The following is a 72,089-nucleotide window of genomic DNA, read 5'->3' on the forward strand; positions in this document are numbered from 1 at the left end:
AAGAGGTGGACGAATTCTATGGGGAAACCCATAAGAATTTCGTCCATGGGCTTGATTAAAGGAGTCTATGGGTTGCTTAGGGCTTAAGCAACCAAATTAGGGTTTCCTTGTTAAATAACCCTAATAGCCTTACTATATATAAGACCCTTATGACTCAAAAACGTGGGGAACTTCTTTTCTAGGGTTAGAACACGTTTTGGGCAGCCTTCATCCTCTTGCTTATGGTGTTTGTGAACCATTAGAGGAGTGACACTTGTGATTCTAAGCCTTCCAAAGTCAATTCAAAGGAGGAATTGGGATTGTTATTGCTACATAACAATCAAGGTAATATCTTAAACCTAATTATATGTTAATATTGATTTCCATATGCTAGAATTAGGGTTTATAGTCTTGGATTCAAAGCATGTACAATAGAGAAACCTAGATCAAAGCATTAGGGTTTGTATAAGCACATAGGATGTCTTATGACCAAAACCCATCAAAAAGTACCTACGCATAATCATGAAATAAGCATAACATCCCATAAAAGAATAATAATTACATGAAAGAATACATACCAGCCACAACATCAGGCGCCGCGCGGACCTCCTCCGCAGTCAACTGGAAAGCTCTCCTACGAGCCCTCGGGGCCTCGGCCTTCACTGGTCGAGTCTCAGCAAACCTAGTAGCAGGTGTAGATCTCTGGAGAAGCTGAGGGCACTCGGCCTTCCGATGGCCGGTCTGGTTGCAATGAAAGCAAACCATAAACCCTTTGGGGCAATCCCTAGCAATGTGCCCCTCCTTGCCACACTTGTAGCAAGCACCTGATCGACATGTCCCCTCGTGACCCTTGCCACACTTTCCGCAAGTGCGGCCCTTATGGCCTCCCGTCCTCGAATCGGCGGACTTAGCCGCTTGGCAGCCGGCTGAGACTGAGCCGGCCGCCGATCCACCCGTTGAGACTCGGCCTCCTCCCTGGCGTGGGTCTCCAACTCGATCTCGTGCTTCCTGGCATTCGCCTGAAGCTCAGCAAAAGTCTGATATGACGAGTTCGATACGAACTCCCGGATATCCCTCCTCAACACACCCAAATACCGGCTCATCTGAGCCTGCTCCGTGGACACCTGCTCGGGGCAGAACATTGCCCTCTCATGAAACTTCCGCGTGATCACCGTGACAGAATCATTACCCTTCTTGAGGGTCAAGAACTCCTGAACCAACCGTTCCCTCTCCACCGGGGGAACGTACTCATCTCTGAACATAGTGGTAAACCTCTCCCATGTCACAGCTGAAACCTCTGCCAGAGTGAAGTTCGCCGTCACGAACTTCCACCAATCCTTTGCTCCCAGGCGGAGCTGGTTCAAGGAGAACTGTACCCTCAGATGCTCCGAACAAGAACAAGTGTAGAAGCATCCCTCGATATCAGCAATCCATCTCATCACAGCGATCGGATCCTGCGTCCCGTCAAACTCAGGTGGCTTCGTGTTGCTGAACTCCCGGAACAGCAACGAGTCACCTCCCTGTGGTCTGGCAGCAGCCACAGCTGCGGTAGCTGCAGCGGGTGCAGCCTCAGTCAACGCGGCGTACCGCTCATCAAATGTCTCCATCAGAGTGGTCTTAATAGACCCAAACATCTCCGGAATCTCAGCCCGGATCGCTGCAGCCACCTCCTCATGAATCATCTGATGAATCTCCTCGTCACTCACACTGCTCGTACTAGGTCTGTGGCGTGGTCCAACCATGATGCCTCTGAAATATAGCATAGAAATATCAGAGACTCTATCGAGCATAATCGCACTCGATAACGCAACCCTACTCAGTCTCCGATACCCAGGGATTCTTACTTGGGTTGCCCACTGACCCGGTGTCTTCGGTAGTACGGGCCCAATACTACCGACTACACCGCATCAGCATTCATCCCAAGTCCTCCTCCCCAAACCCCGGATCCTGAGTACTCTACTCTTGCCATCCACTAACTACCCGCTCGCTCTCAAAGCATCTCATAGCAACAGATTTCCCTAGACTAAGGCATCACAAATCAGGCCACTCTAGTCCTAATATGAATACCTAGTCTTCTAGCATGCATATCATATCATATCATATCATATCTCATAACACAATATTGTAAGGGTATTTTGGGGATTTTTACCGTTCGGGCGCTGGCTGATCGTACACACTGCTTCATTCTTGTTTACCATAAAATCCTTTATAAAAATTTTATGCCTTTGTTTTAGAAAGTTTTCCTCAAATCCTCGGTTTGAGTTCAGTTACGCTCGAAGGTGTACCCGAATCCCTCAAACCAAGGCTCTGATACCAACTTGTAACAATGGAAATTTTAAAACAATTTTTTTTCATTTCTTAAAAATGTATTTCCATCCAAAATAAGGCATAAAGATCCAATGTATCATGTCATAATACAAATCATATAAATCCCAAGATCATAAATCCTCCATCAGTGTGTACAGATCACGCCGGCGCCTTCCCACGGTCCTCGCTAGTACCTGAAACACATACACAACAACTGTAAGCATAAATGCTTAGTGAGTTTCCCAAAATACAACCTACGCACATACGCCTTTCCAGGCCCTGACCTTCCGGTCCGTGTGTCTCAGGGGACTTCTGTCCCGACTGGGTAAACCTTCCGGTCCTACCCATGCCAACCATACGGTCCACATTACAACGCCTTCCGGCCCATAACATATTCGCCTTCCGGCCCATAACATAATGCCTTCCGGCCCATATCAAACATATCATACATGGCACATATAACGATTAACTTATCACACATAACACATATGTCTCATACCATATCCGACCTTCCGGTCACACAGTCAAAACCCTTCCGGGTATAGTATAGTGAGAAGACTCACCTCGTGTATCTCGATAGCTCGCAAATCCTGGAAATTACTCGTGCTCGATCCTCCGAGCTACAATCCCCCTATAACATCATATGCCTCTAATTAACACTTTTACCACTAAGGTTGACTACCCTATCAAGTCAACACTAGACAACTCTGGTCAACGGTCAACGGTCAACTTTGACCGGACTCGGTGAGTGCACTAGGGCGACTCGGCGAGTCTAGACGTTTTCACCAACTCTCTAGGATTCCCTTTTTGATACGTCGAGTATTCCCTTGACTCGACGAGTTTCACCTGGTAAGAATCACGGGGCCACCCCGACTCAACTCGCCGAGTCTCAAGAACAACTCGGCGAGCTCCAGTTCGACTCAGTCCACCTGTCAACCCTCTCTAACTCGCCCTGACTCACTGAGTCAGCCCATAACTCGGCAGGACCACTCACTGAGTGGTTAAGGACAATCTTCATGCTACTCGCCGAGTCTGTTCGTCAGACTCGGCGAGTCCATGCCATGCATCAACTCAAACTTGCTTCTGAGGTCAGATCCGCTCCAATAATTCATAGATTTGGCCTTCCTAAGCTTATTTATCACGTAAATTCCATATCTTGGTGCTCATAATACACCCCATGACTCATAAATGGTGTTTTGACCTTAAGCACAAGGATCCCAATCCAAAACCCCCATGGATTCATAAAAAGCTTGGGCAAAGGGACACTCTGGACCTCCAAGGGTCCAGATCTAGAATCTAACTCGCTTAAGGGACCAAGGGAGCACTAGATCTAGCCACAAAAGGGCTCAATAAGACCTAAATCAATATAAACATCAACATAACAGAGAATAGCTCGAAGGTAGTACCTCAAATGTGATGTTCTGGACCTCAAACCTTCAGGAAGTGGCTCCTCTTGATTTCCCTTAGCTATTTCTTCCTTTTCCTTGCAAGATGACACCTCCAAGGTCAATAATGGCTTCTTGCTTTGCTCCAAACGCTCAACTCACTAGGGTTTCACTCAGGGGACTGGTGAGCACAAATGACGGCCTTAAGGCCCTTTAAATAGGTCCCAAACCCGAGAAATTAGGGTTTCATTAAACAGCGCGGACTCGCCGAGTCCATACCTTGGACTCGCCGAGTCCAGGCGTGAACCCGCGTCCAGAACCGCGATCCTACTCGGCGAGTTTGAGCTCCAACTCGCCGAGTCCCCTCACAAAACACCAAAAACATAAGCATAAAAGATACCTGGGAATCCGGGCTGTTACATTAAACACCTTTTGGGGTGTTTACGGTTTTGGGAGATCCCCAAACCGTAAACACATAAAAATGATTGTTTTCTTGTTCTTTTATGTGATAAACACATCAAGGATGGATCTAGAAAAGTCCTTAAGGTATAACGAAGCATCTAGACACCCTAAAGCACCTGTTGGCACTATACTTGGTGTTTACGGTTTTGGGAGCCTCCCAAAACCGTGAACACCTTGTTCTTGGTGTTCTTGGGACTTTTTCTTGGTATGAATATGTATAGCAAGCTTTAAATGACTCTAGGATAGAAGTACTTACTTCGTGGAAGCTTGAAATGAACTTAAAGTCCAAGAACACTAGTGTGTGTTCTTGGTGTTCTTGGTGTTTTGGAAAACTAGTCAAAACACATAAAATGGATGGATTAAAGGATGTATAATCACTAGATGTTATGTTATATCAACTAATCAAGTTGAGAAACACTTATGTTTTCAGGAAATCGGGCGAAAACCGAGATGATACTTGAGAGAGTTTGGAGTTTACTCTTTTAGGGTGGAAATGAGAAGTGTGATAATTTGGGGAGTAAACTCATGCTTAAGCAAGAGTTTACATTTTGGGAAGATTTTTCGGCCCAAACATAAAAGTTTGGCCGTGAACTTCTAAGACACGAGGTGTTCACGGTTTAGAAATTTCAAGACCCGAGACGGCCCATCCGTTCACCCGTTCGTTTAAAGATTAATTATTATAATAATCAAACAAACTTTAATTTCCTAAATACAAGTAAAAGTGAACTTGACTTATAATATGGAGTGATTGACTTTTAGGGTTTGACTGAATGAAAATTCCGGGTTGCCACAGTATTCTAGTAGATCCGGCCAGGATAGAGGCCGAGATGCAGTGGGAGATTCTGAGGTCTCCAACTCAGATTTGGAGTTTCCTGGGTCTAGCGGGTTATTACTGAAGATTTATACGGGACTTCTTCGAGATTGCGGTTCCTTTGACCGGACTGACTAAGAAGTTGGTGGCCTTCATTGGGGGCCTGAGCAATAGACAACCTTCGAGACTCTCGGACAACAGGTTTCTGGAACCAGGGTAGAGCTCCAGTTAGGACTCAAGTTCAGTTGTGTGTTAGGTCGAGTGTGTGTTCGACCCAGTTGTTGGATAAAGTGTCTAAGTCCATAACTATTTCTGGTATGTACTTGACCCAGTTTGGCATGGTTCATTTGGGTTGCATGGCATCATGCATTTGGATAAACTAAATTGAGAGAAATAACACTTATGGTTTGTTAATATATTATAAGTTCTAATATACTGATAATATTATTTAATTAGTATTGATCGAGAATTAATCTAGAATTAATTAAGTGATCAAAAAATTACTAATTAAAGATATCGGTTGATTATGTAAATCATCCATAACTTGTATAGTGGGCTATGCTCCATCGATTATCAAGTTGGGCTAAAACCCATAGGATGCTACATGGATGCTCCATGGGAGTTACAAACCCATGGGTCATGGAAATGAAGAGTCATGTCACATTAGGGTTTACATGGTGTAACCCTAGATGTAACACACTATATAAAGAACATGATATCATCTAAAATTGGCTACACTAAGAAAAGAAGAGGGCTAGGCCGATGTTGAAGTGTTCTACATTCTCTCAAAGTTATTCCAAAGCACTTGGTGTTGTGTGAAACATTTGAGGCATCACACTTGGGGTGCTAGGCTCTCAAGGTTTTGATGGAATCAAATCAACTACAAGGTATGTAATTCTAGCCATCTTTTATAAAAGTTCCCCATGTATGCTAGATAGGATTATGAACCTTGGAAATCATATTTTGCATGTATTTTAGACAAACATAGATCCAAGGTTTTCTAGGGTTGCATGTACACTTAGGGGTGTTAGAATGCTCATGACCTATCAGTGGTATCAAAGCCTAGGCTTGTTTGTTAATACTTGATGCAAAATAGTGTAAAAATCAAATTGTTGAGCTGTCTGCACAGGGGACTCGACGAGTCCGTGGGGGACTCGACGAGTCCAAGATAAACTTCAACCAACTTGGCGAGTCAGTTCGTGCACTCGACGAGTTGGCCAGACTGAGTGCAAACCTTCGATTTTTTCTGCTAGAAATGGACTAGAAACATTACCCTAAAGTTTTTTGGTGTTGTAAAACTTGTTTTAGATGTTGTAATGGTTGTTCTAATCCATTTACAATGGCTAATATCAAAATTACATTATTATATGTGTTTATATGTTCTTGAAATTTTGATATGAATATTCATGTTCTTATGAGTTCTTGGTAGATCATAGGAATTACTTGGTTAATGCTTAATTCATGATCTTTATGTGTTTTAATGGAGTCCATAACTTGTCCCCAAGTTACGGATAACCAAAAGTCTTATTGTTTTAAACCCATTAAAAGAACACATAAGTTACAAAAATGAAGAGTCTTCATTTTAATAACTCATAAGTTATGAATTGAAGATTTTTGTTAAGTTACAAAACTTGCCCTCAAGTTTTGGAACATGTAAAGTTATCTTAATAAACTTTAGTTCCAACCCAAGATTTTGAAAAGTTAAAAATCAACCCTTATACTTTATAATATTATAATCTAATATATATATATATATATATATATATATATATATATATATATATGTGTGTGTGTGTGTGTGTATAAGATCAAGTCGTCTTACCGTTAGTAGGCCTCATTCACGAAGCCGGTCTATAAGGGGGTATAAGGTTGTTGTATATAAAATGTCAGCTTAATGGGTGTCCACTCTCACCCACCGCTTCCTTGATCGGTGGAGGGTCGTTAGCCGAACGGGTTGGACAAGGACTTATAAAAATCTCATTAAATTATAATGATTATTATAAAGTAACTAAATGTTTTATTAAATTCCCAATCTTAGTTACTTTAGGAAAATGTGAATAAGGTGCTAATCCATAAAATTACACTTTACACTTTATTTAAGTCGTTAGTGGAGTGTGTGTGGTTAACCGACAGTAAAGGGTGACTTAAGGTTTATTATAGGTCGGTGGAGCGCGTGTGGTTAACCGGCACATCGATTGAGTGATAAATATTACGGGTACCAAATGATTTGCATGGATACTTCACACCTCGTTTCGTGATCCTCGGTATCCCAGTCACAAAACTTTGAGGGCACACTCGAGATTGAAACATGCCTTTAAAAAGTTCATTGAATCTCAAAACAATCTAGGAATTTCTAAAAACCAATTAAAACCTAATATTTATATTTCATTTTTTCATGGTGGAAATTGGTTAATCATCATTCACCTACCTTTAAAATATGTTATAGCTTAGTTTACGACATCCCTTTTCTAAGTTATGATATATTGTGATTGGATCCTAACCTTAATATTACATTTGGGTGTTTTATTAAGGACTATCTTTATATCTATACTAAACTTGTTCTCTTCTTTTTCAAATGTCTTCCAATAACACTGCTTCTGGCTCAAACCCTACTAGCTCCTTTTCCCTCATGAACCTATGTGGGAGGGTCATCTTCGATGGTTCCAACTTTAAGGATTGGATCCGGAACATCAGGATGGTGACTCGCTACGAGGACAAGGAATATGTCCTCGATAAGGAGCTAAAGGAGATCAATGAGTCCACTGCTACGCCCCTGGAGATCGCTGACTTCTGGACTCATGAAAGAGATGCCACCAAAGTGGCATGCATCATGATGGCCACCATGACAGCTGAACTCCAGAAGTCCTATGAGGACTACTACCCTTTTGGGATGCACCAAGATATGATGGATAGATACCATCAAAGTGCTCGTCAAGAGCGGTATGAAATAATCTCCTCCATGATAACAACTAAGATGAAGGATGGAGAATCCGTCACGAACCACATGCAGAAAATGCAAAGGTGTGTGGATCGTTTGTTGAAGCTTAACGTGAACTTCCCCGAGAAGCTACCAATAGATATCATTTTGCACTCCTTACCCTCGTGTTATGATCAATTCCGCATGACAAACCACATGAATAAGCAAGAAGTCACACTCAGAAAACTTCAAGGACTCCTAAAGACTGCAAAAGTAGGTCTTAAAGGTAAGTCGGTTGGTAACACTCCTACTCCTACTCCAAACTCTGCCCCTGACTTGGCAATCCGGAAACGTAGAGGGAAGAAGAGGAAGAGCCCTTCGAAGGGTACCAAGGGTAAGAACCTTGATGGCTCTGCTTCAAGTGGAAACAAGAAAGGTTTTTTCACTCCTTCTTCTGACCCAAAGGAGGCTGAATGCTTCTATGCCCATGAAAAGTCGCATTGGAAGCGGAACTGTCTAAAGTACCAGCAAGATGTGAAGGATCGAAAAGTCAAACCCAACCATGGAGGTATTTACTCTATTCTATCTAATAACTCACCCTATTCTAACTCTTGGGTCCTTGATACTGGTTGTGGTATTCATATATGTTCTGATTTGCAGGGACTAAGAAGAAGTGAGAATGTGGAGCATGGAAAGATAAAATTGATCATGGGGAATAGGAAAGCTTCACCTGTCACCAAGATTAGAGTTTATTCTTTGTTGCAAAGTAGTGGGTTTACTTTAGATTTGAATAAATGTTGTTATTCGCCAGAAATGGCAAGAAATATTATTTCCTTTCATGCTTTGTACAAACAAGGGTTTACCTTTTCTTTTGATAAGGAAATTGGTGCAATAAATGCTTTCTTTAATAATGTTCTTTATTATAAAGCGTTACCTTGTCATGGTGTGTATGAAGTTGTGTCTGTTGTAGATAACCTAGGAAATAATGTGTTGTGTATTTATTCTTTTGATAATAATAACTTGGATAAAGCATCATTATGACATTTTCGTCTTGGACATCTGAGCAAGAGACGCATAGGCCAGCTCCAAAAGGATGGAGTCTTGGAGTCATTTGACCTAAAGTTAGATGATAGTTGTGAATCATGCTTACTTGGAAAAATGACAAAGTTACCCTTCACTGGGTCTTGTGCTAGGGGTGAAGGTTTGTTGGATCTGGTACACACAGATGTGTGTGGACCTTTCAAATCTGCCACAAGGGATATGTCTATTTAATCAATCATAAGTTAGAGACTTTTGAAAGGTTTAAAGAGTTTATACAGGAAGTCAAGAATCAATTGGGAAGGAACATTAAGATGCTTCGATCCGATCGTGGTGGTGAGTATCTTAGTAGAGAGTTCCTCATCTATCTTAAGGAATATGGGATTATCTCACAATTGACACCTCCTAGGAACCACATATGAATGGTGTGGTTGAGAGGCATAATCGAACCTTGTTGGATATGGTTCGTTCCATGATGAATGGTGTGGCTGAGAGGCGTAATCGAACCTTGGGGGTATGCCCTAGAGACTGCTGCCCATATCCTTAATCTGGTCCCTACAAAGAAAGTTGCCAAAACTCCTCATGAGATGTGGAATGGTAAAGTTCCTAAACTAAACCACATCAAGATTTGGGGCTGCGAGGTTTTGTGAGACGCGAGACTCATGATAAGCTCGAACCTCGAAGTGAGAGGTGTATTTTCATCGGCTAACCACATAAATCCTTTGGTTACCTCTTCTACAGACCTAGTGACAATGTGGTCTTTGTAGCAAGGAGGGATGTCTTTCGAGAGAGAGAGAGAGAGAGAGAGAGAGAGAGAGAGAGAGAGAGAGAGAGAGAGAAATAAAGAGATAGAGAGAGATAGTTCATAAGGCAAGGAAACAGTGGGAGGCAAATTGACCTTGAAGAAATTCAAGAGTCAAGTGGTGAAGGAACTTTAAATCCTAGCACTCAACCTAAGGAGGAAACTCATGTTGAGCAAATTGACAAGTCTGTACCTCTGAGGTGTTCCACAAGGGTTAGGAATACACCTAAGCATTATTATCGCTTCCATATTACTGCGGAAGATGAGACACTTATCAGTGATGAGACATTGGTAAGTCTGGATGAACCTAACATCTACGCGGAAGCCATGGCAGGCCTCGAGTCTACTAAATGGAAAGAGGCAATAGACAACAAGATACAGTCAATGTATGACAATCAAGTTCGGAACTTGGTTGACAATGTATCAAGTCGTAAGACAGTTGGGTGCAAATGGATCTTCAAGAAGAAGACCGACATGGATGGTAATGTACACACATATAAGGCGCGAATGGTTGCAAAGGGCTTTTCTCAAACTCCAGGAGTTGATTATGATGAGACCTTTTCACCAGTTGCAAAGATTAAGTCCATTAGGGTTCTGTTAGCCATCGCTGCATTTCATGATTATGAAATATGGAAAATGGATGTCAAAACCACCTTCCTTAATGGAAGTTTGGCTGAGGATGTTTACATGAGTCAGTCAGAGGGTTTTGTCAGTACAGAATACCCTAGTAGAGTGTGTAAGCTCGAGAAATCCATTTATGGATTGAAACAGGCACCTCACAGATGGAATCTTTGCTTCGATGAGAAAGTCAAAGAGTTTGGCTTTTCGAGGAGTGAAGATGAATCTTGTGTCCATGTCAAGGCTAGTGGGAGTATAGTTAGCTTTTTTGTACTGTATGTGGATGACATACTGCTCATAGAAAACGACATCCCAACCTTGCAGGAAGTGAAGTCCTGGCTTGGGAAGTGTTTCTCTATGAAATACGTAGGAGAAGCTGCCTATATTCTAGGGATAAGGATTCTGAGAGACCGGAGTAAAAGACTAATTGGACTTAGTCAGAGTACCTACTTGGATAAAGTGCTGAAGAGGTTCAACATGCAGGATCCCAAGAAAGGAGAGTTACCCATCCAGAGTAACACCAGACTGAGTAAAACTCAGAGCCCAAGTACTGAGGATAAGATAGCATAAATTAGTCGAGTACCTTATGCTTCTATAGTAGGCTCGATCGTGTATGCTATGACCTGCACTTGTCCTGATGTGGCCTTTGCTTTGAGCATGGTCAGAAGATATCAGGGGAACCCTGGCAAGGCTCACTGGACTGCGGTAAAGAATATCCTCAAGTACCTATGGAGGACTAAGGACCGGGTCTTTACCCTCGGTGGGAGTGATGACTTGAGGAGCAATCACTTGGAAGAGTTCCAAGCAGGAGACCGTGGCTGATTCAACTTGCGAATCAGAGTATATAGCAGCAAGTGAGGTAGAAAAGGAGGCGATATGGCTGAAGAACTTCATTGGAGACCTTGGAGTTGTACCAGCTATAAAGAAGCCAATGGAAATTTTCTATGATAGTGAAAGTGCAGTTGGCTTAGCCAAAGAACCAAGGGATCATAGAAGATCCAGACACATCGACAGAAAATACCATTTCTCCAGACATCGAATAGAAGAATGACTCCTTGTGGCAAAGAGGGTATCATCGGATGAGAACCCAACAGATCCCCTCACGAAGGGATTGAGTCGGATTAAGCATCTCCAGCATGCTCGGAGCATAGGACTGAAGGATGATAATAGTTTTAGTAGTTAGATAATTTTGAAATTTGTAAAGTGTAATTGACATTTGATGATGAATAAAAATTATGTTTATTTATGAGTAAAGTGTATGTTGGATTAGTGTCTAAGTCCATAACCATTTTGGTATGTACTTGACCCGATGGTGCATGGTCCTTTTGGGTTGCCTTCACCAAAGCAACTTGATTGGAGAAATATATAGAGAGAGAGGATAATATGATTTATTAATATGTTATAAGAATAATATATTAAAGGAGAAATCATATTTGTTTAATTAATATTGGTCAATAATTAATTAAGAATTAATTTTGTGATCAAATGTAATTAATTAAACTAGAGGGGTTGAATTGTAATTATATGACAGTTACAAAATAAGGTAAGGATTATCTTAAATATAGGGTGAACGAATTTGAGGAGATAATGCCTTAGAATTCGACTAGGATAAGGTTTTCTAAGACTTATCTTATGGTTGCTTGGTGGGTAAGCAACTAGATAAGGATAAGGACTAAAACCCTAATCTTTACACCTATATAAACCCCCTGAGGCTCATGAATTCGTAAAAGCCTTCCCAAGAAGTCCTAAGGACAAATTCCTACCTCTCTCCTCTCTCTTTATATCTTCTCCACTTGCTCTTGGTGTTTGTAAGCCATTAGAGGAGTGACACTTGTGACTCTAAGCATTCCAAAGTCAATTCAAGGTGGAATTGGGATTGTTATTGCTACATAACAATCAAGGTAACATCTTAAACCTAATTATATGTTAATATTGATTTCCATATGCTAGAATTAGGGTTTATAGTCTTGGATTCAAAGCATGTACAATAGAGAAACCTAGATCCAAGCATTAGGGTTTGTATGAGCACATAGGATGTCTTATGACCAAAACCCATCAGTGGTATCAGAGCCTAGCTTGGTTTCAATTGTATTGATGCATTGTATAACTGGAAAATTCGTTTTTTGGGTTTCTGGAGGCTGGACTCGCCGAGTCCATGGTTGAACTCACCAAGTCCAAGGTGACTCGACGAGTCCATGCCTGACTCGGCGAGTCGGCTCGTCAGATGGAGGGTATTCCGGGATTTCTTGCTGTTTTTGCTTATGGATAGTTACATTATCATGTTAGATCAATATTAATCCGATTATATGATATATTTGACTATATTGTTGATCTAATTGAAGATATTTATCAATTAATAAGATAATTGTTTCCTTATGTGATAATTGATTAATTATTTTGAGTAAATTGATAAATTGTTTTGCAAGAAATCATTAAATAAATCAAATATGGATAATTATATGATTAAATGTTAATTTGAATTATTTGTTATTTGATCCTTGTTATGAAAAGTTTCATATTTTGCCCTTTAGGTTTTATAGTTTAAATTTGAACCCCAAAAGTCTTGTTGTTTTGAAATTTAAATAGTTACAACCCTAATGTTTTGAAAAAAAGGTTTCAAAACTTGCCCTCAAGTTTTGGAGTTTAAATTTTGATTAAATAGTTTAATTTTGATGTATATTTAAATTCTGAACCCTAATGTTTTGAAATGTTTCAAAACTTGCCCTCAAGTTTTGGAATTTAAAAGTTGATTAAAAGGTTAAGTAGGAATGTTAAATTCTAAAACTCTAGTATAGTTTTGAAAAAGTTCAAATCACACCCTTATGGTTTTATTAATTAATTAAGGTGTATAATTAAAAGAGGTTTAATAAATCCATAAAAGTTTTGGTTTAAAATTTAATGGAATTAAAAGTATAATTGTTAAATTAGACCACCTAATATTTTAAAAGTATAAAATACACCCTATACTATATATAACATTAAAAGTCTAACATTATATATATGTATGAGTAAAAGTCAGTCTTACCGTTAGTAGGCCTCATTCACGAAGCTGGTCTATAAGGGGTGTTTAAGGAAATTGCCTGTAAAATGGCGATTGAATGGGTATCCACTCTTACCCACCGCACTCTTGACTAGTGGAGGGTCGTTAGCCGAACGGGTAGGATAGGACAAAAACCTTCCATTATAAGAATAATGAAGTATAAAAGTAACTAAATGTTTTCATAAAATTCCCAATCTTAGTTACTTAGGCAAAAGTGAATTGATGCAATTCCATGAAATTACACTTTGTGCCCTTGCGAAGACGTTAGTGGAGCGTGTGTGGTTTACCGGCACACTAAATGGTTCTAAGCAAAGGTAGCAAAGGGTGACTCAATGTTTGTCATAGTTCGGTGGAGCGTGTGTGGTTTACCGGCACATCGAATAGGTGACTGTAACATGTGAGGGCACCATGTAAGTTTACATGGTTATTCACACCCGCTTTGTGATCCTCGGCATCCCAGTCACAAACTAGAGGGGCATATCGAGATTTAAACATGCCATTGAAAGTTCAATGAATCTCAAAGGATCTAGGAGTTTTCATAGATTTAAAACTTAAATTTCTTTTTTTCGTTTTTCATGGTGGAAATTAGTGAATCGTCATTCACTTACCTTCAAATGTTCTGCAATTTGGGTTACGGCATCCCTCTCCCGAGTTGTAGAATATTGTGTTGGGTCCTAGCCTTAGTATCTCTGGGTGATTTACTAAGGACTCAATCTATCAACTAACTTGAATTCGTTTTTCTCCCGTTTTGTAGATGTCAAAGTTCGACAACTATGGTCTTCTCAAATCTCGTGGAACAAGCATTCCACATGAAGATGATATTCCACGATTCGATCAAGGAACAAGAAATCATGCTTCACTTCCTCTACCTCCTCCAATTATTCTCCCTAACCCACAAGTTCAAAGGCTTGAAAAGTTCAAGATCACTCAAGCCCTTTTGGCAAGTAAACATAAAGAAGGAAAGTCGGTGTGTGCACACGTCCTAGGGATGAAGTCACACATTGATAGGTTAAGAATGTTGGGATCCGTTGTCTGTGAGGAAATGGTTGTTGATTGGGTTCTTCAGTCACTTCCCAACTCATATAGTGAGTTCGTAAGAGAGTACTATATGATGAACTACGACGTGACCCTTATAAATCTCACCTATATGTTTATTGCTGCTGAATCTGCAATGATTTGGCGCAATAGAAAAGCAAAGTTGATTGGTGAATCTGCCTTCAAGACCTCTATGGATATAGACAATGGCAACGAAAGACATGCTATGATCGAAAAGTTTGATCATAAGAGAAAGGCGATGTTTGAAGTAGTTCCATGTCCTGTTCCAAAAGAGTCGATTTGCTTTTATTGCCAAGAGAAGGGGCATTGGAGACGAAGCTGCCCCATTTACCTAAGAGATCTAAGAGATGGGAGAGTCGAAACGTATGGCTCTAATTTAGGTAAAATCCATTGACTAACTCTTTTAAGCTTCATTCTAGATTCTAAATACATAATGTGATAAGATTACAATTGATGTTTTTGTAGGATCGAAGAAAAGAAAGGAAGCTTAAGGGAAGAAGTGATCAGAATCTAACCGTGAAGGAATGGATTTCGATCGCGTTTCTCGAAAATTAGATTCTTGAGTTACTACTTAGAGTTAGAATTAGATTGCTAAGAAAGATGTATTAGCATAAGTTTTTCAATGAGTTGCATTGTAAGGACAAATTTTTCCGCAATAAAATAAATTTTGACTTTAAATTTTATTTATTTATCCTTATAATGGCGTGTATGAAAAAATTGCTGTTAAAATGTTTCTATTATTAGCAATAATGGATTTGGTTCTTATTATGTTATTTATGGAAAGTCGAGAATTTACCAAATAGGGAGAGTTTCTCATCGCCCAAGTTTCAATTGGACAGAAACTTGGAATCATGCAACGTGGATGCACGATGAATGAGAAAATTTCGTATTTGGAAATTGGACTAATTCATTGACAAAGTGTCAAGTGAAGGACTAGGAGATCGAGTACACAAAGTTGTGTGTTGATCAAAGTCCACCATAAGAGTAACGAGGTATTCGTCATGATTTACTAAAGGTTTAGTAAATATGATTATACTTATAAGATTAAGTGTAATTCTGAATTGATTGAAAAAGTTTAAATCAATAGTAGAACGAATAACAAGATTCAAGTAGGCAGAGAGATAAAAGTTTCTCCATTCTAAGAAGAAGGGAGAGTACCTTTTATGCTTTATGATAGGTCTTAATGATTAAGAACCATATCTCAATTGATCCTCTAAGTGAGTCTTGGTACAATTGTATGTCCAAGAAGAGGATTCAAAGATTGAAGAAATGGTCAAATCAAGAAGTCAATCATACTTCGTTCCAAGACAAGTCTTAGAGTTAAGATTGTGACAATGAGTGAAAAGTATTAAGAAGGTTTAAAACATTCATTAAATGTGGAAAGTTGTGATGTCTTGGATAAGACAAAGACCAACTAGGACCAAAGTTATGAAGTGTTGATAAAAGCTACACTAGCTCTTGAATATTTGTTTGTCAAGAAATGTTTTGACAAGAGAATCTTATAAAGAGTCAGTGGGAGTCTTAATGGTCTTGAAAGGTTTCAAGAACAAATCAAATAAACCTTATCGATCATCACTAGCACACGAGTTGAGGTTTACAACCTATCGTGTTGACATTATTTTGTTTCTGTGCCAATCCAATCGAGTTAATTATGCATGTGAGTTCTATGAGTTCTCATTTTGAACGCATAAAAGGCAAAGCACCTTAATCAATGAAAGGTACATTGATAGGAAAGGGTGAGCTGCTTAACTACTTGGAAGACATGGTGAGCAGCTGTGCTACCATAAGGCAAGAAATCAAGATTAAGAAAGTTCGGTCCATATGAGTTTGAATTTGTCGTAAACTTTAGTTTTAACAAATTCACATGGATAGGAACACATACACGTTTAAATCTAAGTGTCATAAGATTTCCTCCTTCATGAAAATGATTGTGAGGAAATGCTTTCACTAAGAAAGATTTTAAGAAGATAGTGATTGTAAAATTGCATTCTCAAATTCGATTATGGTTACGGTATCCCTTTCCATAATTTGAATTGTGAGGTTTGGCAATTGTTTACACACACATATGAACTATCTAAGGCAAAGGTGTATAAGTTCAAGAAGCCTTGATAAAAGATTATCAAAGCACTAAGTATCAGAAACATGAACTTAAGAAATTCAATAAGCATTGTTTTTCTGAAAGTTAAGATGTTTATGAATACATGACGAAGCTAGTGGGAGCATAAGTGTTATGTTTTACAATAATCATCATGATAGTGGGAGCATAAATGTTATGATTGTATGATTATTAAGGCACGTATTGCAAAGTTGGCAATATTAATTATAGAAAACAAGAGTTAAACCTTGCAAAGTAGTAAGGGTTATAAAGTTGTTTTGCTATAATTAAGGGAGAGAATATTATGCTTCATTTCAAATCTAAAGGATTAGGTTGAGAAATGTTAATAAATTTAGTCAAAGGTACATAGTGTGTTCTTAAAATTTTGATTATGATTACGACATTCCTCTTCACAATTCAAATTTTGAGAACATAGCAAATAAAACATTGTGCGTCGTGTCCAATACGCTTTGGGTAGAGGATCGATTGCAAATGCTTTAATGTTTGACCATTCTAAAATTTTCCAAATGTCTAGCTCATTTAGAGGGAAAAAGGACTAGAATCGGTTTTGACTAAAAATAATTAAACAACTATCAAAGGACAATCCAAAGTTCGACGAGGATTGGTTGCTTGTGAGTAGTTGGAAGCATGGTATTGAATGGACCATATCGACCTTATTATGAATAGAAAAGATTCTATTAAGAATAAGTTGTCATATGGAAAATATGGAAGCGTGTCTATATTGGGAAGTAAATATTGAAAATCTATGACTAGATTAGAAACTTTTATGCAAAAGGATGTTCAAAGGAATGTACTTTGAGTGAGAGACCTCATATCTAAGGAATTGTCTTGTAACAATTTCCCTTAGAGAACTTTGTAATATCATTGGCAATAGTCTTTGTGACTTTGGTGCAGTGACATTACGAAAGGATCATTGCATAAAGTGTTAGAATCTAGTATATTCTATAAGTAACAAGAATTTGATATTCTTACACTCAAGAAAATGGATTTGGAGTTGTAAAATGAGAATGATTGAAAATGTGTTCAATTTGTCTATTTCACAAAAGTAATAACCATAGGTGAACATTGTGTGCATGCTAAGAGCATGGGACAAGTGTAATAATTCAAGTAAGAAGTTGATTACCCGAAACGACAAATAATGAGTAATCGGTATGGTGATTAATAAAAGGAGTTTCATTTATACTCAAAGGTTTGAGGCCATATGGGATTAGTATTATTCTTGTGTTTCACCTTGCATGTTTTGACTTCCAGAATAATTGAGTTTATTAAGAATAATCGAATTATTCGAATGGGCCACAATCGTTCATATGTTGGAAGTAGATATGAATGAAGACTGTCATGAATTGGTGTGTGGATTGTCTAGAAAAGTATTAGACATAAGCAAATGTTTGCTGCAATGTTCATGAGTGCTTACGAATGTGATTTGAGCATTGGATTAAACCCACGCTTACTTGGATCGCTCCATGAATTGTATCACGAGTGATTAGTGAGACGATAACATCTTATATTCTTGAAACCGAGATGTGTGAGTTGTATCTTGCGAATCGGTTGCACATTGATAATATGTAAACGCACTAGTAACTTGGTGTTATAAAACATATTATTGTGTGTAATTTGGTGATTAAGTGCAAGCGAGCATTGTATCAAAGTTTATCCGTTCCTTTTATCCAAAGTAGGATAAAAGTGATATCTTTGGGCCCCTCGATGGTTTAGTGATGACATACGTAAATGCTCGGCCGGGCTAGGGCTAATTTGATTTGTTCAATTAGTCTGTCGTCATAAATCAAAAATCAAGAAGTAGTACAAAGAGAATGATTAGAAATCATATCTCATATGATATCTAGAATGGAGGAATATATGATCCCTTATCTAAGGACACGCGTATCTGATATGATCAGAGTTGACAGCGGCTTTGGAAAGCTACGATTACAGATCAGGATCTAAAATCATACGCAGAATAGTTGTTAGACTTATCCAAGTGGGAGACTGTTGGATTAGTGTCTAAGTCCATAACTATTTTGGTATGTACTTGACCCGATGGTGCATGGTCCTTTTGGGTTGCCTTCACCAAAGCAACTTGATTGGAGAAATATATAGAGAGAGAGGATAATATGATTTATTAATATGTTATAAGAATAATATATTAAAGGAGAAATCATATTTGTTTAATTAATATTGGTCAATAATTAATTAAGAATTAATTTTGTGATCAAATGTAATTAATTAAACTAGAGGGGCTGAATTGTAATTATATGATAGTTACAAAATAGGGTAAGGATTATCTTAAATATAGGGTGAACGAATTTGAGGAGATAATGCCTTAGAATTCGACTAGGATAAGGTTTTCTAAGACTTATCTTATGGTTGCTTGGTGGGCAAGCAACTAGATAAGGATAAGGACTAAAACCCTAATCTTTACACCTATATAAACCCCCTAAGGCTCATGAATTCGTAAATGCCTTCCCAAGAAGTCCTAAGGACGGATTCCTACCTCTCTCCTCTCTCTTTATACCTTCTCCACTTGCTCTTGGTGTTTGTAAGCCATTAGAGGAGTGACACTTGTGACTCTAAGCATTCCAAAGTCAATTCAAGGTGGAATTGGGATTGTTATTGCTACATAACAATCAAGGTAACATCTTAAACCTAATTATATGTTAATATTGATTTCCATATACTAGAATTAGGGTTTATAGTCTTGGATTCAAAGCATGTACAATAGAGAAACCTAGATCCAAGCATTAGGGTTTATATGAGCACATAGGATGTCTTATGACCAAAACCCATCAGTGTTGCTATCTTTTGTCAATCATTTACTATATTTCTTTTGCATGTTTTCACTTCCAGAATAATTATGTTTGGTATACCATATTATTTGAATTCTCCATAGTCGGTCATATGTTAGAAGTAGGTATGAATCAAGACTGTCATGAGATGGTTGCAGAGGTCTAAGTTGTTGGACATGGCTACAACACTCATGATTGCTCATAACTTCTAAGCATTGGATTCAACCCACGCTCACTGGTATCACTTCATGGAATTTATCTCGAGTGATCGTGAGACGGTAATATCATATAAGTCTTCAAACCTAGAGATATGCCTTGTTGCCTATGAGTTGGTTATGCACTAATCGTACGAAACCACATTGGTAACTCGATGTTATAAAACGTACTTTTATGTGTGATTCAACAAGTAGTAGAACAAGCATATGATTTGAAGTTTATCTGTTCCTTCTTGGATTATAAGCGGATATCTAGGCCCCTCAATGATTTTGTTTTGACCTATGTAACGGGCCCGGTCAGAACTAAGTTGATGTGTTCAATTAAGTTCTTTGTCAAACAAATTGAGAATCGGGAAACAAACTGCTGGACAATAAGTAAGACATTGTTCCATGTATTTGTCCGGCTGATATCTAGAACAGAGGATTATATGATCACTTATATTAAATGGCGTATCATCATCTTCTCAGTTTCGAGAAACCTTGAAAGAGCTACGATTTTTGATCAGTTCCTGAAGTCATACTTGCAGTTATAGTTATTAGACTTATCCAAGTGGGAGACTGTTGGATAAGGTGTCTAAGTCCATAACTATTTATGGTATGTACTTGACCCGGTTTGGCATGGTCCATTTGGGTTGTATGGCATCATACATTTGGATAAACTAAATTGAGAGAAATAACACTTATGGTTTATTAATATATTATAAGTTCTAATATATTAATAATATTATTTAATTAGTATTGATCAAGAATTAATCTAGAATTAATTAATTGATCAAAAGATGACTAATTAAATATATGGGTTGATTATGTAAATCATCCATAACTTGTATAGTGGGCTAATGCTCCATCGATTATCAAGTTGGGCTAAAACCCATAGGATGCTCCATGGATGCTCCATGGGAGTTACAAACCCATGGGTCATGGAAATGAAGAGTCATGTCACATTAGGGTTTACATGGTGTAACCCTAGATGTAACACACTATATAAGGAACATGATATCATCTACAATTGTCTACACTAAGAAAAGAAGAGGGCTAGGCCGATGTTGAAGTGTTCTACATTCTCTCAAAGTTATTCCAAAGCACTTGGTGTTGTGTGAAACATTTGAGGCATCACACTTGGGGTGCTAGGCTCGCAAGGTTTTGATAGGATTATGAACCTTGGAAATCATATTTTGTATGTATTTTAGACAAACAAAGATCCAAGGTTTTCTAGGGTTGCATGTACACTTACGGGTGTTAGAATGCTCATGACCCATTACCAGTATGGAGAGTGTTGTAAGTTTGTGGGTGTAGTCGTAGCATTCACTAGCAGCCAGCTAGTGTTAGAGTGTTGTAAGTCTGCGGGTGTAGTCGTAGCATTCATTAGCAGTCAAATAGTATTCGAGTGTTGTAATTCTTCGGGTGTAGCCTTAGCATTCACGAGTAGCCAGATAGTGTTAGAGTGTTTTAAGTTTGTGGGTGTAGCCGTAGCATTCACTAGCATTCATATAGTATTAGAATGTTGTAAGTCTGCGGGTGTAGCCGTAGCATTCACTAGCAGTCAGATAGTGATAGAGTGTTGTAAGTATGCGGGTGTAGCCATAGCATTCACTAGGTTGGTAGATGGCATGAGCGTGTTATTAGAACGTAGAAGGAACAATAGTAATCACCAGTTCGGGTGCAGCAGTGAGGATAAGCAAATCCACGGATTGGATTTCGGAATTACCCAAATGGATTAGATCTGGTTGAGCCAGTGATAAGACTGGAGTAGTGCCACTACAGTTATGGGATCAAGAAAGTAATGGACCGTATATGATTGCTTGTGATGTAAGGCTACCATCGGTTAGGTGGCAATCACTTTTAGCCTTCGATTTGATGATGACAGGATTCAATGCATGGACCCGATTGATTAGATCAGGAGGTTGTTAGAGCCACAATGGCATGATAACTAGTGGCAACTAGTTCCTGGGAAGTATTTCATTCAGAAGTCATGTGAGGCAACTAAGTGGGGAGTCCTTTGGCCCTGCAGCCGGGCCGGAACCCGACATTTCAGATGATTGGTGAATGAATTGAGACCAGGCAGGTCTCGGTAGATTCTGGAAAGTAGTTGTGTGGAAACATACTGCTTCAGGTAGTTCAGTGTTCAGACAGTTTTAGCGTTTGGGCAGTGTTAGTATTTGCGTTTCAGGTTGCAAATATGAACGAAATAGCTAGTTGATTTGGAAGTGGCAAGTCACTCATAGCAGGATTATTTGAGCCTTAGCCGAGTATAAGTGACCTACAGAGATAATTTGGCTTGTGGTCCTGATTTATAGTGGGAACCTCGAGTTATTAGAAGTTGAGTAGACAGATGAGAGATTAGTGGACTGGATTTAACAATAATGATTCAGTGTGAGTGGTCTGTCAGAGATTCAAACCATCTCGAGACAGTAGATTTCGGACAGAGTACATGTGATTTTGTTGTGAGGAATTCTTTCACCTACGGATTTTTGGGTCTTTACGAAGATTGGTCACGGCTACCCTGGGAAGGTTAGGGTGTGCCCAGGATGGTGACCATATTACTAGAGTGGTTGGGTGTGTAAGGAATGGTAAGGAATGATTTCGAGGATGAAATCTAATTTAAGTGGGGGAGAGTTGTAACACCCTGTTTATTTAATATATAAATAGATAAAATTTATGAAAGAGTAGTTACCCTAAAATCCATAATATTTAGTGAGATGTTGGTTTTGGGAGCTCAATGTTATAATCCTTGGAGTATTGGGGGTTAAAAGTGTAAATTCGGACTTAATTTGTAAGTAATATTGAAGACAGGGGTTGCTTGGTAACAATTAGGAATTAATTTGAATGGGTCTTGGGAGGCAGGATTTAGATGGTAAATATTGGAGTTATTTTGAAAATATTCTTATGAGGAGGGGTTGAATGGTAATTATCAAAGCTGATTTGAAAAGAACCTAAGGGGGAGGGACCAAACTTGTAATAATGGGCAAAGGTTTGATTAGAGCGGGATTTAAGCCCGGCGTCTTCTTCCTCCTGTTACATTACATAAACCCTAACCCTAACATAACTTCCTTCAGCCGCCACCCTACATGGAGCTCCTCTAGCTGCCACCTCCTTGCCATGGAAGCTGGAGTCCACCGCAACCAAATCGCCGGCGAAGCCGTTGCCAACAACAAAGAGAAGCACAAAGACACCAGCAGTGGGCTGTTACTACCCTCATCCGGTGAAGCGAGCTGTGTTCGCCGCTATGCAAGTTGTGTTCGAATTGGAAGCTCTCGGTAAGGATCGCTTCCACCCATCTATTCCTTTCTATTCATTCTTTCTATGATTTGGTGTCGTTCACGTTGACAGGGGTTACCGGTGGCCTTGGGTCACCATTTCTATGTTTCTGGTCATTACCTACCGCCTGAAGTGCCTGAGTTGGGAGTATTTTGATGTTCAGCTCGTGTTTACTTGTATGTGTGTGTTTTCTTGGCTGGGGACCAAAGAAAACCACCGCTACCACCATAAGGTGGTGGCTACCATCGCAACCGCCTCTGCTACTGCTGTTTTGGTGCTGCTGTTGCCTCCATGAGCCACCAGGTGGGTGACCGGGTCTGTTGAACAATCAGAATCACATAGATGGGTGGTAGTTGGTGTTTGTTTGGCCGGAAAATCTAGTATAGCCACCACCACCATGTGTCACCACCGACCACCACTAGGTTGTTGTCTATATGTATTTCTATTAGTTTGTATGTGTGATTATTAGAGTTTAGCATTGTAAAATGTAACTGGAAAGAAGAATAATGGAAAGAAGCTCAAACCACCACCGTAGGGTGGTGGTTGCCGCCTCCTGCCGCTGTGTCGAGTGTCGGTGTGCCTAATTTGGATGTTTTGACAACGTGAGTAAAACCCTATTGGGCCTAATAAATCCCTAATTGACCTAAAAGACCAAACATGTAGCTAATGGGCCTAATGAACCCTAATTGATCAAAATACCTAGGTATTGGGCCTATTAGGCTAAGATGGGGTTGGAAACCCTAATTAGGGTTTAGAAAACCCTAATATTGGATTTATGGGCTTGGACTTATCGGGACCCACATTTGGGCCATTGGAATGTAATTGTGTATTAAGCCCAATCACACCGTATGATTTATTTAGAAGAGTGATGGACTTGATGGATTAAGTCCGTAATGGGTTAAGTGAGAAACACTTAACACTAATCGTCATTTTATGTGAAACCCTAATTTCGCTTGGGTTTATTGTTGCCCCTTTCTATTGGGTCTTGATGATTAGGTTATTAGTGGGCCATCCAAGAGCAAGCAAGTGGACTAGAATAATTAATGGGCTTTGAGGTAAGGACCATTTGCAGAGTTGGGCCCATTTTGGAAAATTGGGCCATAGATGGGCCATAATTTCGGACTCTATGATTATGTGATATTGGGCCATTAGAATGTTGAATGTTGGACTGGACTGAATGGTTAATGGTTTGGATCCAATTTGGAAAATTGGGCCATGTGTTGGGCTATGACCCATAGTTGACTTTTGGGCCTTTGGATTGGGCCTTGGGCTTGAATTAAGCCAATATAGGGATAAAGTAGTCTTCTACCCCAACATGGACTTATGGATATGTGTTGGAACTCAATTATTAATTGGGTGATGTTTGATATTGACTGATTGAGAATCTGTCATCCAATAGCTGGGATTGTATCTACGGGTCTTCAGTAGTGTGAGGTGAGTTACCTTCTAGTAGAAGTTGGTCTAAGGTACCAAGGTCGGCCCACTAGTATTTGATTTTAGTTGAGATGATTGTATTTGTGATAATTGTCTGGTTTGCTACTATCTGGTATGTTTATGTGCTATCATGATATGTTATATGTGATAGTGGTAGTAAGAGGGGAATAGTGCCCAAGTTCGGTTTTTAGGACCGAAGGGTAGGCCAGCACCCCATAATGGCTTGACACAGGTAGGTTGGCTCCCCATAATGGCTTGACACGGGTAGGTCGGCACCCCAGAATTGCCTGGCAGTATGAATGTTATGTGGTTTTATGGTATGTGGTATGATGGCAGATCTCACTAAGCTTCGTGCTTACAATTTTCAGTTTTGGTTTCAGGTACTATGCTTTTAAAGGAAAGGAGTCGGCGATCGCAGCGCATCACACTATGCTTTCCGCACATGAGATCTTTGGGATTACACTTTGATATGGTTTTTATGATGACACATTTTGATTATTGACATATTGGTTTTGACATGAGATATCAATTTGAATGTTTTTATACTTATGGTTTTGTGTTATAACTTATTTAAAAATGAAATTTTTGGCCTTGAATTTTGGGATGTTACAAGTTGATTTCGTGATCTTCTTTGCATTCCAGTCACCATTGCACAGTTGTGACTTCGAATGATTTCCTTTGGCGAATCTCCCTCCTGGCGTATTTTGCCACCCTTGTGCGTAGTAGGGAACGTATGGGCGATTTGGAGAGTTTCTGACAAGGTGTCCAGGTGTTCCACAGTGAAAACATGTCTTTTTCTTCACATAGGAATTGTTTCTTCCCGCCCTTGGTGGCGTACCCTTGCCTTGTCTCTTATTGTTCCCACAAGCACATTTGCGGCAGACACTCTGACTTGCTTTTTTTGGTGGCATGTATTTACCAACAGCAGGTTGATTAGTAGAAACTGAGTTAGAAGCAACATATTCTGAGTTCAAGGAGTCATTTGTTTGTTCAATAGTGTTCTCCATGTTCTCATCTTCCACTACTTTACATGCACAAGAAGTAGAAGCATCAGAAATGTTCACCTTAATATTCTCAGTTGGCCCAGATTGTTCAGTATTAACTGAAGCTGGAATAGGAGTTTGGCTAAATTGAGCAGTAATTTCTTCCTCATTGGTCTCAAGAGGTGGGTTATAGTTGACATTGAAGGGAGGTGGAACACTATGATACCCTAGAGCCTTGTTTTGATTAACTTTGAATTTTAGTTGTTTTTCAATCATGGAAGCAACTACCTCACTTGATACATCAAACTTTTTAAAGTTAAATTCAGCATCATTATATTTTGTTTTCAATGCATCAAGTTTGGCAATTAATTTGGCAAGTTGTTCCTTACCATATGAATAATTTTCACATTTATTGTTATATTCTTCTTGAAGTGTTCTAAAGTCCTTGATTTTAGCCTCTAGTTGTGCTTTTAAGGGTTTTTGACCATTTATAGCCTTCATATTTAAGGTCCTCATTTTCTCTTTTTAATAAATTGATTTGATCTCGGAGAAATTTAATAGTAGTTTCAGAAGATTGAGAGCATGAAACTTCATTGACCAGGATGTTTGATGAACTCATTGTTTACTAAAAATGCCCTTTGACTAAAAACTCAAAACGTCAACCTTAAAAAGTCAAACGAAAACAAGAAAGTCAAAATTTAAAGTCAAAGGTCAAACTTGAAAGTCAAAGTCAAAATTTTAAGGTCAAAAGTCAAAAATAATAGTCAAAAATTAAAAACCAAAATTTTGGGTTGAAAATGGAATTTTAAAATTCAAAAAATTTAATTTTTGGCTAAAATTTACAAAATTCCGAAATTAAGGGCGAAACAGCAAGGCTTTATGATTTAAGAAAGGAAGATGTTTAACATGTGAGTTGTTAGTTGAGTTGGTTAGGGCGAGGGCTTTGTATGCGTGAGAGCCAAGTTCGATCCCTGCACCACGCAAGAATTTTTTGTATATTCGCTGCTGACGCACACGTGGGCCGAACCTGCTGGTCCGAAAATCCGAGAACGAGAGGCTGAGGATCCGAACCGAGGAGAGTCTCGCACCGTGAATCTGCTGGGCGAGAACACTGCTATCCGAGAAAGCTGCTGGCCTCCTAGGGTTATCCGGATGCGAGGATTGCCGCCCAAATCTCGCAAATCTTGACCTCAAATGCCCAAAACTTGCCAAAAACACGGGATTTTCTATATTTTAATGCCATACTCGTTCTAAACTCCAAAAATATGAAGAACAATGGCCAAAAATTCGTTAAAAATAAATTAAAAACACCAAGAATTTCCTAGAAAAACTCTTAAAAAATATCTTGCAATGACCCGATTGCTACCGATCTTTGCACTGATACCACTTGTAAGTCCCGAATTCTCCTACGAATCAATGGATTCATTTGGATGGTGTGGAATCTCAATCAAAGTGAATAATGCAAGATATAAGATGAACAAGAACACAAATAATTAATGCACACTATTATCATTCAATAGTAGGGTACACAAGATTCACTATTACACATTGTTCTCTCTTCTTTCTCTCCAAAAACATGTTCTAAGCAATATGGCAGCCCCTAGAACGTCTGACCCTTATTTCTTCCTCATTTTCAAGCCTAAATAACCTTATATATACGTAGGCCTAATAACCAAACCGAAGCCCAAAACCTAAACAAAACAATACAAAACCTAACCAAAATCACACACGATTTCGGTCCAATTATAAGGAACTCAAGGGGATTTCGGCCCTAGACTGAAAACCAAAAAGGATTATGAAAACCAAGTATAAAGCATAATTTATGACCTAACACACACACACGCACACACATACTAGATGTGTGATCGCGAAAAGCGGCGACGATAAATAACTGTTTTGGCAAATAGTTTTTTACAAGGAAATGTTTATTATATTTTATCATTATTTATTATGTAATAAAAATACCACCTTTAAATAAAATATATATATTTATACTATATATTTATATTGCTTGTTTATACTATTGATATAATTAATTAATATTAGTATCCAGTTTTAGAAATATAAATTAATTTATAGATATGAATTTAATATTTTATAATTTTATTTTGCTCCAAATTTAGTTTTTAATAGCTATCATTAATATAAGTCTTCAAACTTTTGGCAAGTATTAATGAATTATTTATGCATAATTGTTTTGTAAAAAACGTTTTGTAACATAAACCTCTTAAAACTGAAGATATGATTAATATGCTTCATAATATAGTATAGGATATATATATATATATATATATATATATATATATATATATATATACATATATATATAAGAGAGAGAGAGAGAAAGAGAGAGAGAGAGAGAGAGAGAGAGAGAGAGAGAGGAATGATTTCTTTAGCCTTCCGAGAAGAGTGGGGTGGACAAAAATTTGAACTCCCTTAGGCCCATTTATATAGTTGACTAGATAATAGGATAACACTGATTTAAATCAATTAAATAATAAATTTAATCTTGATATAATCACTACCTTATGTGATGAATGTGGCAATTTTGGAACCCTCCAAGAAGGCTCCCAAAACCATCCACTCCAAGGGGGTTCTAGCATGTCTCCTTTGTTCAACTATTAAACAATTAACATTCAGTCCTTATACATCAAATTAATTCCTAATTAATTTCAACTAGTTTCTAATTTGTTTATTAAGCATATAATAATTTAATAAACATTTTTCCTTAATATACTAAAATCAATTCTAGCTATTTTTGCTCTCATGGGCAACCTAAAAATAACTTCGATATTATTCCCAAAATTACACAAATTAGTTATGATGTTGGACACCAATTTCCAACAGTCTCATATTTAGACAATTCATCAACTACTATTGCTCAGATAGACTATGAACAACCAACAAAGCGTGCCTTCCACATCAACTATCGAACTCTTATCTTATCAAGACTTGGCCCTTAGATAAGTGATCATTTATTTATTTGTAACACCATTTTTAATTCAACCACTAAAACACCATTTAGTATCACCAATCATTCAAAGGTATATTAATGTAAAAACAGTTATTAGAGTACAACCCCAAAATCATAAAGTTACGAAAACATGAGTGGATACAGTGTGGTCATGTCGGGCCCTTCTCTGTTTTTTTTAACCGGAAGTACCTGAAACCATAAACAATAAACTATAAGCATAAAAATTTAGTGAGTTCCCCCAAGATACAACATACTAAACAAACATACAACCAAACATATACGGGTGTTGGCCTACACCTTTGGTCTATTTTAATCGGACACTATCAAGCATCTCAGGGTGCTTGCCATCCCCTTTGGTATATTTAAACAGGATAATGTCAAACATATATGGGTGCTTGCAATTCCCTTCTGTCAAACATATATGCATAATTGATTTGTAAAAAACTTTTTGTAACTTATACCTCTTAAAATTCAAGATATGATTAATATGTTTTAATATAGTATAAGATATATATATATATATATATATATATATATATATATATATATATATATATATAAAGAGAGAGAGAGAGAGAGAGAGAGAGAGAGGAATGATTTCTTTAGCCTTCCGAGAAGAGTGGGGTGGACAAAAATTCCAACTCCCTTAGGCCCATTTATATAGTTGAGTAGGTAACAGGATAACATTGATTTAAATCAATTAAATAATTGATTTAATCTTGATTTAAATCACTACCTTATGTAATGAATGTGGCAATTTTGGAACCCTCCATGAAGGCTCCCAAAACCATCGACTCAAAGGGGGTTCTAGCATGTCTCCTTTGTTCAACTATAAAATATTAACATTTAGTCCTTGTACCTCAAATTAATCTACAATTAATTCCTAATTAATTCTAATTAATTTCAACTAGTTTCTAATTTATTTATTAAGCATATAATAATTTAATAAACATTATTCCTTCATATACTAAAATCAATTCTAGCTATGTTTCCTCTTGTGGGCAACCCAAAAATAACTTCGGTATTATTCATAAAATTATACCAATTAGTTATGATGATGGACACTTGTTTCCAACAGTCTTATATTTAGACAAATCATCAACTACTATCGCTCAGGTAGACTTTAAACAACCAACAAAGTGTGCCTCCCACATCAACTATTGAACACTTATCTTATCAAGACTTAGCCCTTAGATAAATGATCATTTCTCATTTGTTTCTTTCAAATATCGTTGTCGACTGAGTCATGGGTTATATCAAATTAACTGTAACATCCCAAAAATTGTAAGGTAAAAATTCCATTTTTAATTCAACCATTAAAACACCATTTAGTATTACCAATCATTCAAAGGTATATTAATGTAAAACAATTATCAGAGTACAACCCCAAAATCATAAAGTTGCGGAAACATGAGCGGATGCAGTATAGTCACGCCGGGCCCTTCTCTTTTTTTTTTTTACCGAAAGTACCTGAAACCATAAGCAATAAACCGTACGCACAAAACTTAGTGAGTTCCCCCAAAATATCACATACTAGACAAACGTACAAACAAACATATCTGGGTGCTAGCCTACACCTTCGGTCTATTTCAATCAGACACTAACAAGCATATCAGGGTGCTTCCAATCCGCTTCGGTATATTTCAACAGGATACTGTCAAACATATATGGGTTCTTGCAATCCCCTTCGGTCTGTTTTAACCGGATATCATGGTTATTTCACCCCTACTACTACCACATAATATCATAACAAGAATCACATTTTCATCAAGCAAATACATGCACGCAAAGACAATCATCACGTTACATTATAACTAGTGGACCGACATTTGTAACGCTCGTTTCAGGTCTCTATTTCTTTCTAGAATCTTAGAGTTTTAGACTGGAACTCGATGAGTTGGGGAGCTCCAACTCCTCGAGTAGAGATCATTATGGGACGCAGAATTTAGGATGTAACACCCGATTCCTGGTATGCCTTTAATTCAAGTCTTTATTATGTTTGTCTCTTGGAATGGACGAGTTGGAGGCCCAACTCATCGAGTAGAGTCGTGATCTGCGGGAAGTTTAAGTAGTCTACTCGATGAGTCAGGAGACCAATTTGGTGAGTAGACGTTGTCTGAGTGAAACCCTAAATTGATGGTTTACACCCTATTTAAACACATTATAACCCCTCAACTCAGCCCCCATCATCCAGAGCAAACCCTAACTCGAAACCCTAGCTGTTTTTAGTGTGTTCTTGAGCATTGTGGTCTTACTTTGTGTGATTGAAGCTTGAAGAAGAGTAGGAGGTTTCTGAGATCAAGGGGGAACAAGAAGATCCAGAGTTTTGAGCATATTTCCAGCTTATTAGAGGTATAAAGCTGAAACCTTGTCTATTCATTGTCTAGATCTTGATTTTGGGCCTTTTTCTATATCTTTCGAAGCCCTAGAGAGGTTGTATTCGGGATTGAGTATTGGAAGCATGTTTGTGCTTCAGATTTGGGGTTAATGGGGGTCTTTGTGGAATAAAGGTGCCAACCTTGTTACCATAAACACCCTATGCATCTTGTAGACCATCTTTATGGATTTTGGAGCCAAATACCCCAAGTATGGACATCAAGTTTGTGACTTTACGTATAAAAGGGACCCTAGGAGGTCAGATCTATGATTTGGATGCATTAAGTCCCAATGAAATCAATTGTATAGTTTTCGAAAAGGAGGGACTCGACGGGTCACTTGGGTGACTCAACGAGTCGAGACGCTTTTTCCCAAAAAACGTCTTCTGAAAATGGTTTTGGTTGAGTGGAAGGAACGCTTAGCGTGCTAGGGGTTTGCCTTGGACCTGGAAGTCATGGGACTCGACGAGTGCTAGAACACGCTCGGCGAGTCCAAGGAAATCTCCTAGTCTTTGAAGATGGACTCGACGAGTTGTTCTTACAACTCGGTGAGTCATACACTGGACGCATTCATATGCTGAAGAAGAACTCGACGAGTTCAAGGAAGAACTCACCGAGTCGGTTGAAGATTGACTGAAGTGTTGTTGAAGGCGAACTCGTCGAGCTCTTGCTAGACTCGACAAGTGGGGTCGAGTTATAGTATTATGTGGACGAAGGTACTCGGCGAGTTGGCGGACCAACTCGACGAGTCTGGTCAACCAAAGAGTTGATATGACCAGGGTTTGACTTTGACTTTGACTTTAAATTGGATTCAAGTTGTCCCTTGAAGGGGTTGTGGGTACAAATTGCTAACTTAGAAGGGTTGTCGTGTAGGATTGAGGAGTTGAGGAGAGCCGACTTTCACACCGAGGACAGTGCAGACGCTACACGACTTCGTGGTGAGCTACCTTCCAGTAGGGGTGGGTCTATGGCCACAATGCCGACCCACCAACAAGAGTAATTGGTAGATAATTGTCTTTGTGATAATTATCTTGTTATGCTTACGAGATACAATTATGTGATATGCCTATGAGACATGCTTATGAGATATGCTTATGTGATATCCTATGTGAGTTAGTGGTAGTAGCAAGGAATAGTTTTTCGCTGACTTGGTCGTTAGGAACGAAGAATAGGTTAGTACCCCAGATATGCCTGACCGTATGATTATATTTTGTTGTTGTATGATAGAGGTAGGGGTGAAATAGCCCTCGATGCCGGATGAGATAGACCGGAGGGTAGTCGGCACCCCAGAACGGCCTGACATGGGTACGTCAGCACCTCAGAATGGCTTGACATGGGTAGGTCGGGCACCCCAGAAATGCCCGACAATATGTATGCTATGTAATTGTATGGTATGTGGTATGATGGGGGAACTCACTAAGCTTTGTGCTTACAGTTTCAATTTTGGTTTCAGGTACCTCTTCGTCTAAGGTGAAGGATTCGGCGGTGTAGCAACGCGTCACACACACATATGTTTTCCACATTAAGTTTCTGGGATTGTAATTTGATTTATATTACTTATGTTGAGATGGTTTCCGAACACGTTGTTAAAGTTTTTATAAAATGACATGACTTTGGTAATGTTTTGGTAAACTATGTTGCGAAGTATTTATTTAAAAATGAAATTTTTTAGCCTCGAAAATTGGGTTCTTAAAAGTTGGTATTGGAGCCTTGTTTGTGGGATTCGGACATACCCTCAGGGGTGTCTGAACTCAAACCGAGGGCTTGAAAGACTTTTATAAGGAAATAGTTTTTCTAAAATCTAAATTAAAGAGTTTTGAGAAAGAACGAGGAGTGTGATGCGTGTGACCGATCGAGCTCAAGTAAGTTTTCCCCAAGATACCCATACTTGTTATGTGTTTATGAGAACTGCATGCTAGATTAGGGCTAAGGATCTAGGAGGATGCCTTGTATGCCTGTTATGTGTTTATGAGAACTGCATGCTAGATTTGGGCTAAGGATCTAGGAGGATGCCTTGTATGCCTGTTATGTGTTTATGAGAACTGCATGCTAGATTAGGGCTAAGGATCTAGGAAGGATGCCCTGTATGCCTGCTATAGGAGCCCATTGAACCGTATGTTAGAGCTGGTAGTTAGCAGTGTGATAGCCTGATTAGGTTATGCTCGATTTGGTTACTCAATGCCTGAATGCTGCTTGCTTTGTGCTAAAGGGGTTCTGGCTAAATTTAACTAACTATTAAGTGAATCTGTAAAAGTATTTGCAAGCTAGTTAGGGAAAGCGGGTAGGGACCCCTAGTGCAGCTGATGGCAGAGAGTAGGTCGGAGGGTGCCCTGGGAAAGCCTAGGATGAGATCAGTTGGAAAGGGATATTGGTAAAAGGACTTGGTGAAGTTGAGGCAATCCTTGAGGAAAGTAGGGATAGATGTGGGAGGTAGTATGGGCCCGTACTACTGAAAGCAGAGGATCCATACTCGAGTCAAGGAAGGTCGAGATGGAACTAGGAATCCGGGAGAGTGTGTGAGACCTCTCAAAAGTATGTATGATCCTGACGTTTACGTGTTTATTTTTAGTATGGTTGTCACACGACATAGAGCAGGAGGTTCAGTATTTAGATCAGGATCAAGATCAGGCTCGGGTGGAGGGTCCGAGCAGGTCGATGATGGGTTACACGATTTCATCCCGTCTGAGATCATGAAAGGTATCCTTGAGGCGACCCCGGTTATTTTCAGGTCGATCAATGAAGGGATTATTGAGCTAATAGAGGATCGCCTCTGAGCATTCAGGAGTGACTTGGCGTCCAGCCAGTAGGGTATGTGCACACTGTCCTTTAAGGACTTTCGAGGGAGTGGTGCGCCAGACTTTCATCGGGCAAAGGACCCCATTGCAGCCATGAGATGGATTGACGAGCTTCTGCCCGGAGGGGTCGAAGGTCCGCTTTGCTGCGGGTTATTTGAGGGATAGAGCTAGAGATTGGTGGAAGTCAGTCGGTGACTCACTAGGAGCCCCATCCGTGGAGGCTATGACTTGGTCAGACTTTGTGACCAGGTTCAGGGAGGAGTTTGCGCCAGCTGTGGAGCTTCAGCAGCTTGCCAGGGAGTTTCTGGATATGAGACAGACTACGGAGTCAGTGGCGGAGATCACCGCCAAGTTCAGGGAGAGGGACTTATTGGTACCTCAGTATGCTGGGGATGAGGAGATGCGGAAGACCCGCTACCATGAGATGTTGAGGGATGAAATTCGAGAGCATATCAACTATTTAGCCTGCCCATCCTTGGGGTCCATGATTGCCAGGGCGCGAGAGAGGGATACTGATTTGGAGCACCTTAGGAAGAGGAAGGCGGAGACTGAGCAGGTTACAAGGGTTTCGGGGAAGAAACCCAAGGGATCCGATGTCAGGTCGAAGGGCCAGCCAGGCCAGAGCTGCTGCAGGAAACGCGGCAGGCCGCATGAGGGAGCTTGTAGAGCAGGATTGTCAAGCTGCTACAAGTGCGGCAAGACGGGGCACTTTGGAATGGATTGTATTGCCCCCACCCCCACTGTTCAGACATCAGACCTGATTTGCTTCCATTGAAATCAGAGGAGCCATAAGAAGGCCAACCGCCCTAGATTGTCAGCAGTACCAGGAGCAGCGCCAGTGGTGGTGCCGACTCCAGCGTCAACACGAGTTGTGGATGGTCGGAAGGTCAAGGCACATGCTCCAATGGTGCGGAGCCGAGCATTTCAGTTGAAAGCTGAGGAGGCACGCACCGCACCCGATGACGTGACGGGTATGATTTTGTTCTCTCTAATCTTTTATGTTATGTCGCTGTGATTTTGATATGTGATATTTATGTTCTGCTTAGGATCGTTCCATGTGAACGGCATCCCAGTCCAGGTGTTGTTTGATTCGGGTGCTACCTTATCGTTTGTCTCTCTTGATCTTAGTAAGAAGTTTCCTAATTCCTCGGGCGTCTTGGATTGCCCTCTAGAGGTCGAGATTGCGGATGACTGGTCAATGTAGGCATCAGAAGTTTTCAGGGATTGTATTTTGATATTGTTCGAGGAACGTTACCTGGTAGACTTGGTTCCCATACCGTTGCGGGGGAACAAGGTTATTATAGGTATCGATTCGCTAAGCCCCAATATGGCGGTGATAGACTACACGCAGCAGTTGGTGCAGATAAGAACCCCAAATAGGGGAGAGCTGGTGATTAGGGCGAGAGTGAAACGACCCAAAAATACGACCCAAAAATACGACCCAAAAATTTCATTTTCAATATATCCAAAAATCATAAATCTGAGTATCATATAATAAAACCACACACTATGTATCTCAAACCATAGTAAAATACTGTGAGGAAAACTGTATCAAATCATATCTAGAAACTGAATCAACTCCTAGGATAAAAACTGAAGTTGTGGTGTGTGCGATGCCATCATCCCGAGCTCTTCCCTTTGCTTGCGGAAGTACCTGAAACCAAAACTGAAACTGTAAGCACGAAGCTTAGTGAGCTCCCCCAAACTACCACATACCATACAATACATATAAAACACATACTGGGCCTTGCCCACTGCATCGGACCGAAGTCCGGAACTAGCTGCATCGGACCGAAGTCCGGAACTGACTGCATCGGACCGAAGTCCGGAACTAACTGCATCGGACCGAAGTCTGGAACTGACTACATCGGACCGAAGTCCGGAACTACTGATCATAGCATGGCATAACACATATCAACTAACATAAACACATATACTGCATACTGCATCGGACCGTAGTCCAGAACATATAACACACAAACGTGCTTGAATCACATAGACATCAAGCATACTGAACTACTGCTTCGGACTAGAATCCGGAACTGCTACTAACTAAACGGGCCGGCATTGTGGCCGTAGACCTGTTCCTACTAGAAGGAAACTCACCTCGTGAACTGGCTGCTGTGTGTATGACTCTGGAAGCTAACTGCTGTTGCTCCAGTATCTCCCCGGCTACAAATTCATAACACACTCAATCAAATGCTAATCACTGCACTGGGGTAAAATGACTCTTTTACCCTTGGTCAAAGTCAACTCTCCTGGTCAAAGTCAACCTACAGTTGACCTGACTCGCCGAGTTGGGCTGCCAACTCGCCGAGTCCCTATTCTCACTTCTCAACCCTTTCTCGCTGCTACTCGTCGAGTATGGCATCAACTCGACGAGTTCCCTTTTGAATCTAAAACTTCAGGCAATCTGCATCCGACTCGCCGAGTCGTATGAACAACTCGACGAGTTGTTCTTCGAGCTAAGAAGATTGCCTCGGACTCGCCGAGTTGTATGAACAACTCGCCGAGTCCCTCCATTATTGAGTCTGACCTCAAACTCGCTGAGTCCACTCTACCACTCACTGGTCCCACTCGGCATCACTCAAAAAGGGAAAATCGGGGACTCGCGACTCGATTCGCCGAGTCGTTCTTCCGACTCGCCGAGTCACTTGCATGCAGCAACTCTAAACTCGATTCTGCTTAAATCCAGTGTATAAAACTTATAGATCTGGGCTCCCTTAACTCGATTAGCACGTAAAGATTCTATCTTTACGTGCCCATATGCATCCATGAAGATAAAATGGCTCAAAAAGCATAATAAAGGCCAGATCTAGGGTTTTCATGCAACGTATCTTCAAAAAGGCAATAGATCCGGGCTCTACAACTCCTAAATGAACAGATCTAAGGATATCTCGACCTATTAGGGCATCCATACAATCATAATGTAACGACCCGTCTCCGGTATGATGATTCCATAGCATTTATTTTGAAGTTTGCAAGAGGGACTCGGCGAGTTCATAGCCTGACTCGCCGAGTAGGGACAGGATTTCGAGCACGTGTTAGCTGGCGACTCGGCGAGTCTGTCTGTCTGGGAGAAACCCTAAATCCCCAGGTTGCCCACTATTTAAGCCACCTTATAGCCTCCATTCTCGCCTCCTTCACCCTTAGAGAGCTGTGAGAAAACCCTAATTCGTTCTTGAGTGTTTTAAGTGATCTTGTGTGCATTTGTGAAGGCTTGAAGAAGGAGAAGAAGAAAAGAGCAAGGAGAAGAATTGTAGAGCAGAGATTCAAGGGAAAACAAGAGTTCTTTGAGGTATTCTTTGGATTTCCTTCCCTTTTATGCTTTAAAATCCCCCTCTAGATCTAGTTGATGCTTTTCTCAAGCCTTATGTTGATATGGAAGCCCTATTATGTCGAGATATCTTTAGATCTGTTCATTTAGGAGTTGTAGAGCCCAGATCTATTGCCTTTATGGAACTATTTTGCATCATAACCCTAGATCTACCCTTTTAAGTGCCTTTTTAGCCTTTATTCCCTTTTTCATGTGTTTGTACACGTAAAGTTGGAAACTTTACGTGGTAAATCAGCTTATTGGACACAGATCTATCATTTGTATGTAATGGATTCGAGCAGAATCGAGTGTAGAATAGTTGCATGGTTGTGACTCGGCGAGTCGGAAGAACGACTCGGCGAGTCAAGTTGCGAGTCCCCGATTTCTTCCTTTTGAGCGGTGTCGAGTGGGACCAATGAGTAGTGGAGTGGACTCAGCGAGTTTGAGGGTAGACTCAGTAATGGAGGGACTCGGCGAGTTGTTCATACAACTCGGTGAGTCCAAGGCAATCTTCTTAAGCTCAAGAACAACTCGTCGAGTTGTTCATATGACTCGGCGAGTCGGATGAAGATTTTCTGAGTTCTTGGATCGAGAGGGTACTCGTCGAGTCGATGCCATACTCGACGAGTAGCAGCGAGTAGGGTCGAGGAGTGAGAATAGGGACTCGGCGAGTTGGCGGCCCAACTCGGCGAGTCGGGTCAACTGAGAGTTGACTTTGACCGAGAGTTGACCTTGACCGAGAGTTGACTTTGACCAAGGGTAAAAGAGTCATTTTACCCAGTGCAGTGTTTAGTATTTGATTGAGTGTGTTTATGGACTTGTAGCCGGGGAGATACCAGAGCAGTAGCAGTTAGCTTCCAGAGCCATACACACAGCAGCCAGTTCACGAGGTGAGTTTCCTTTCAGTAGGAACGGGTCTACGGCCACAATGCCGGCCCGTTTAATTAGCAGTAGTCTCGGACTTTGGTTTGATGCAGTAGCTAGAATGCTTGATGTCTTTGTGATTCAAGCATATTTGTGTTATGTGTTCCGGACTCTGTTCCGATGCAGTATGCAGTATATGTGATTATAATAGTTGTTATGTTTTATGCTATGCCATGATCAGTCAGTTCCGAACTTCGGTCCGATGCAGTTAGTTCCGGACTTCGGTCCGATGCAGTCAGTTCCGGACTTCGGTCTGATGCAGTTAGTTCCGGACTCTGGTCCGATGCAGGGGACAAGGTCCCAGTCAGTTCCGGACTTCGGTCCGATGCAGCTAGTTCCAGACTTCGGTCTGATGCAGTGGGCAAGGCCCAGTATGTGCTTTATATATGTATTGTATGGTATGTGGTAGTTTGGGGGAGCTCACTAAGCTTCGTGCTTACAGTTTCAGTTTTGGTTTCAGGTACTTCCGCAAGCAAAGGGAAGAGCTCGGGATGATGGCATCGCACACACCACAGTTTTAGCTTTTATCCTGGGAGTTGGTTCAGTTTGTTGATTTTGATATGATTTAGTTATGATACAGTTTTTCTCACAGTGTTTTTTTATTATGTTTGAGATATATCGCGTATGGTTTTATGATATGACACTCAGATTATGGTTTTTAGTTATATTGAAAAATGAAATTTTTGGGTCGTATTTTTGGGTCGTTTCAAGTTGATATCAGAGCCCTGGTTTGAGGGATTCGGATACACTTCCGGGTGTATCTGAACTCAAACTAAGGGGAAATAAAAAGATTTTTAAAAGGAAAATGCTTTCTAAAAGAATTTTGAAAGCACTTAGAAAGAAAGAAATTTTTAAACGAGATAAGGGTGTGGTGCATGTGTGACATCCCCAAAATCTCGCCCAGAAAAGACCGATTTTCATTTATGCTTTTAAATATTTTCAGAGTAAATCCTCTTGATTTGAAAGAGTTGAGGAATTTGTTCCCAAAAACAAAACATGATAAAACAATGTTTACCGAAGCATTTCTTAAAAGAAATGTATTTTCATTATAATCAAAACTCGGGGTGCCATGTTTCGATACAGACCAATAAGCATAAACGAATACATTACAAGTCATATAACAAATATAAACATATGCAGACTTGTAAACAAAACAACTTGATGGATCATCCATCTCATGCCCTTCCGCCACTTCCTGTAATACAATTTAAAACTGAGTGGGTCAGGCTTGGGAGCCTGGTAAGCATATAGGGTTTTCAACCCACAATAAATATCATATTTAATTTTCACCAACCAACAATAACACAATTACCCATTCCCGTTATTCTCACTTTAATGTCCCTAAAACAACTAACATAAGGGACCTAGTCTAAGAATATTTCATCGGGGCGACAACACATGCTTCGGGGGTACCTCAGCAATATAAGTCAAATAAGGCAACCATGAGGGGGATGGAGTACAGCGAATGAACACCCAAGTTCATTAACACCTACAGGTGGCAAACCTGCTAATGTTTCCACAAGACTGTCTAGAATAGCCAGTGGTCGTCATCTAAACTCCGCTAGATGACTCAATCAAACAACAACGAGGCCTCTCATCTGTTTATTACACACCAACTGTCTACCCATGTTCTACCCAACATATTAGTAGATACAAATATACATTTGTATACATAGTTTAAAAACCTGTATAGCATGCTTTAATCAACACATATATCACATAACAGATGAGGCACACACACACATAACACATATCTCATAGAGAAATAATCAGATCTATAAGATAGAAGAGAGTGAATACACATTCACACGTAACACAACCAAATATATACACATAGCACGTATTTTATATAAAATACTTCGTATTATTGTATTAGAAGGAAAATAACTACACACTCACTTGATCAGAAGATGATCCGACAGCACTACGGCTTATAGAAGTAGTATTCCTCAGCAGATCTGGAAGATCTCCTCGAAAATCGAACTTCTCGCGGGCAGAGCTTCGACTCGGGAACCGCACTTCTCAGGATCTTCGGGGACTCGGGACTTGCCTCGGGGCTAGAGTATGATACCGGGGCTTCGGGCTGGAATCGGCACGCAAAACGATGCAAAAGACTAGAGAGAAGAGAAGAAATGAACAAAAACTTTGGCTGCCTTCGAATCCCCTTTTATAGTGTTGGACCCTCGCACGAACGCGGGGCGTACGCCTGTACGCAGGGTGTACAGGGCTCCGAATCGTCACTGCATGCGTCATCCAAAGTGTCGACACTTCCGGAGTACGCGGGGCGTACGTCGGATCACATCGGTGACTCGTCTTTGGATAAGGCTTCCGATTTTGATTTAAATTTAATTACAAAATGATTAATAAACTTCGGAAATTCATAACTTCTTCATACAAACTCCGTTTTCGACGTTCTTTATATCCACGGAAAGGTGAGACCACGCTCTACGACTTTCGTTTAGACTCCGTCGGCTAATTTTGAACTTATTTTTATTAATTATTTTTAATAGGCCGGGACAGAAACTTTCGTTATAAATTCATAACTTCTTCGTTTGACGTCCGTTCTCGCCTAACTTTTTATCGTTTCGATACCAACAATGAGATCTTCGATTCTCATTTAGATTGCTTCGGCTAAAAACCGCTCGACCTCAAATCGAGTATTTCAGGCTGCATTCCGCTAAGCCGGAACTTCGATAAATCATAACTTCCTCATACGAAGTCAGATTTGGGCGTTCTATATATATTCGGAAACCTCGTTTCAATTACTACAACATTAATCAAAGATATTAAGTTTATTTTACACTTAAATTTTGATGCTTATTTTTATTCTTAATTAATCAAACCACATAATTAAGCAATTAAGCACAAAACACATAATACTCAAATAATACAATCTTATTATTTCAAAACGGGTTACAAAGGTTAACCTAGACTATTATATTGCTACAAATGGCAAGCCCGGAAACACAGGCGTTACAATTCTCTCCACCTTAGAATGATTCCGTCCCCGGAATCACACATCAACAAACAAATGCGGATAGCGACTCAACATGTCACTCTCCGTCTCCTAGGTGACATTCGGCCCATTCGTGTGTTTCCATCGGGCAAGCACTAACCCAACCATTTTGCGTCGCAACTTCTTAGTCTTTCGGTCAACAATTGCCTCTGGTTCTTCAATCAACCTTTTGTTCTCATCAATTCTCAATTCAGAAATTGTAATTATATCGAGAACTTCTCCCGTGAACTTCCTCAAATAACACACATGAAAAGTGTTGTGAATTCCATTCAGTTCTTCGGGTAATTCGAGCTTGTAAGCCTGGTTCCCAATCCTCTGAAGGACTTTAAACGGTCCAATAAACCTTGGACTCAACTTTCCCCTTTTACCAAATCTTATAAGTCCCTTCCACGGCGAGACTTTAAGCAAAACCGAATCTCCAACCTCAAAAGTCATCAGTCTTCGCTTCTTGTCAGCATAGCTCTTTTGACGATCTTGAGCTGCTAACATTCTTTCCCTAATTATTTTCAACTTTTCAGCAGTTTGATGAACCATCTCTGGTCCCATAAACTGCTTTTCCCTAGCCTCAAGCCAACAAGACGGCGTACGACACTTCTGTCCATACAAAGCTTGATAAGGTGCCATCTTAATGCTCGAGTGAAAACTATTATTATAGGAAAATTCTACCAATGGTAAATGTTCATCCCAATTACCTAGGAATTCCAAGGTACATGCTCTCAGCATATCTTCAAGTGTTTGTATTGTTCTTTCACTCTGACCATCAGTCTGCGGATGGTAAGCTGTGCTTAAACATAACTTGGTACCCATTTCCTCTTGTAGACATTTCCAAAACCTTGAGGTGAAACGGCTATCACGATCCGATACAATCGTTAACGGAACACCGTGAAGCCTCACAATTTCCTTCACGTAAGAATTCGCAAGCTTTTCCATAGACCATTTCTCCCTGACCACTATGAAATGCGCACTCTTAGTGAATCGATCAACGACCACCCAAATCATGTCGTGACCATTCTTTGTTCTGGGCAGTTTAGTGACAAAATCCATAGCAATGTCTTCCCACTTACCCATAGGCACATGAAATGGTTCTAAACTCCCGTAAGGTTTCTGATGTTGTGTCTTGACTCTCGCACAAGTCACACACTCGGCCACATACTTTGCAACATCAAGCTTCATCGTCGGCCACCAGTAGTAGGGTTTCAGGTCCCTATACATTTTAGTGCTACCCGGATGAATTGAGTACATGGTTTTGTGAGCTTCTTCCATCAGAAGATCCCTAATTCCTCCTGACTTAGGTACCCAAATACGATCTTGGAATACCTTCAGTCCATGACCGTTAGTACCAAACACCAACGTTTTACCCAAACGTTCCTCCTTTCGGTCATTTTTCTCAGAAGCTTCCTCTTGAGCTTTCTTTATACTTTCCACAATGGTCGAGACAACTTCAATTCTCAACGCTCTTGGCCTCTTCCTTTCAAGATTGACCTTCCGACTGAGAGCATCAACAACAACATTAACTTTACCGGGGTGGTAAAGTATCTCGCAGTCGTAGTCTTTAAGTAATTCTAGCCAGCGTCGTTGCCTCATATTCAATTCTTTCTGATTAAAGAGGTATTGGAGACTCTTATGATCAGTGAAAAGTTTGCACTTCGTGCCATAGAGGTAATGCCTCCATATTTTCAGAGCGAAAACTACCGCTGCCAACTCCAAATCATGAGTCGGGTAATTCTTTTCATGCTCTTTCAGCTGTCGAGACGCATACGCTATCACCTTTTCTCTTTGGGTCAAAACACAACCCAATCCAACACCAGACGCATCGCTATAAACAGCGAAGTCTTCAACTCCATCGGGTAGAGAAAGTATCGGTGCCTCGCATAGCTTCTTCTTTAACTTCTCGAATGCTTCTTTATGCTTCTCACTCCAAGCATAAGTAGCTCCTTTGTGGGTCAAAGCTATCAGTGGAGTAGCAAACGAAGAAAAGCCTTGGATAAACCTGCGGTAATATCCGGCTAATCCCAAAAAGCTTCGAATCTCCGTGGGACTTTTCGGTTGTTCCCATTTCGTCACAGCTTCGATCTTCGCTGGATCAACCATTATCCCTTCTTGGTTGACCACGTGACCCAAGAATTGGACCTCACGAATCCAAAAATCACATTTGGAGAACTTCGCATACAACTTCTCCTTCTTCAAAACTTCTAACACTTCTCGTAAGTGCCTGCCATGCTCCTCCTGGCTTTTCGAGTAAATCAGAATGTCGTCTATGAACACTATCACGGATTTATCAAGGAACGGGTTACAAACCCTATTCATCAAATCCATGAATGTTGCCGGAGCATTGGTTAGTCCAAACGACATAACCAAGAACTCGTAGTGCCCATATCTAGTTCTGAATGCAGTCTTCTCGATATCTTGCTCTCTTACTTTCAGCTGATGATATCCTGACCTTAGATCGATCTTCGAGAAATAGCTCGAACCTTGCAATTGATCAAACAGGTCATCAATCCTCGGCAAAGGGTATCTATTCTTTATTGTGTAATCGATGCACATTCTCATACTTCCATCTTTCTTCTTTACAAATAACACCGGAGCTCCCCAGGGCGATGAACTAGGTCTAATGAAACATTTGTCCAATAACTCCTGAAGTTGCATCATCAGCTCCTTCATCTCCGTCGGTGGTAATCGATAAGGTGCTTTTGCTATTGGCGTGGTTCCTGGTAACAAGTCTATTCTGAACTCCACTTGTCTATCAGGTGGCAATCCAGGAAGATCCTCGGGGAATACTTCCGGATAATCACACACCACTAGAATGCTCTGCATCACCTTCTTTTCCTTCTTAGCATCAATCACCAATGCTAAATATGATGTACATCCCTTGGTCAAACACTTTCTGGCTTTCATTAGAGAAATGATCCCAGAATTCACTCGCCGTTTGTCCCTATACACCATAAACGAATCTTTTCCAGGCGGGTTTACTTTAACTATCTTCTTCTTGCATAAAATTTCGGCATCATTGGTGCTAAGCCAATCCATTCCCAACACGATGTCGAAACCATTTAGTTCGATAGGCAATAACGCCTCGTGAAACTTATTCCCATTAAGGTCGATCAAGACGTTTTTCATACGATGGCTAACAGGTACAAACTGTTGGAATAGTGTCTAAGGCTGTAACTATATTCGGTTGTGCATGGTCCTTTTGGGTTGCCTTCACCATAGCAACTTGATAGGATGATTTATTAAGAGAGAGTAAATATTATTAGTATATTATGTGAATAATATAATGAATAATATATTGTTATTTGATTAATATAAGTCATAGAATTAATTAGAATTAATTTGGTGACTTAAAGAGATTAATTAAATAAAGGGGTATAAACTGTCAATTGTTTGATAGTTAAGCTTTGAACTGTAAATCCATTTGGATATGGTTTGGACGGATTCTAAGAGCTTTAGGAAAGCTTAAATCGTCCATATACTTATCTAAGGAATGGATTTGGATAGCCTTAAGAGAAGATTATCTGATAGGGACTTATCTGTAATCCTTAAGGAGTCTACAAGTATAAATAGACCCCATGGCTGATGGAATTCGACACTTGACCAAAAGTAAGGAACCTGTGGTCGAAATTCCTCCCCTCTCCTCTCTCCCAAATCATCCTCCTTGCTTTGGTGTTTGTAAGCCATTAGAGGAGTGACATTTGTGACTCTAGAAGCTCCAAGACCTCAAGATCAACAAGGAACTCAAAGGTATGATTCTAGATCTGTTTTAATGTTCTTGTTTAACCTAATTAGTAATTAGAAGTCTTGGATTCAAAGCATGTTTATTAGAAAGCCTAGATCCAAGCATTAGGGTTTTGCATGCGCACATAGGAAAGTTCTTATGGCTAAAAACCCATCAGTGGTATCAGAGACTTGCTTGGTTTTCTGTAAATTGTTGCTTGATTAACTGAAACAAACCTGCAAAATTCGAATTTTTGGTTTCTGAGTCATGGACTCGGCGAGTCTCAAAGTGGACTCGGCGAGTAGGCCTGACTCGGCGAGTCCATTTGTGCACTCGGCGAGTCCAGGCGTCAGGAATGGCCAGATTCGGGATTTCTTTGTGTTTATCTTATCTTAACTTACCATAAACTAATTAGATCAACATTAATTCGTTTTTCTGATAAATATAACTATTATCTTGATCTAGTTAAGGGTAATTATCAACTAATTAAATATTTAATTTCCTTATATGATAATTAATTAATTATTTTAATTATTTTGGTAATTATCTTAAAAGAAATCTTGAATAAATCAAATATAGATAATTAGGATATTAATTGTTAATTGGAATTATTTGTTATTTGATCCTCCATGTTTTAAATGTTTAAAACCTACCCTCATGTTTTGAAATTTACCTTTTGTGATTAAAAGTTTTAATTTAGACAACTTAAATTTCAAACCCTAGATTTTAAAAGTTTTAAAATACAACCCTATACTAATATGATATTACTAGAATAATATATATATGTATAACTAAATGCTAGTCTTACCGTTAGTAGGCCTCATTCACGAAGCCGATCTATAAGGTGGGTATAAGGTTGCGGCCTATAAAATGGCGCTTAATGGGTGTACACTCACACCCACCGCTTGCTTGATTGGTGGAGGGTCGTTAGCCGAACGGGTAGGATAGGGCAACCTCATCCTCTCATTAAAAGTATAATAAGAAATACAAAGTAACTACACATATTTTAAAATTTCCCAATCCTAGTTACTTTAGGAAAAGTGAATTGATGCAATCCCATGAAATTACACTTTGCACCTTGCTAAGATGTTGGTGGAGCGTGTGTGGTTTACCGGCACACTAATTGGTTCTAAGCGAAGGTGGCAAAGGGTGATTCATTGTTTATCATAGTTCGATGGAGCGTGTGTGGTTTACCGGCACGTCGAATAGGTGATTGTTACAATGAAGGCACCATGTGAATTTGCATGGTAATTCACACCCGCTTTGTGATCCTCGGCATCCCAGTCACAAACAAGAGGGGCATATCGAGATTTAAACATGCCATTGAATAGTTTCAATGAATCTCATCCGAACCTAGGAATTCTCAAAACACTTAGGGCTAATAGTTTAGGTTTTGTGATGGAGAATTAGTGAATCGTCATTCACTTACCTTCAATTTATTTGCATATTAGATTACGGCATCCCTTTTCTAGTATGTAAATGTTATTGTTGGATCCTAGCCCTAATTTTCTTATTGGGTGATAATTAGGGATTCTTATTCTAATCTATCTTTGTCCTTTTCTAATTGTAGATGTCGAACGCAAACAACGCTGCTGCTAGTTCTTTCACATTGATGAGCCTTTGCCAAAAGGTCACCTTCGATGGAACGAACTTTAGCGAATGGATAAGATACATTCGCACCATTGCTCGCTATGAGGATAAGGAGTATGTCCTCGATGAGAAGCTCGAGAAAATCAACCCCGAAATTGCTACTCCCGCCGAAATCACCGCCTTTGAAACTCATGAGCGAGATGCAACGAAGGTGCATTGCATCATGATCGCCACCATGAACTCCGAATTCCAAAAGTCCTACGAGGACATGTACCCGTACGAGATGCACCAAGACTTATTGGAGAGGTATCACCAAAACGCGAGACAAGAGAGGTACGAGATTTTCACTAACATGATTTCCGCGAAGATGGGTCATGGAGAATCTCTTACCGTGCACTTGCAAAAGATGCAAAGGTATGTTGACCGCCTCCGCAAGTTAAATGTTGACTTCGGTGAAGACTTGGCGATCGACATGGTGCTTCACTCTTTGCCTCCGATGTACAACCAATTTAGGATGACCTACCACATGAACAAAGAAGAGGTCACCCTAAGCAAGCTCCAAGGTCTCTTGAGGGTTGCTGAGAGCAACTTTAAAGACAAGTCTGTTGCACCTACTCCCAATCCGCCCGCTGCTCCTGTCTTGGCTATTGGACAAGGGAAGGGAAAGAAGAGGAAAGCTTCATCGAAGAACTATCGCAAGGTGAAAGCCCGAGATGGTGCCTCTTCTAGTGGGACCAAAGTTGATCCCGCCAAGCCCTGCTCTAACCCGAAGGAGGCAGAGTGCCACCACTGCCACAAGATAGGACATTGGAAGAGAAGCTGCCCGGATTACCTGCAAGCAATCAAAGAAGGAAAGATCAAGCCATCTTTCGCAGGTATATATACAATCAAATCTAACGATTCTAATCATGCTATTTGTTGGGTTCTTGATACCGGTTGTGGTTATCACATTTGTTCTAATGTGCAGGGACTAAGAAGAAGTAGGGATGTGGAGCAAGGAAGGATCAATCTAATCATGGGGAACAGAAGATCGTCGCCTGTGACCAAGATTGGAGTGTATTCCTTAGTGCTTAGGAATAGTTTAGTTTTAGATTTGAACAATTGTTGCTATTCGCCAGAAATGGCAAGAAACATCATTTCATTTCATGGTTTATATAGACAAGGATTTAGATTTTCTTTTAATAATGAGAATGGTTCTATTTTGGCTTATCTAAATGGTGTCTTTTACTTTGAAGCTATACCATGTAATGGAATATATGAAACTGTTACGATTGTTGATGACTTTGGAAATGATGTTTTGAATATTGATTCTTCCACTAGTATGGATAAAGCATCCTTGTGGCATTGTCGTCTTGGACATGTCAACAAGAAACGCATAGCCCAACTCCAAAAGGATGGAGTGTTGGAGTCATTCGACCTTAGGGAAGATGACACATGCGAGTCTTGTTTGCTTGGAAAGATGACTAAGTCGCCCTTCACGAGTACATGTGAAAGGGGCGAGGGTCTATTGGACCTAATACATACCGATGTATGTGGACCATTTAGATCAACCACGAAGGATGGGAACCGCTTCTATGTGACTTTTACCGATGACTATAGTAGATATGGGTATATCTACTTAATCAAGCAAAAGTCAGACACCTTTGAAAAGTTCAAAGAGTTCAAGAATGAAGTGGAGAATCAATTGGGCAGGAAAATCAAGATGCTTCGATCCGATCGAGGAGGAGAGTACCTAAGTCTTGAATTCCACGATTATCTCAAGGAGTGTGGAATAGTTTCGCAATTGACGCCTCCTAGGACACCGCAGTTGAATGGTGTGGCAGAAAGGCGTAATCGAACCTTATTGGATATGGTTCGCTCTATGATGAGTCGTGCTTCACTACCAATCTCTTTTTGGGGGTATGCCTTAGAGACTGCCGCCCATATCCTTAACCGAGTCCCTACTAAGAAGGTTGCCAAAACACCTCACGAGATGTGGACAGGGAAAGCTCCCTCGTTGGCACATATCAAGGTTTGGGGTTGCGAGGCTTTCGTAAGACGAGATACTCACGACAAGCTTGAACCTCGAAGTGAGCGATGTATTTTCATCGGCTACCCGCAGACATCCTTTGGATATCTCTTCTATAGACCGAAGGACAATGTTGTCTTCGTTGCGAGGAGAGGAGTTTTCCGAGAGCGAGAACTCATAAGCCAAGGAGACAGTGGGAGGCAAATCGAACTTGAAGAGATTCAAGAGTCGATAGATGAAGGAACCTCTACCGCTGGCACTCAACCCGAGGAGGAAACTCCGGTTGAACCGATTGACGAATCCTTACCTCTTAGACGTTCCGATAGAGTTAGAGTTCTACCCCAGTTTTATGGTTTTCATATTACTACCGAAGGGGACACGTATATTAGTGATGGTACACTGGTAAACCTCGATGAACCTAACAGCTATAAGGAAGCCATGGCAGGCCCGGAGTCTGCAAAATGGAAAGAGGCAATGGATAGAGAGATCCAATCCATGCATGATAACCAAGTTTGGAATTTGGTTGATTATGTGCCCGGACGTAAGACCGTTGGGTGCAAATGGATCTTCAAGAAGAAGACCGACGTGGATGGAAACGTACACACATATAAAGCACGATTGGTTGCGAAGGGCTTTACTCAAACTCCTGGAGTTGACTATGATGAGACCTTCTCACCAGTTGCTAAGATTAAATCTATTAGAGTGATGCTAGCTATTGCCGCATTTCATGATTATGAGATTTGGCAAATGGATGTCAAGACCGCTTTCCTTAATGGGAAGCTGGCTGAGGATGTGTACATGGCTCAGCCCGAAGGGTTTGTGGATCCGAAGCATCCAAATAGAGTGTGTAAGCTTGAGAAGTCCATTTATGGACTTAAGCAAGCGTCTCGCAGATGGAATCTTTGCTTCGATGAGAAAGTCAAAGAGTTTGGATTTGTACGAAGCGAAGACGAGTCTTGTGTATATGTCAAAGCCAGTGGGAGTGTAGTAAGCTTTCTCGTCCTATATGTCGATGACATATTGCTCATAGGAAACGACATCCCGACTCTGCAGGAAGTCAAGTCCTGGCTCGGGAAGTGCTTCGCTATGAAGGACCTCGGAGAAGCTTCTTACATTTTGGGAATAAGGATAGTGAGAGAAAGAAGTAAGAGACTAATTGGACTTAGTCAGAACACTTACTTGGAGAAGGTACTGAAACGTTTTAGTATGGAAAATTCAAAGAAGGGAGAATTACCGATACAAAGTAATGCCAGATTGAGTAAGACTCAAAGTCCGAGTACCGAAGCTGAGATAGCAGAAATGAGCCGAGTACCATACGCTTCCGCAGTTGGCTCAATCATGTACGCTATGACTTGTACTCGCCCTGATGTAGCCTTCGCTTTGAGCATGGTTAGCAGATATCAAGGGAATCCTGGCAAAGCCCATTGGATAGCGGTGAAGAATATCCTTAAGTACCTTCGGAGGACGAAGGAATGGTTCTTAGTCCTCGGAGGAAGTGATGACTTGAAGGTGCGAGGGTATAGTGACGCCAGTTTTCAAACCGACAGGGACAACTACCGTTCGCAGTCGGGCTGGGTCTTTACCCTAAATGGAGGAGCAGTGACATGGAAGAGTTCCAAACAAGAGACCGTAGCTGATTCAACGTGCGAATCAGAGTACATTGCAGCGAGCGAAGCGTCGAAGGAGGCAATATGGCTAAAGAACTTCATCGGTGATCTTGGAGTCGTACCTGCCATAAAGGAGCCAATGGAGATTTTCTGTGATAACGAAGGTGCGGTTGCCTTAACCAAGGAACCGAGGGATCATGGTAGATCAAGACATATCGACAGAAAGTATCACTTCATTAGACATCGTGTAGAAGAAGGACAACTCGTAGTGAAGAGGATATCATCAGAAGATAACCCAGCAGATCCGCTTACGAAGGGACTGAATAAGGTTAAGCACTTACAGCATGCTAGGAGTATTGGGCTGAAGGATGATATTAGCATAGATTAGATAGTATTAGAAACGTGTAATAGATAAATGTAAATTGACATTTGATGATTAAATAAAGGAGTTTTATTTATGAGTAATGATACTATCTTATGTTAATTGTTTAAGCTATTGTTTCACTTTGCATGTTTTGACTTCCAGAATAATTGAGTTTATTAGGAATAATCGAATTATTCAAATGGTCCACAATCGTTCATATGTTGGGAGTAGATATGAAAGAAGATTGTCATGAATTGGTGTGTAGAGTGTCTAAATGGTGTTAGACATAGCAAAGGATTGCTGCAACGTTCATGAGTGCTTATGAACTTGTTTTGAGCATTGGAATAAACCCGCGCTTGCTGGAATGACCTTATGGAATACGATATAAAAGGTGATCGCAAGACGATAATATCATATAGTCTTAAAACCTAGATATATGGTTTATTATTTGTTAATTGATTGTACATTGATAATGCGAAAACGCATCAGTAACTTGGTGTTATAAAACGTATTGTTGTGTATAGTTGGTAAATAAATAAGTAAATGCATATAAGTCGAAGTTTATCTGTAACTTTTATCTAAGAAGGTAAAAGTGATATCTCGGCCGCTCGATGATTTGATTTGACTTATGTGCCGGGCCCGGTCAGAACTGAATTGATGTGTTCGATTAAGTTCTATGTCGAATAAATCAGAGATCGAGAAACCTAAATGCTTGACTGACCATTCCATAGGATTGTCAGCATGATATCTAACAGAGGACTGTACGTTCCCTTATCTAAAGGACAAGATTGATTAGATCAGAGTTGACAGCGTCTTTGAGAGCTATGATTGCAAACCGAATTGTACTTGTATAGTTACTAGACTTATCCAAGTGGGAGACTGTTGGAATAGTGTCTAAGGCTGTAACTATATTCGGTTGTGCATGGTCCTTTTGGGTTGCCTTCACCATAGCAACTTGATAGGATGATTTATTAAGAGAGAGTAAATATTATTAGTATATTATGTGAATAATATAATGAATAATATATTGTTATTTGATTAATATAAGTCATAGAATTAATTAGAATTAATTTGGTGACTTAAAGAGATTAATTAAATAAAGGGGTATAAACTGTCAATTGTTTGATAGTTAAGCTTTGAACTGTAAATCCATTTGGATATGGTTTGGACGGATTCTAAGAGCTTTAGGAAAGCTTAAATCGTCCATATACTTATCTAAGGAATGGATTTGGATAGCCTTAAGAGAAGATTATCTGATAGGGACTTATCTGTAATCCTTAAGGAGTCTACAAGTTTAAATAGACCCCATGGCTGATGGAATTCGACACTTGACCAAAAGTAAGGAACCTCTGGTCAAAATTCCTCCCCTCTCCTCTCTCCCAAATCATCCTCCTTGCTTTGGTGTTTGTAAGCCATTAGAGGAGTGACATTTGTGACTCTAGAAGCTCCAAGACCTCAAGATCAACAAGGAACTCAAAGGTATGATTCTAGATCTGTTTTAATGTTCTTGTTTAACCTAATTAGTAATTAGAAGTCTTGGATTCAAAGCATGTTTATTAGAAATCCTAGATCCAAGCATTAGGGTTTTGCATGCGCACATAGGAAAGTTCTTATGGCTAAAAACCCATCACAAACTTGCCACTAGCTACTTCGACTAATAAAGCATTATCTAGTCTATCAATAGGCAAAGCTAGCTTTCTACCAAACTCATGCGAAATAAAGGAGTAGTTGGCTCCAGAATCAAACAATATATGAGCAGGTAATTCGTTTATGAGAAAGGTACCTGAAGCGACATCAGCTTCATCTTTCGCAGCCTCAAGTGTCATCTGGAAGGCTCTCGCCTTCGGCTTTGGTGGAATGTTGGGCTTTGTTGCCTCCTTCTTCTTCGGACAGTCCTTCAAAATGTGTCCCTCTTCATTACACCCAAAACACATCCTTTTGTTGTTCGGACATTCATTGGCAAAATGTCCAACCTTTCCACACTTGTAGCAGGTCACATCCTCGCTACATTTTCCAAAGTGCTTTTTCTTACACTTATCACACCACTTTGCTTTGCCTCCTTCTCCTCCAAACTTTTTCGAATCAGATTTCGAAAATTTTCCTTTTTTACCGGAACCAGATGTTCCCTCAAACTTTCTTTTCTCACCAACATCAGCCTTGTCGGTGGTTCTCCCCTTGATCATGTTTTCAACAGACTTGGCAGCCCAGATAGCTGCCTCTAGAGTAAGTGCCTGACGTACTGGCACCTCGTACTCCCATGGAAGTCCCTTCGCATACCGATCCACCTTTGTCAGCTCATCTGAAACGATACGCAAGGCAAACTCCATCTTATCGGTGAAGTTATTGGTGTATTCATCAACTAACATGCTGCCTTTCGTCAATGTCAGAAACTTGTTCTCCAACTCCAACAGATTTTGAGCCGAGCAGAACTTGCGCTTGAACTGCACCAAGAACTCTGCCCATGACAATTGCAGTGGCTCATTAGGGCTTAAGGTCTTCCCTAGAGTGTTCCACCAACGAACGGCTCCACCTCGGAATTGACGCACTGCATAGATAGTTTGCAACTTACCTCTGCAGCCACACGTCATGAAGGCTAGCTCCATTTCGGAGATCCAATCCATAACCCCAATCGGATCCTCCTTTCCATTGAACGTCGATGGTTTGCAAGTCAAAAAGTCCTTGTACTTGCATCCCATTCCATCATTCCTTCCATCACGGTTATCTTGCCTAACTATTGGTGGGTTGGCTAGACCAACAGACCCACTGAAGTTTCCACCTTCCGAGTGCCCTTCATTTAATTCAGGCTCTTCCACACGAATCGACAGTTCTTCACGATTTTGTTGAAGCAACCGTCTAGTTTCATCCATCTGACGATCCAACATCGTCTGAATCATCAATTGCACACCAGCCATGGTTATTGGCTCAGGTGCTGCTGCTACGACAGGTATTGGCTCAATCACTGGTGGTTGATTCCTGTTTTCGTCAACATTTCCAACTCCACTTCTTGTTCTCACCATTTTGATCTACACACCGAATAAGGTGAAATTAGATCCTCAATCATGATAGATATTCAAATCATCCTTATCACTCCGAAATGTTTACATGCTAGTTCTAATATCGTAGACGCACGCTTAGAATCCTACACACATAAAGTTTCTAGATCCGGTCGGCAACAGACCATAGATCCGAACAAATAATATCATATATGGCAACATATAACATTTAGCACATAAAAGCATTTTAGGCAACTTTCCTAAAATAAACTAGTGCTCGTGTCTATAACACAACAGACACACATCTCAAAATTCCACTTAGCATTCTAAGTTTAAGTCTAGAAATCCTACAAATTCCTAGTTCGCTTAAACTAATGCTCTGATACCAACTGTGACATCCCCAAAATCTCGGCCAGAAAAGACCGATTTTCATTTATGCTTTTAAATATTTTCAGAGTAAATCCTCTTGATTTGAAAGAGTTGCGGAATTTGTTCCCAAAAACAAAACATGATAAAACAATGTTTACCGAAGCATTTCATAAAAGAAATGTATTTTCATTATAATCAAAACTCGGGGTGTCATGTTCTGATACAGACCAATAAGCATAAACGAATACATTACAAGTCATATAACAAATATAAACATATGCAGACTTGTAAACAAAACAACTTGATGGATCATCCATCTCATGCCCTTCCGCCACTTCCTGTTATATAATTTAAAACTGAGTGGGTCAGGATTGGGAGCCTGGTGAGCATATAGGGTTTTCAACCCACAATAAATATCATATTTAATTTTCACCAACCAACAATAACCCAATTACCCATTCCTGTTATTCTCACTTTAATGTCCCTAAAACAACTAACATAAGGGACCTAGTCTAAGAATATTTCATCGGGGCGACAACACATGCTTCGGGGGTACCTCAGCAATACAAGTCAAATAAGGCAACCATGAGGGGGATGGAGTACAACGAATGAACACCCAAGTTCATTAACACCTACAGGTGGCGAACCTGCTAATGTTTCCACAAGACTGTCTAGAATAGCCAGTGGTCGTCATCTAAACTCCGCTAGATGACTCAATCAAACAACAACGAGGCCTCTCATCTGTTTATTACACACCAACTGTCTACCCATGTTCTACCCAACATATTAGTAGATAAAAATATACATTTGTATACATAGTTTAAAAACCTGTATAGCATGCTTTAATCAACATATATATCACATAACAGATGAGGCACACACTCACATAACACATATCTCATAGAGAAATAATCAGATCTATAAGATAGAAGAGAGTGAATACACATTCACACGTAACACAACCAAATATATACACATAGCACGTATTTTATATAAAATACTTCGTATTATTGTATTAGAAGGAAAATAACTACACACTCACTTGATCAGAAGATGATCCGACAGCACTACGGCTTATAGAAGTAGTATTCCTCAGCAGATCTGGAAGATCTCCTCGAAAATCGAACTTCTCGCGGGTAGAGCTTCGACTCGGGAACCGCACTTCTCGAGATCTTCGGGGTCTTGGGACTTGCCTTGGGGCTAGAGTATGATACCGTGGCTTCGGGGTGGAATCGGCACGCAAAACGATTCAAAAGACTAGAGAGAAGAGAAGAAATGAACAAAAACTTTGGCTACCTTCGGATCCCCTTTTATAGTGCTGGACCCTCGCACGAACGCGGGGCGTACGCCTGTACGCAGGGCGTACAGGGCTCCGAATCGTCACTGCATGCGTCATCCGAAGTGTCGACACTTCCGGAGTACGCGGGGCGTACGTCGGATCTCACCGGTGACTCGTCTTCGGATAAGGCTTCCGATTTTGATTTAAATTTAATTACAAAATGATTAATAAACTTCGGAAATTCATAACTTCTTCATACGAACTCCGTTTTCGACGTTCTTTATATCCATGGAAAGGTGAGACCACGCTCTACGACTTTCGTTTAGACTCCGTCGGCTAGTTTTGAATTTATTTTTATTAATTATTTTTAATAGGCCGGGACAGAAACTTTCGTTATAAATTCATAACTTCTTCGTTTGACGTCGGTTCTCGCCTAACTTTTTATCGTTTCGATACCAACAATGAGATCTTCGATTCTCATTTAGATTGCTTCGGCTAAAAACCGCTCGACCTCAAATCGAGTATTTCAGGCTGCATTCCGCTAAGCCGGAACTTCGATAAATCATAACATCCTCATACGAAGTCAGATTTGGGCGTTCTATATATATTCGGAAACCTCGTTTCAATTACTACAACATTAATCAAAGATATTAAGTTTATTTTACACTTAAATTTTGACGCTTATTTTTATTCTTAATTAATCAAACCACATAATTAAGCAATTAAGCACAAAACACATAATACTCAAATAATACAATCTTATTATTTCAAAACGGGTTACAAAGGTTAACCTAGACTATTATATTGCTACAAATGGCAAGCCCAGAAACACAGGCGTTACAGCATGCGATCAGCCGAGCTCAAGTAAGTACTCCCAAATTACCCATACAAGTTATTTGTTCAGTTTCAGTTTCAGTAGAACAGCATGCTAGTATAGGACTAAGGATCTAGGAGGATGCCTTATGTGCCTGCTTTATGTGTTACAGCTTTATGAGTATTGCATGCTAGTATTGAGTAGACAGTAGTAGGATAGCCTGTTTAGGTTATGCCTGATAGTATGAGCTTAGCATTATATGCTAGTACAGTTTCTCGTTATGAGAATAGTTTTGCCTAAGTATGTTTCCTTTATCCGAATGCTGCTTGCTTCGTGCTTTGTGGGGTTCTGAGTAATGGGAGTTAGCCATTAGGTGAACACGTCACACCACATGTGATCAGGGTTGAATAATCCCAGAGTGCTGGAATTGGCCCTATTGCGCAACTCTCGTTTGAGTCCAACCGTTATAGGGACGAGTCTTTTACTTGAAGGATTATCTGATCCTCGTCACATGTGATGGTGTTCAGGTGGTGGCTAACTAGCATTATAAGGAGACCTTCAGCAGCTGAGGACTAGTTGTGTTGAGTCTGAGGTTTCCCTAGGGAAAGCCTAGGATGAGAGTAGCAGAGATCAGTAGTAGTAGAAGTGACTTGGTGGAGTCAAGGCAGTTCTTGAAGAAAGTACGGATAGATGTGGAAGGTAGTATGGGCCCGTACTACTGAAAGCAGAGGATCCGTACTCGAATCAAGAAAGGCCGAGACAAGACCAGGGAGCTAGTTGTAGTATCAATGATCCCTTGAGATATTTCAGTTTTCTGATGTAGTTGTGATGTGTTTCAGAATGGTGGTTTTGCGTTCGAGACCAGCAGCCGGCAGTGGAGGTGCCGGGGAGGGATCAGGTTCAGGCTCGGGGGATGAGCGCATGGATGAGCATACCCGAGAGTTTCTTTCTTCGGAGATTACGCACATCATTTTAGAGCAGACTCCTGTGATCTTCGGTTCGATCAAGGAGGGAATTCTAGAGCTGATGGATAAGAGATTGGGCACCTTCCGTGCCGAGGTGGCGGCCATGATGGGGTCGCGCACCCTTACATTCAGGGAGTTCAAGGCATGTGGAGCTCCGGACTATCATGGGGTGCGGGACCCCATAGCGAGTACTAGATGGTTGGTGGATGTGGCCAACGCTTTCCGCACTAGCAGGTGTCCCGAGGGGTACAAGGTCAGATTGGCGTCCTGTCTTCTGAAGGACACGGCACGGGATTGGTGGGAGGAGGTCGGACATTCCATTGGAGATGACGCAGCATTGGACGCCATGACCTGGGCTGATTTCTCTACCAGGTTCAGGGCGGAGTTTGCACCGGTTATTGAGGTGCAGCAGTTAGCTAGGGAGTTTCAGGACCTCACCCAGACTACAGAGATAGTGGCGGAGATCACTGCCAAGTTCAGGGATAGGGCTCTTCTCGTTCCTCAATACGTAGTTGATGAGGAGATGAAGAAGGCCCGTTATCATGAGATGTTGCGGAGAGATATCCGCCAGTTTGTGAGCCGGTCCAGCTGTAAAACGTTGGATGACATGATTGCTAGGGCTCGGGAGAGGGAGATTGATCTCGAGATGGAAAAGAAGAGGAAACCGGAGGCGGTTTTGGGTTCAAACGGTTCGGGCAAAAAGCCCAAGGTTTCAGATCACAGATCTAGGAGTCGGCAGAGCCACGGTCGATGTGGCAAGTGTGGGAGATTTCACGAGGGGGCGTGCAAGGCAGGGACTTTCGGCTGCTACAAGTGCGGTCGGATTGGGCATTTGAGTAGGGATTGTACGGCCCCTGCTACTGCCGTTGCAGCATCAGATCTGATTTGCTTTCAATGCAATCAGAGGGGACATAAAAAGTCCCAGTGTCCGAGTTTAGCTACAGCAGGGAAGGTGGCTGCACCTGCCCCTGCTACCTTGAGGATTACAGATGGCCGGCAGGGCTGAGCCGAGACGCAAGTGGCGAAGAGCAGGGCGTTTCAGATGACAGCAGAGGAGGCGCGAGCGACTCCTGATGTGGTGACGGGTATGTATCTTCCCTTCAACTCTTTATTATTATTATTATTGATTGAATATTGCTTATGATTGTATGTTTTATTTAGGGTCGTTCTCTGTGAACGGCATTTCTGCTATGGTATTATTCGATTCGGGGGCTACCCGATCATTCGTATCGCTTGCGCTTAGCAAGAGATTTAGTAGAGCTCCAGGGGAGCTGGATTTTCCATTAGAGGTTGAGATAGCAGATGATAGGACCGTGAGGGTCGGCAGAGTGCATAGAGGGTGTTCTCTTCAGTTGTTCGATGAGCAGTTTTCAGTGGACCTGGTACCTATTCCCCTGCGAGGGAATAAGGTTATTGTGAGCATGGATTGGCTAAGCCCCAATGGGGCGGTGATTGATTGTGAGCTTCAGCTAGTGAGGGTTCGCACTCCCAGTGGGGGAGAGTTAGTGATTCAGGGCGAGAGGCCACAGCGGGGACCGACCTTTTGTTCCGCCGCAAGGGCGAGACGCTATGTTCAGCAGGGTTGCGCCGGTTTTGTAGCTTACGTCTTGGATGCCCAGGAGAAGGGCAAGACGACAGTTGATGATGTTCCTATAGTGCGAGACTACCCGGATGTGTTTCCCGAGGATTTGCCGGGGATACCTCCTGAGAGGCAGGTTGAGTTCAGGATCGACCTAATTCCTGGTGCGGCTCCGATAGCCAAGGCACCGTATCGACTAGCTCCCCCTGAGATGCAGGAGTTGTCTACACAGCTGCAGGAGCTGTTAGACAAGGGTTTCATTCAGCCGAGCAGTTCGCCTTGGGGAGCGCCGATCCTGTTTGTGAGGAAGAAGGATGGGTCGCATCGTATGTGTATAGATTATCGGGAGTTGAATAAGGTAACGGTGAAGAACCGTTACCCACTTCCAAGGATAGATGATTTGTTTGATCAGCTTCAGCGAGCATCTTGGTTCTCCAAGATCGATCTACGCTCCGGTTATCATCAGATGCGGGTTAGAGATGAGGATGTACAGAAGACTGCTTTCAGGACCAGGTATGGTCATTATGAGTTTGTGGTGATGCCATTTGGGCTCACCAATGCTCCAGCCGCGTTCATGGACCTCATGAATCGCGTGTGCAGGCCGATGCTGGATCGGTCAGTGATAGTATTCATAGATGATATCTTGGTATATTCCAAGACGCAGGAGCAGCACGAGGAGCACCTGCGGGAGGTGCTCGAGGCTTTGAGGAGGGAGAGAGTTTTCGCAAAGTTCTCCAAATATGAGTTCTGGTTGCGCGAGGTGCAGTTCCTTGGTCACCTCGTCAACCAGAAGGGTATTTTGGTAGATCCGGCCAAGATAGAGGTCGTGATGCAGTGGGAGGTCCCGAAGTCTCCATCTAAGATTCGGAGCTTCCTAGGGTTGGCAGGGTATTATCAGAGATTTATTCAGGATTTCTCCAAGATAGTAGTGCCGCTCACCCGACTGACCGAGAAGTCGGTGGTATTTCGTTGGGGGCCTGAGCAGCAGGCAGCGTTTGAGACCCTCAGACAGAGATTGTGCGAGGCTCCGATCCTTACCTTGCCAGAGGGAGTAGTGGACTTCGTAGTCTACTGTGATGCCTCGATCACAGGTATGGGAGCAGTGTTGATGCAGCGAGGCCATGTGATAGCCTATGCCTCGAGACAGTTGAAGCCTCACGAGGCTAACTATCCTACCCATGATTTAGAGCTGGGGGCGGTTGTGTTTGCCCTCAAGATTTGGAGGCGTTACCTTTATGGGGTCCGTTGTACTATCTACATGGATCACAAGAGTTTGAGGTACCTTATGGATCAGCCGAGTCTGAACATGAGGCAGAGGAGGTGGTTGGATGTGATAAAGGATTATGATTGTGAGATCCTTTACCATCCAGGGAAGGCCAACGTGGTGGCCGACGCCCTAAGCCGCAAAGTGTCGGCGGCCCCTATCAGAGATTTGTGTTTGAGGATGATAGTGATCACTCCGTTGTTGGAGCGGATCAAGGAGGCTCAGGTGGAGGGCCTCAAGGAGGAGAGGCAGAAGTGTGAGAGGATAGTGGGCCGAGTAGCCTCGTTTGATTATGACAGTCGGGGATTGCTGACGCTTCACGGGAGGGTGTGGGTACCGTACTGGGGTGGAGTACGGCAAGTGTTGATGGATGAGGCACACAAGTCTCGGTTTTCTATCCACCCAGGGGCGACGAAGATGTATCGAGATCTTCGACCTGATTATTGGTGGCCCTGCATGAAGCGGGACGTCGCCTGGTACGTTGAGAGATGCCTGACCTGCCGGAAGGTCAAGGCGGAGCACCAGAGACCTCACGCCAAGATGCAGCCGTTAGACATTCTCGTGTGGAAATGGGAGGACATCACCATGGATTTTGTCACCAAGCTTCCCAGGACCGCACGAGGAGTGGATTCGATATGGGTAGTAGTGGATCGGTTGACGAAGAGTGCCCATTTTATCCCGATCCAGGAGAGTATATCGGCGGAGAAGTTAGCCGATATCTATGTGCGAGAGATTGTGGCACGTCATGGAGTGCCAGTATCGGTGGTGTCAGACCGAGATGTCCATTTTACATCCAGATTCTGGAAGCGGTTCCACGAAGAGATGAGTACTCGTCTCCATTTCAGCACCGCTTTCCACCCTCAGACGGACTGGCAGAGCGAGAGGACGATTCAGACTCTCGAGGACATGCTTAGGGCATGTGTTCTAGATTTCGGTGGCAGTTGGGATACGTATCTTCCGTTAGCGGAATTTTCGTATAACAACAGTTATCATGCGAGCATTGATCGACCTCCCTTTGAGATGCTTTATGGGAGGAAGTGTAGGACCCCGATTTGTTGGGGCGAGGTCGGTCAGCGAGTCATCGGGAGCACGGAGGTGGTGCTCAAGATGACCGAGTTGATCCAGCAGGTCCGTAGTAGACTGTAGACTGCGCAGAGTCGGCAGAAGAGCTACGCCGACAGGAGGCGTTCGGACTTGGAGTTCCAGGTGGGAGATATGGTCCTTCTGAAGGTCTCACCTTGGAAGGGTGTCATCAGATTCCGAAAGAGGGGCAAGTTGGGCCCCAAATTTATTGGTCCTTTCAGGGTTTTGGCCCGGGTGGGTCGGGTTGCTTATCGGTTAGATCTTCCTAAGGAGCTTAGTCAGATCCACAACACTTTCCATGTGTCTCAGTTGAGGAAGTGTTTGGTGGATGAGTCAGCAGTCGTTCCCCTAGAGGATATTCAGGTTGATAGCAGCCTGAATTATATTGAGAGGCCGGTCGCGATTCTGGACCGGAAGACCAAGACCTTGAGGAACAAGGAAATTCAGTTAGTGAAGGTGCAGTGGCAGCACCGGAAGGGGTCTGAGTGGACGTGGGAGGCTGAGGAGGAAATGAGAGAGCACTACTCAAAGATATTTGCAGATTCAGCCGTAGCAGACTTCGAGGACGAAGTCTGAGATAAGTGGGGGAGAATTGTAACGACCCGTCTCCGGTATGATGATTCCATAGCATTTATTTTGAAGTTTGCAAGAGGGACTCGGCGAGTTCATAGCCTAACTCGCCGAGTAGGGACGGGATTTCGAGCACGTGTTAGCTGGCGACTCGGCGAGTCCATATTCTGGACTCGGCGAGTCTGTCTCTCTGGGAGAAACCCTAAATCCCCAGGTTGCCCACTATTTAAGCCACCTTATAGCCTCCATTCTCGCCTCCTTCACCCTTAGAGAGCTGTGAGAAAACTCTAATTCGTTCTTGAGTGTTTTAAGTGATCTTGTGTGCATTTGTGAAGGCTTGAAGAAGGAGAAGAAGAAAGGAGCAAGGAGAAGAATTGTAGAGCAGAGATTCAAGGGAAAACAAGAGTTCTTTGAGGTATTCTTCGGATTTCCTTCCCTTTTATGCTTTAAAAACCCCTCTAGATCTAGTTGATGCTTTTCTCAAGCCTTATGTTGATATGGAAGCCCTATTATGTCGAGATATCTTTAGATTTGTTCATTTAGGAGTTGTAGAGCCCAGATCTATTGCCTTTATGGAACTATTTTGCATCATAACCCTAGATCTACCCTTTTAAGTGCCTTTTTAGCCTTTATTCCCTTTTTCATGTGTTTGTACACGTAAAGTTGGAAACTTTACGTGGTAAATCAGCTTATTGGACTCAGATCTATCATTTGTATGTAATGGATTCGAGCAGAATCGAGTGTAGAATAGTTGCATGGCTGTGACTCGGCGAGTCGGAAGAACGACTCGGCGAGTCGAGTTGCGAGTCCCCGATTTCTTCCTTTTGAGCGATGTCGAGTGGGACCAGTGAGTAGTGGAGTGGACTCAGCGAGTTTGAGGGTAGACTCAGTAATGGAGGGACTCGGCGAGTTGTTCATACAACTCGGCGAGTCCAAGGCAATCTTCTTAAGCTCAAGAACAAATCGTCGAGTTGTTCATATAACTCGGCGAGTTGGATGAAGATTTTCTGAGTTCTTGGATCGAGAGGGTACTCGTCGAGTCGATGCCATACTCGACGAGTAGCAGCGAGTAGGGTCGAGGAGTGAGAATAGGGACTCGGCGAGTTGGCGGCCCAACTCGGCGAGTCGGGTCAACTGAGAGTTGACTTTGACCGAGAGTTGACCTTGACCGAGAGTTGACTTTGACCAAGGTTAAAAGAGTCATTTTACCCAGTGCAGTGTTTAGTATTTGATTGAGTGTGTTTATGGACTTGTAGCCGGGGAGATACCGGAGCAGCAGCAGTTAGCTTCCAGAGCCATACACACAGTAGCCAGTTCATGAGGTGAGTTTCCTTTCAGTAGGAACGGGTCTACGGCCACAATGCCGGCCCGTTTAATTAGCAGTAGTCCCGGACTTTGGTTTGATGCAGTAGCTAGAATGCTTGATGTCTTTGTGATTCAAGCATATTTGTGTTATGTGTTCCGGACTCTGTTCCGATGCAGTATGCAGTATATGTGATTATAATAGTTGTTATGTTTTATGCTATGCCATGATCAGTCAGTTCCGGACTTCGGTCCGATGCAGTCAGTTCCGGACTTCGGTCCGATGCAGTTAGTTCCGGACTTCGGTCCGATGCAGTCAGTTCCGGACTTCGGTCCGATGCAGTTAGTTCCGGACTCTGGTCCGATGCAGGGGACAAGGTCCCAGTCAGTTCCGGACTTCGGTCCGATGCAGCTAGTTCCAGACTTCAGTCTGATGCAGTGGGCAAAGCCCAGTATGTGCTTTATATATGTATTGTATGGTATGTGGTAGTTTGGGGGAGCTCACTAAGCTTCGTGCTTACAGTTTCAATTTTGGTTTCAGGTACTTCCGCAAGCAAAGGGAAGAGCTCGGGATGATGGCATCGCACACACCACAGTTTTAGCTTGTATCCTGGGAGTTGGTTCAGTTTGTTGATTTTGATATGATTTAGTTATGATACAGTTTTTCTCACAGTGTTTTTTTATTATGTTTGAGATATATCACGTATGGTTTTATGATATGACACTCAGATTATGGTTTTTAGTTATATTGAAAAATGAAATTTTTGGGTCGTATTTTTGGGTCGTTTCACATAAGGCTTGAGAAAAGCATCAAACTAGTTCTAGAAGAGTTCTAATGGAGGTTTAAAGCATAAAACGGGAGGAAATCCAAGTAATACCTCAATGAACTCTGGTTTGCCCTTGGATCTTTGCTCTACACTTCCTTTCCTTGCTCCTTTCTTCTTCTTCTTCTTCAAGCCTTCAAAATTTCACACAAGAACACTTAAATCACTCAAGGATGGATTAGGGTTTTCTCACAGCTCTCTGAGGGTGAAGGAGGCGAGATTGGGGCTCATAAGGTTGTTTAAATAGGGTGCAACCCGGGGATTTAGGGTTTCTTCCAGGCAGGCAGACTCGCCGAGTCCCGAATATGGACTCGCAGAGTCGCCGACTAGCACGTTCTCGAAATCCCGTCCCTACTCGGCGAGTCAGGCCATGAACTCGCCGAGTCCCTCTTGCAAACTTCTAATTAAATACTATGGAATCATCATACCGGAGACGGGTCGTTACAATTCTCCCCCACTTGCCTCAGACTTCGTCCTCGAAGTCTGCTACGGCTGAATCTGCAAATAACTCCGGGTAGTGCTCACTCATCTCCTCCTCAGCCTCCCACGTCCACTCAGGCCCCTTCCGGTGCTGCCACTGCACCTTCACTAACTGAATCTCATTGTTCCTCAGGGTCTTTGTCTTCCGGTCCAGAACCGCGACTGGCCTCTCAATATAATTCAGGCTGCTATCAACCTGAATGTCCTCTAGGGGAACAACTGCTGACTCATCCACCAAACACTTCCTCAACTGAGACACATAGAAAGTGTTGTGGATCTGACTAAGCTCCTCAGGAAGATCCAACCGATAAGCAACCCGACCCACCCAGGCCAAAACCCTGAAAGGACCAATAAACCTGGGACCCAACTTGCCCCTCTTCCGGAACCTGATGACACCCTTCCAAGGTGAGACCTTCAGAAGGACCATATCATCCACCCGGAACTCCAAGTCTGAACGCCTCCTATCGGCGTAACTCTTCTGCCGACTTTGCGCAGTCTGCAGTCTACTACAGACCTTCTGGATCAACTCGGTCGTCTTGAGCACCACCTCTGTGCTCCCGATGACTCGCTGACCGACCTCGCCCCAACAAATCGGGGTCCTACACTTCCTCCCATAAAGTATCTCAAAGAGAGGTCGATCAATACTCGCATGATAACTGTTGTTATACGAAAATTCCGCTAACGGAAGATACGTATCCCAACTGCCACCGAAATCTAAAACACATGCCCTGAGCATGTCCTCGAGAGTCTGAATCGTCCTCTCGCTCTGCCCGTCCGTCTGAGGGTGGAAAGCGGTGCTGAAATGGAGACGAGTACCCATCTCGTCGTGGAACCGCTTCCAGAATCTGGATGTAAAACGGACATCTCGGTCTGACACCACCGATACCGGCACTCCATGACGTGCCACAATCTCTCGCACATAGATATCGGCTAACTTCTCCGCCGATATACTCTCCTGGATCGGGATAAAATGGGCACTCTTCGTCAACCGATCCACTACTACCCATATCGAATCCACTCCTCGTGCGGTCCTGGGAAGCTTGGTGACAAAATCCATGGTGATGTCCTCCCATTTCCACACGGGAATGTCTAACGGCTGCATCTTGGCGTGAGGTCTCTGGTGCTCCGCCTTGACCTTCCGGCAGGTCAGGCATCTCTCAACGTACCAGGCGACGTCCCGCTTCATGCAGGGCCACCAATAATCGGGTCGAAGATCTCGATACATCTTCGTCGCCCCTGGGTGGATAGAAAATCGAGACTTATGAGCCTCGTCCATCAACACCTGCCGTACCCCTCCCCAGTACGGTACCCACACTATCCCGTGAAGTGTCAACAACCCCCGACTGTCATAATCAAACGAGGCTACTCGGCCTACTATTCTCTCATACTTTTGCATCTCCTCCTTGAGGCCCTCAACCTGAGCCTCCTTGATCCGCTCCAACAATGGAGTGATCACTGTCATCCTCAGACACACATCTCTGATAGGAGCTGCCGACACTTTGCGGCTTAGGGCGTCGGCCACCACGTTGGCCTTCCCTGAATGGTAAAGGATCTCACAGTCATAATCCTTAAGCACGTCCACCAATCTCCTCTGTCTCATGTTCAGACTCGGCTGATCCATAAGGTACCTCAAACTCTTGTGATCCGTGTAGATAGTACAACGGACCCCATAAAGGTAATGCCTCCAAATCTTGAGGGCAAACACAACCGCCCCCAGCTCTAAATAATGGGTAGGATAGTTAGCCTCGTGAGGCTTCAACTGTCTCGAGGCATAGGTTATCACATGGCCTCGCTGCATCAACACTGCTCCCATACCTGTGATCGAGGCATCACAGTAGACTACGAAGTCCTCTACTCCCTCTGGCAAGGTAAGGATCGGAGCCTCGCACAATCTCTGTCTGAGGGTCTCAAACGCTGCCTGCTGCTCAGGCCCCCAACGAAATACCACCGACTTCTTGGTCAGTCGGGTGAGCGGCACTGCTATCTTGGAGAAATCCTGAATGAACCTCCGGTAATACCCTGCCAACCCTAGGAAGCTCCGAATCTCGGATGGAGACTTCGAGACCTCCCACTGCATCACGGCCTCTATCTTGGCCGGATCTACCAAAATACCCTTCCGGTTGACAAGGTGACCAAGGAACTGCACCTCGCGCAACCAGAACTCACACTTGGAGAGCTTTGCGAAAAGTCTCTCCCTCCTCAAAACTTCCAGCACCTCATGCAGGTGCTCCTCATGCTGCTCCTGCATCTTGGAATACACCAAGATGTCATCTATGAATACTATCACTGACCGATCCAGCATCGGCCTGCACACGCGATTCATGAGATCCATGAACGCGGCTGGAGCATTGGTTAGCCAAAATGGCATCACCACAAACTCATAATGACCATACCTGGTCCTGAAAGCAGTCTTCTGCACATCCTCATCTCTAACCCGCATCTGATGATAACCAGAGCGTAGATCGATCTTGGAGAACCAAGACGCTCGCTGAAGCTGATCAAACAAATCATCTATCCTCGGAAGTGGGTAACGGTTCTTCACCGTTACCTTATTCAACTCCCGATAATCTATACACATACGATGCGACCCATCCTTCTTCCTTACAAACAGGATCGGCGCTCCCCAAGGCGAACTGCTCGGCTGAATGAAACCCTTGTCTAACAGCTCCTGCAGCTGTGTAGACAACTCCTGCATCTCAGGGGGAGCTAGTCAATACGGTGCCTTGGCTATCGGAGCCGCACCAGGAATCAGGTCGATCCTGAACTCAACCTGCCTCTCAAGAGGTATTCCCGGTAAATCCTCGAGAAATACATCCGGGTAGTCTCGCACTACCGGAACATCATCTACTGCTACCTTACCCTTCTCCCGGGCATCTACTACATAAGCTATATATCCAGCGCAACCCTACTGGAAATAACGTCTCGCTCTCGCAGCGGAACAAAAGGTCGGTTCGCGCTGTGGCCTCTCGCCCTAAATCACTAACTCTCCCCCACTGGGAGTGCGAACCCTCACTAACAGCTGCTCACAATCAATCACCGCCCCATTGGGGCTTAGCCAATCCATGCCTATTATAACCTTATTCCCTCGCAGGGGAATAGGGACCAGGTCCACCGAAAACTGCTCATCAAACAACTGAAGCGAACACCCTCTGTATACTCTGGTGACCCTCACGCTCCTATCATCTGCTATCTCGACCTCTAGTGGACAATCCAGCTCCCCTGGAGCTCTACTAAATCTCTTGCTAAGAGCAAGTGATACAAATGATCGGGTGGCCCCTGAATCGAATAATACCATAGCAGAAATGCCGTTCACAGAGAACGACCCTATACAAAACATATAATCATAAGCAACAACAGTCAGTAAAAATAGAGATGAAAGGAAGATACATACCCGTCACCACATCAGGAGTCGCTCGCGCCTCCTCTGCTGTCATCTGAAACACCCTACTCTTCGCCACTGGCGCCTCAGCTCGGCCCTGTCGGCCATCTGTAATCCTCAAGGTAGCAGGGGCAGGTGCAGCCACCTTCCCTGCTGCGGCTAAACTCGGACACTGGGACTTTTTATGTCCCCTCTGATTGCACTGAAAGCAAATCAGATCTGATGTTGCAACGACAGTAGCAGGGGCCGTACAATCCCTGCTCAAATACCCAATCCGACCGCACTTGTAGCAGCCGGAACTCCGTGCCTTACACGCCCCCTCGTGCAATCTCCCACACTTGCTACATCGACCGTGGCTCTGCTGACTCCTGGATCTGTGATCTGAAACCTTGGGCTTTTTGCCCGAACTACCTGTACCCGAAACCGCCTCCGGTTTCCTCTTCTTCTCCATCTCGAGATCAATCTCCCTCTCCTGAGCCCTAGCAATCATGTCGTACAGCGTTTTACAGCTGGACCGGCTCACAAACTGGCGGATATCGCTCCGCAACATCTCATGATAACGGGCCTTCTTCATCTCCTCATCGGCTACATACTAAGGAACGAGAAGAGCCCTCTCCCTGAACTTGGCGGTGATCTCCGCCACTGTCTCTGTAGTCTGGGTGAGGTCCTGAAACTCTCTAGTTAACTGCTGCACCTCAATAACCGGTGCAAACTCCACCCTGAACCTAGTAGAGAAGTCAGCCCAGGTCATGGCGTCCAATGCTGCATCATCTCCAACGGTATGACCGACCTCCTCCCACCAATCCTATGCCCTGTCCTTTAGAAGACAGGATGCCAATCTGACCTTGTTCCCCTCGGGACACCTGCTAGTGCGGAAAGCGTTGGCCACATCCTCCAACCATCTAGTACTCGCTATGGGGTCCCGCGCCCCGTGATAGTATGGAGCTCCACATGCCCTGAACTCCCTGAATGTAAGGGTGCGCGACCCCATCATGGCCGCCACCTCGGCACGAAAGGTGCCCAATCTCTCATCCATCAGCTCTAGGATACCCTCCTTGATCGAACCGAAGATCATAGGAGTCTGCTCATCCATGCGCTCGTCCCCCGAGCCTGAACATGATCCCTCCCCGGCACCTCCACTACCGGCTGCTGGTCTCGAACGCAAAACCACCATTCTGAAACACATCACAACGACATCAGAAAACTGAAATATCTCGAGGGATCATTGATACTATAACTAGCTTCCTGGTCTTGTCTCGGCCTTCCTTGATTCGAGTACGGATCCTCTGCTTTTAGTAGTACGGGCCCATACTACCTTCCACATCTATCCGTACTTTCCTCAAGAACTGCCTTGACTCCACCAAGTCACTTCTACTACTACTGATCTCTGCTACTCTCATCCTAGGCTTGCCCTAGGGAAATCTCTGACTCCACTCAACCAGTTCTCAGATGCTGAAGGCCTCCTTATAATGCTAATTAGCCACCACCTGAATACCATCACATGCGACGAGGCTCAGATAATCCTTCAAGTAAAAGACTCGTCCCTACAACGGTTGGACTCAAACAAGAGCTGCGCAGTAGGGCCAAATCCAGCACTCTGAGATTATTCAACCCTGATCACATGTGGTGTGACGTATTCACCTAATGGCTAACTCCCATCACTTAGAGTCCCACAAAGCACAAAGCAAGCAGCATTCGAACGCAAGAAACTACTCAAGCAATCCTATCCCCATAACGAGGAAACTGTACTAGCATACAATGCTAAGTTCATACTATCAGGCATAACCTAAACAGGCTATCCTACTGCTATCTACTCAATACTAGCATGCAATACTCATAAAGCTGAAACACATATAGCAGGCACATAAGGCATCCTCCTAGATCCTTAGTCCTATACTAGCATGCTGTTCTACTGAAACTGAAACTGAACAAATAACTCGTATGGGTAATTTGGGAGTACTTACTTGAGCTCGGCTGATCGCATGCACCACACCCTTATCTCGTTTTAAAAGAAACTCCTTTCTTTCTAAGTGCTTTTAAAATTCTTTTAGAAAACATTTTCCTTTTTAAAAAAAAAAAACCTTTTATTTTCCCTTAGTTTGAGTTCAGATACACCCGGAAGTGTATCTGAATCCCTCAAACCAAGGCTCTGATACCAACTTGAAACGACCCAAAAATACGACCCAAAAATTTCATTTTCAATATATCCAAAAATCATAAATCAGAGTATCATATAATAAAACCACACACTATGTATCTCAAACCATAGTAAAATACTGTGAGGAAAACTGTATCACAACTGTATCAAATCATATCTAGAAACTGAATCAACTCCCAGGATAAAAACTGAAGTTGTGGTGTGTGCGATGCCATCATCCCGAGCTCTTCCCTTTGCTTGCGGAAGTACCTGAAACCAAAACTGAAATTGTAAGCACGAAGCTTAGTGAGCTCCCCCAAACTACCACATACCATACAATACATATAAAACACATACTGGGCCTTGCCCACTGCATCGGACCGAAGTCCGGAACTAGCTGCATCGGACCGAAGTCCGGAACTGACTGCATCGGACAGAAGTCCAGAACTAACTGCATCGGACCAAAGTCCGGAACTACTGCATCGGACCGAAGTCCGGAACTAACTACATCGGACCGAAGTCCGGAACTGACTGCATCGGACCAAAGTCCGGAACTGACTGCATCGGACTGAAGTCCGGAACTGACTGCATCGGACCGAAGTCCGGAACTACTGATCATAGCATGGCATAACACATATCAACTAACATAAACACATATACTGCATACTGCATCGGACCGTAGTCCAGAACATATAACACACAAACGTGCTTGAATCACATAGACATCAAGCATACTGAACTACTGCTTCGGACTAGAATCCGGAACTGCTACTAACTAAACGGGCCGGCATTGTGGCCGTAGACCCGTTCCTACTAGAAGGAAACTCACCTCGTGAACTGGCTGCTGTGTGTATGACTCTGGAAGCTAACTGTTGTTGCTCCAGTATTTCCCCGGCTACAAATTCATAACACACTCAATCAAATGCTAATCACTGCACTGGGGTAAAATGACTCTTTTACCCTTGGTCAAAGTCAACTCTCCTGGTCAAAGTCAACCTACAGTTGACTTGACTCGCCGAGTTGGGCTGCCAACTCGCCGAGTCCCTATTCTCACTTCTCAACCCTTTCTCGCTGCTACTCGTCGAGTATGGCATCAACTCGACGAGTTCCCTTTTGAATCTAAAACTTCAGGCAATCTGCATCCGACTCGCCGAGTCGTATGAACAACTCGACGAGTTGTTCTTCGAGCTAAGAAGATTGCCTCGGACTCGCCGAGTTGTATGAACAACTCGCCGAGTCCCTCCATTATTGAGTCTGACCTCAAACTCGCTGAGTCCACTCTACCACTCACTGGTCCCACTCGGCATCACTCAAAAAGGGAAAATCGGGGACTCGCGACTCGATTCGCCGAGTCGTTCTTCCGACTCGCCGAGTCACTTGCATGCAGCAACTCTAAACTCGATTCTGCTTAAATCCAGTGTATAAAACTTATAGATCTGGGCTCCCTTAACTCGATTAGCACGTAAAGATTCTATCTTTACGTGCCCATATGCATCCATGAAGATAAAATTACTCAAAAAGCATAATAAAGGCTAGATATAGGGTTTTCATGCAAAGTATCTTCAAAAAGGCAATAGATCCGGGCTCTACAACTCCTAAATGAACGGATATCTCGGCCTATTAGGGCATCCATACAATCATAAGGCTTGAGAAAAGCATCAAACTAGTTCTAGAAGAGTTCTAACGGAGGTTTAAAGCATAAAACGGGAGGAAATCCGAGTAATACCTCAATGAACTCTGGTTTGCCCTTGGATCTTTGCTCTACACTTCCTTTCCTTGCTCCTTTCTTCTTCTTCTTCAAGCCTTCAAAATTTCACACAAGAACACTTAAATCACTCAAGGATGGATTAGGGTTTTCTCACAGCTCTCTGAGGGTGAAGGAGGCGAGATTGGGGCTCATAAGGTTGTTTAAATAGGGTGCAACCCGGGGATTTAGGGTTTCTTCCAGGCAGGTAGACTCGCCGAGCCCCGAATATGGACTCGCCGAGTCGCCGAATAACACGTGCTCGAAATCCCGTCCCTACTCGGCGATTCATGCCATGAACTCGCCGAGTCCCTCTTGCAAACTTCTAATTAAATACTATGCAATCATCATACCGGAGATGGGTCGTTACAGAGAGGCCATAGCGAGGACCAGCCTTATGTTCAGCAGCGAGAGCTAAACGCCACCTTCAGCAGGGTTACACAGGGTATGTTGCCTATGTTATGGATACCCGGGAGGCAGGTAAGGCGACGGTGGGCGATGTGTCAGTAGTACGAGAGTTCACGGATTTATTCCCCGAGGAGTTGCCTGGGATACCTCCAGATAGGCAGGTAGAGTTCAGGATCGACCTAGTCTCGAGTGCGGCTCCGATAGCCAAGGCATCGTATCAGTTGGCTCCTCCTGAGATGCAAGAGTTGTCTACACAGCTGCATGAGCTGTTAGACAAGGGGTTCATTAGACAAAGCAATTCACCCTGGGGAGCCCCGATTTTATTTGTAAAGAAGAAGGACGAGTCACATCGGATGTGTAAAGATTATCGGGAGTTGAATAAGGTAACGGTGAAGAACTCTTACCCACTCCCGAGGATTGATGACCTCTTTGACCAACTACAGGGAGCATCTTGGTTCTGCAAGATTGATTTGTGTTCAGGTTATCATCATATGAGGGTCAGAGAGGAGAATGTGCAGAAGACAACCTTTCGGACGCGTTATGGTCACTATGAGTTTATGGTGATGCCTTTCGGGCTCGCCAATGCTCCTTCCAGCGCTCATGGATATCATGAACCGCGTGTGTAGGCTGATGCTGGATCGGTATGTGATAGTTTTCATTGATGACATCTTGGTTTATTCCAAGACGCGAGAGCAGCATGAGGAGCACTTGTGGGAGGTTCTGGATACATTTAGGAGGGAGAGATTGTATGCTAAGTTCTCCAAGTGTGAGTTCTAGTTGCGCGAGGTGCAGTTTCTTGGGCACCTTGTCAACCAGAACGGGATTTCGGTTGAACCGGCCAAGGTAGAGGCCGTAATGAGATGGGAGGTTCCAAGGTCTCCATCTGAGATTCGGAGCTTTCTGGGACTGGCAGGCTACTGTCGGAGATTCATTCAGGACTTCTCCATGATATTCGTGCCCTTGACCCGACTGACGAGGAAAGCCGTGGTCTTTTGCTGGGGGCCCGACCAGCAG

Source organism: Lactuca sativa, chromosome 9 (assembly GCF_002870075.4).
Source record: "Lactuca sativa cultivar Salinas chromosome 9, Lsat_Salinas_v11, whole genome shotgun sequence".
Classification (NCBI taxonomy): Eukaryota; Viridiplantae; Streptophyta; class Magnoliopsida; order Asterales; family Asteraceae; genus Lactuca; species Lactuca sativa.